This window comes from Brassica rapa, chromosome A03 (genome assembly GCF_000309985.2).
Source record: "Brassica rapa cultivar Chiifu-401-42 chromosome A03, CAAS_Brap_v3.01, whole genome shotgun sequence".
NCBI lineage: Eukaryota > Viridiplantae > Streptophyta > Magnoliopsida > Brassicales > Brassicaceae > Brassica > Brassica rapa.
This window is the reverse complement of record NC_024797.2, coordinates 36,236,437-36,301,210: the sequence shown is the minus strand read 5'-3', so window position 1 is coordinate 36,301,210 and position 64,774 is coordinate 36,236,437. Positions and strand designations below refer to the sequence as shown.

Below are 64,774 nucleotides of genomic sequence, written 5' to 3'. Positions count from 1 at the left end.
TATAATTAAGGTATAACTCAGCCATCATTTTATTTAAATAAGTCAGGCATATCGTATTTAAATAACTCAGTCATCATTGTATTTAAATAACTCAGTATCGATTTAATTTTAAGAGGCGGTATATGAGAAGTTCCATCATTATGCGCGTGGGAAAATTTGGCTGCCATGATAATATCGAGACTCATTATTACGAGTTTTTATATATATGTTTCATTTACAATATCGAGACACTGATATTATATTGTATTTTATATATTTAATAGTATTATATCTGTGATGTCGTATCTCTTCTTACAAAGTAAAACAATTTTTAGTTTCAAAGGACTTTGAAATCTTTTTTAGCAATGTCTTCCTCATCCTTCACCTCAGGATATTATTACAGACGACGTAGGAATACGGAAAGAAGAACGCCAAAAGAGTGTTGGTGTGGTGCATCATCTGACATTTTTACATCTGGAAGCGAAACAATTCCAGGAATATTGTACTATTGCTTTGCAAAAGGATATCATAAGCTTAGTTCTGGTTCTTATTTCCCATGTTCGGAAATGTAATACTTAGATCTTGTTACATTGGTGAAAACAGAGTCATTTATTCAAATGGGCGGATGAGTGCTTGGTGGAAGAGGTTAAAGATATTAAGGCAGTGATAAATGGCATGAATAGAGACATCTCGGAGTTGCGAGTTAACGTTGCTCGGTTGGCGAATGGAGTAAAGACAGAATCTGAGAGAAAAGGAGGCGAATGTTTGAGTGAGAGTCGGTGTTTGAGGAATGTGGTTGTTTGTGTGGCTGGAATGGCGATACTTTGCTGCTACTACTTCTCTGTTTAGTCATGTTTTGTCATCATAAGTCAGCTTTCGCGTGTTATGTAACTCAGCATTTATTAACTTTTAAGTTGTTTTAACTCAGTCGTATGTAAACAAAACTATGCGTTTATTAATATATAACTCAGCCGTTAAATCAAATTTATAAAAGTGAGAATGTTTTGTTACCTCTGGTAAATGACATAAATAGCCTTTGGTTAGTTTTATTTACTTTTATACTCAGATAGTCTCATCAACCAGTAATATTGATTGACAAAACAATTAGAAAAAAAAAACATTGTCGGAAACGGAGAAGGAACCGCAAGGATACGAAATCGCCGTCGACATTGTGTTTCCTTCCTCTTCCTAAAAATAACTGTGAGATCTCCGTTATTGTTAGGGTCAAAATCGGTCACGACGGAATCAATGTCTGAAAGTCCGTAAAAATCAGCATAAACGTTTTTACAAAAAGTAATCTTCGTAAAGATATCTTTACGAAGAGCCTTGCAGTAAAATATCGTCCAAATCTCAATCGAACCACTAAATACCGATTGTCCGAAGGCAACGGACATGTATCCAAATCGGCCGCGGACAAACTCAAGTATGGAAATCAGACCGCGGACAAGCCAAGCTTGATCGATACGCGGCGACCAAGCATGCACACAGCTCGGTTGCTACGTAGCGACCGAGCGTCCGTCCCGCTCGGTCGCTACGTAGCGACCGAGCTCGAGCCAAGCTCAGTCGCTACGTAGCGACCGAGCCCGAGCCAAGCTCGGTCGCTACGTAGCGACCGAGCCCGAGCCAAGCTCGGTCGCTACGTAGCGATCGGGCTCAAGCCAAAGTTCGGTCGCTGTGTAGTGACCGAGCTCTTCCGAACATCGGTACGACATCAGTACATGCGTTCTCGTCAAACCTTCAAATGTTATCTCCCGAAGACCATAGCGAGCTCAGTCTATGTTTTCCGCTATTCTAAATCATCGATCAAACTTCGCGGATTTGAAATCACGGAAAGTTCTTTCTTTGTCGAAAGAAATCGTAGTAAACTCTTCGAGTCAGAAGACGGCCCAAAGGGACCTAAAACACGACTCGAGGCCCATCCTGCGATTTCTTAACCAAAAGCCCGTAAACCACAGCACGGTTTACGCTTGGTCCACAAGGAAGGATAAATGTCAAGTTTCCGCGGATAAATACGGAAGTTTTGAAGATAATGGTGAAAATCGGGAAAATGGAATATCTCCATTTTTATGCTATGACGGCTTAAAGGCAGAAGAGTAAAAGCGTAAACCGACCTTGGAGCTAGTATATAAGGAGTCCTAGGCGAGGAGCATGAAAAAAGACTTTTTAGACTCGGAATTCTCTGCACTTAGAAACTTTAGGCTTTATTCTCGACAAGTTCAGTTTCTATGACTGTCACTCAATTACTAGACGAACTCGTCCAGGCAGTTCGATCTCTTGTCCAGCTCTATCAATTGAACTACGTTCGGCTTGATCCTCGAAAGGGGTACGTAGGCAGCCTTTAACAAGGTTCAGTCCGAAATCAATCAAAAACCTTTTATTTATCTTTTTCGTCTTTTGTTATCGACTGCGACTCAACTAGGTCTGAGCTTTTAGGAAGCTAGAACTAAGTAACTCGCTGACAGCCTTTGCGGCCAAAGCTCTTATGATCTCTTGTAATGATCGCAATGCTCTTACGCGGACTCGAAATAAGATCTAATGTTTTCTCTAAACTCGTTTGTTATCTTTTTATGATTTCCTCATATATTCGGTCACTTGTCGTTGGCTCTCGCAGAGATCCGGGATCTCTGGGAAATTAGGGTTTTCCTAGTTTCCTTATTTAAACGGAAATCGACAGTGCGAATTTCGGTTCCCACAGTTTGGCGCTAGAAGGAGGGGGGGTTACGGATTACTCTTACTCATGGCCACAAAACGCTTGATCGAAACTATGTCTGGATATATGAAAGACAAACTCGCAGCATTGACTGCTCCTATATTCAACAAAATTGAAACCCTTGCTGCAACCTTCCGCCACAGGAAGAGCACTAAAACAAGCTCGCGATTTCTCTTTCTAAACGTAAAGGGAAACGATAAATCTTATCAAACCCCGTGAGTTTGGCTCATTATCGAACAAAAGAAATCTCGATGCGTAAGGGTTTTACCAAAACACGTTTTCCGTTGAGATTTCGGAAGGATAAAACTTGTTCTCCCAAAAACCGCTGAAAAACCCCTAGGTTAATCGCGGAAAAAGGAAACACAACAAAACGATTACCTAGCTCGGTCGCTACGTAGCGACCGAGCACGCACACTGCTCGGTCGCTACGTAGCGACCGAGCACGCACACCGCTCGGTCGCTACGTAGCGACCGTGCACGCACACCGCTCGGTCGCTACGTAGCGACCGAGCACGCACACCGCTCGGTCGCTATGTAGCGACCGAGCACGCACACCGCTAGGTCGCTACGTAGCGACCGAGCACGCACACCGCTCGGTCGCTACGCACGCACACCGCTCGGTCGCTATGTAGCGACCAAGCACGCACACCGCTCGGTCGCTACGTAGCGATCGAGAGCGACCGAGCACGCACACCGCTTGGTCGCTACGTAGCGACCGAGCACGCACACCGCTCGGTCGCTACGTAGCGACCAAGCACGCACACCGCTCGGTCGCTACGTAGCGACCGAGCACGCACACCGCTCGGTCGCTACGTAGCGACCGAGCACGCACACTGCTCGGTCGCTACGTAGCGACCGAGCTCAAGCCAACTCTCCACTCGCTACGTAGCAACCGGTAAGGCCTCATAAAGGTCCTCCTTTGGGTTCTCTTGTGAATCGCCATCGCCACGCTTTTCGTTTCGTCTCAATCGGAGTTTCCTGTGAGATTTTACGATGAAAACAAGTAGGACTCTTCTTAGCTTGCTTCCACTCGCTACGTAGCGACCTGTCAGACCGTCAGTCGCTACGTAGCGACCTGTAAGGCCTCAGAAAGGTCCTTCTTTGGGTTCTATTTTGAATCCTCATCGAAACGATTTTCGTTTCGTCTCAATCGGAGTTTCCGTTGAGATTTTACGACGAAAACAAGTAGGACTCTTCTTGGCTTGCTTCCACTCGCTACGTAGCGACCTGTCAGGCCGTCAGTCGCTACATAGCGACCTGTAAGGCGTCAGAAAGGTCCTCCTTTGGATTCTCTTTTGAATCCTCATCGAAATGGTTTTCGTTTCGTCTCAATCGGAGTTTCCGTTGAGATTTTACGACGAAAACAAGTGGGACTCGTCTCGGCTCCCTTCCACTCGCTATAGCGACCGAGATGACATCCTCACTCGCAATAGCGACCTGTCAGGCCTCAAAGGGGTCCTCCTTTGCGTTCTCCTTTGAATCCTCATCGAAACGCTTTTCGTTTCGTCTAAATCGGAGTTTCCATTGAGATTTTACGACGAAAACAAGTGGGACTCGTCTCGGCTCCCTTCAACTCGCTATAGCGACCGAGATGACATCCTCACTCGCTATAGCGACCTTTCAGGCCACAAAGGGGTCTTCCTTTGCGTTCTCCTTTGAATCCTCATCGAAACGCTTTTCGTTTTGTCTCAATCGGAGTTTCCATCGAGAATTTACGACGAAAACAAGTTGGACTCGTCTTGGCTCCCTTCCACTCGTTATAGCGACCGAGATGACATCCTCACCCGCTATAGCGACCTGTCAGGCCTCAAAGGGGTCCTCCTTTGCGTTCTCTTTTGAATCCTCATCGAAACGCTTTTCGTTTCGTCTCAATCGGAGTTTCCGTTGAGATTTTACGACGAAAACAAGTAAAACTCATCTTAAACTCCTTGGCTTGTTCCTGCTCGCCCTACCTCCATCTTTGCGTTCACTTTCAAATCTCGATCAAAACGTCTCTTGTTTCGCCTCGATTGAAGTTACCATTGAGACTTTATGATATAAAAAAAAAACCGCAATGACCTGTTTCCTCGCATGGATTCAGATTAATCGTATAAAACGGTAACGGTTAACTTAACACCTTAGCCGCCTTAACTATATGATTACGTTGAACCTTTTTACAAAAATCGACGTCTTATCTAAGGAGAAGATAACAGTCAAGTTCGAAAGATAAATGTCAAGTTTCAAAGGATAAACATCAATATCGGAAATGGCGAACATACACGAGAATAGGAAACGAAAATGAGCACGCAAAACTGAGAAGGGACAAAACTGCATCTTCGAGAGAACTAAGGTATTTCTGACTTGAAATTTTTGAAATCAGACTTGGAATTTTCGTAGGAAATTACTTTGAGGCCGCCATAGAACTTTAGGGAACGTAAAACCTAGGCGGATAGTCTAGCGAACTAAGTTTTAAGCGATTTTTCCTGTCTCGATATATTGTTCCATAATTGTTCATCCAGATCTTGCAAACCGATCTAAACTCCCTGAAAGTCGAGAAACGATCGCCACGCATATCAAGCTCGCTTCCTAAAGAGAGAAAAAATTAGAGACATGAACGTCGTCTTAAAACTGATTCGTTTCTGGCAATTTTCTCGGAACCAACATATCCCAAGTCGTCAACGTGGAAACAACCAAATCACAGTCCAAGCGTCGTCTATAAATCGTCCCGAATTATCGATCATTCCAAACATCAGAAGAGGAAACGTACACAACCCTTCAAAGTATCGGTTCAACCGTTTTCTTTCGTAAAAAAAAAAGGGGGGAGTAGGTACGTATACTATACTCGTATACTCCCAAACTTCAAAAAACTTCTGCAAATCGTCAAGAATAGACAAACGACAATCTTAATATTCATCTAAACGCTAGCAACATATCCAGACGATCATGAACATAATCTCAAAAACTATACATCATTTCTTGTCGCAATCATGCGTACAGAAAACTTGTATCAATATCAAACTGAAACTCGACGATTAGCCAAAGTTTTGAAGCCTTTTCCGGCTTCAGAAAGCCAGTTTCGTTTAAAAAATTTCTACGCGAAATCTTCAATCACCAAAGCATTTCTTTCAGTTTCCGTTGTACCAAGTAAGTCACGGAAAAGCATCGAAAACATTTGCGACAAAGAAAACTCGAGAATATATGTAGCATCGTGCACATTAAAAGGATCACTTTCCTCCCGATGGTTAGCTAGATCCACCTCTGGTTGACCAATTCGTTCAAGAAACGAATGTGTCATGAGAATCCTCTCGAAAAACCTATGAAAAACGTTCCGCGACTAGATCGTATTGAAATAAACTTTGGTAATACTCCATGAGTAACTCCAAGCAACTTTCACCTAAGATCAAAATCACAGCGGGAACGTTTCTCGTAAAACCTGCAGAAACAATGCTACTTTGACATATGTATACATATCACTGATTTACGACCTTCGTAAAATCGGTGATATGATATGATAAATTATCGTACAGCCCACAGTCGGAAATCATATGATAAATTCTTCGCAACGAAACTAAGTCATACAACCAAACGGTTAACGGAGAATCTAAACTTTTCGAAAATTGACCAAGTTCAATACGCTCCACAATTCACTTTAAGCCCGCAACGTTTTAACCATAATACGCGGCATGTAAGGAAAAATCCGTAACAAAGCTTCTAGAGCTATACGAAACATCCTAAAAAATGCACGAAATACATCTCGGAAGGCCAACACTTCACAAAGCACTATGAAGGAAAACGCTTGTTCCCATGGACAAATTTACACGACACCTCAGTCATAATTCCTCGATCGCAAATAAAATTATTAGCATCCAAACATGAACAACAATTTTGGTTGCGAACATTCGTAGTCAAACTAGAATGTTTTTCAAACGCATGGCTAAGACTAAACCCTTGCAACATCGCGAAATATCTTCAAGCACGCGAACATTTCAAGCACGAAACGTGGCATACGAAAGAATAACAAATCTTCAGCATCGCGAGACGTCGCAGACGCCTGAAGATTAGTTCTTCGACGAAATTTCCTTCCTCGATAAAAATACCTTCATGGAAGACCAAACAGTCATACGCACTAACATCTTCTCAAAAACTATTCTTCGCGAAGACTCGAAACGGTATTTTTTACCATTAAGTTTGTTGCTGATCACAACAAACTCTCAACGTCCTAAACAGACATAGCCATCTTACGAAGATGACTCTCTTACATCCGACACAAGGATAATAGCACTATAAAAGAAATCCGAAATTTTGGTCCAGCACTTCCGGTCTCCGGAGAGATGCTCGATTCGTATCAAACAAGTCGTATAAGCCGAGAACCTATCGCGGACTTTAAATCGATACGAATCAGGAAGAAATCGCAACAGGAAAAACGATAGCCGGCCAGTCACCGCACGATCCTTAAACCGAAAGTAAACTTAGGTCTTGCCCTAAACCCAGCGCACTGGTCTCTAACATCTATAGGCATAGTATCAAACACTCTGATACGAGATCCCAAAATTTGTCTCTTTGCCAATGTTCGAACGTCTTCAGAAAATCCCGCAAGTTTACACACTGCGAAAAACTCTCGAAACAGATTATGGATATGGCAATTCACACAAAGTTAGATTACGAGACGACAACTCGTAGTCTTCCCTCTACACCCATACAAAATCCCATCGGCAGCAACACGCCTTATAACCGCTACATAAAAACTAGACCATAAAGGTCCTACTGGAAAACTAGTCATAAGAACCTTAACTCCAAGACGAACTACGAAAGGCTTAATCCCTTCAACAAGGATACGTAGGCAGCCGTCATAAGGTGCAGCCCCAATCTTATCGCGTTTTCTACTTTTAGGAGAGCGAGAAGATCACTTACCACAGACCTTTTCAACCATTAATTCCGCCTAACTCACCTAACTTGCCTAACTTGCCAAGCCACTCACTAGAACCTCATGCTAGAAGCTCATGGTTCTAACGAGCTAGGGGGCTAACTGTTGGGGTCAAAATCGGTCACGACGGAATCAATGTCTGAAAGTCCGTAAAAATCAGCATAAACGTTTTTACGAAAAGTAATCTTCGTAAAGATATCTTTACGAAGAGCCTTGCAGTAAAATATCGTCCAAATCTCAATCGAACCACTAAATACCGATTGTCCGAAGGCAACGGACATGTATCCCAATCGGCCGCGGACAAACTCAAGTATGGAAATCAGACCGCGGACAAGCCAAGCTCGATCGATACGCGGCGACCAAGCATGCACACAGCTCGGTCGCTACGTAGCGACCGAGTGTCCGTCCCGCTCGGTCGCTACGTAGCGACCGAGCGTCCGTCTCGCTCGGTCGCTACGTAGCGACCGAGCCCGAGCCAAGCTCGGTCGCTACGTAGCGACCGAGCCCGAGCCAAGCTCGGTCGCTACGTAGCGACCAAGCGTCCGTCCCGCTAGGTCGCTACGTAGCGACCGAGCTCGAGCCAAGCTCGGTCGATACGCGGCCACCAAGCATGCTCACAGCTCGGTCGCTACGTAGCGACTGAGCGTCCGTCCCGCTCGGTTGCTACGTAGCGACCGAGCTCGAGCCAAGCTTGGTCGCTACGTAGCGACCGAGCGTCTGTCTCGCTCGGTCGCTACGTAGCGACCGAGCCCGAGCCAAGCTCGGTCGCTAAGTAGCGACCGGGCTCAAGCCAAAGTTCGGTCGATGCGTAGTGACCGAGCTCTTCCGAACATCGGTACGACATCAGTACATGCGTTCTCGTCAAACCTTCAAATGTTATCTCCCGAAGACCGTAGCGAGCTCAGTCTATGTTTTCCGCTATTCTAAATCATCGATCAAACTTCGCGGATTAGAAACCACGGAAAGTTCTTTCTTTGTCGAAAGAAATCGTAGTAAACTCTTCGAGTCGGAGCCCAAAGGGACCTAAAACACGACTCGAGGCCCATCCTGCGATTTCTTAACCAAAAGCCCGTAAACCACAGCACGGTTTACGCTTGGTCCACAAGAAAGGATAAATGTCAAGTTTCCGCGGATAAATACGGAAATTTTGATGATAATTGTGAAAATCGGGAAAAATGGAATATCTACATTTTTATGCTATGACGGCTTAAGGGCAGAAGAGTAAAAGCGTAAACCGACCTTGGAGCTAGTATATAAGGAGTCCTAGGCGAGGAGCATGAAAAAAGACTTTTTAGACTCGGAATTCTCTGCACTTAGAAACTTTAGGCTTTATTCTCGACAAGTTCGGTTTCTATGACTGGCACTCAATTACTAGACGAACTCGCCCAGGCAGTTCGATCTCTTGTCCAGCTCTATCAATTGAACTACGTTCGGCTTGATCCTCGAAAGGGGTACGTAGGCAGCCTTTAACAAGGTTCAGTCCGAAATCAATCAAAAACCTTTTATGTATCTTTTTCGTCTTTTGTTATCGAGCTGCGACTCAACTAGGTCTGAGCTTTTAGGAAGCTAGAACTAAGTAACTCGCTGACAGCCTTTGCGTCCAAAGCTCTTATGATCTCTTGTAATGATCGCAACGCTCTTACGCGGACTCGGAATAAGATCTAATGTTTTCTCTAAACTCGTTTGTTATCTTTTTATGATTTCCGCATATATTCGGTCACTTGTCGTTGGCTCTCGCAGAGATCCGGGACCTCTGAGAAATTAGGGTTTTCCTAGTTTCCTTATTTAAACGGAAATCGACAGTGCGAATTTCGGTTCCCACAGTTATCGTTATCGTTCGTTTGTACGAAATCGTCTTCGGCGCATTCATATCTACAATTTCGTCTTTTCGGTAGGATGTCGCGACGTTAAATATTGATTTGGGGCTTTGTTTCGGGTGAGTTAGGGTGTTGTTTCGAGTGAGTTAGGGCTATGTTTCGAGTGAGTTAGGGTGTAGTTGTGATTAGGTTATTGTTGTGTTGTGGCTAAGTTATTGTTATGTTGTGGCAGAGTTATTGTTATGTTTTCCCTGAGTTATAGTTATGTTTTACCTGAGTTATTGTTATGTTGTGTCTGAGTTATTTAGAGAGATAGAGAAAATGTGTAATAATTGACTATTGAGAGTCCGATTATTCTCAGTACCTTATTTATAATTCAGCCAACTCAGCCGAAACATGATTCGCGACGGTTGGGATTTCACGTGAATTTTAATAAATCAAAATTAATATTAGGCGTGAAATTAAATGAACTCAGCTGTAAAAAAAATTAATTCAGCCTTCAAATAGCATTTACCTAGCCTAAGAAACACTTAACTCAGCCTTGGAAACAATTAACTCAGCCTTTAAATAGCATTTAATCAAATATTTAAAAATAACATTATTATGCGTGTGAGAATTTTTGGCTGCCATGATAATATCGAGACTCATTATTAGTATGTCTTTACATATAGGGATACGGCAAGCACTCATGTATTATAACTAACAATAATAAGAATTATCTAAAATCTAAAAAATATTTTAAAATAAAAAAGATAATTCTTATATATTGTGTGGTTATCCGAACTAATAAATCAAAATTAATATTAGTCGCTTCAATCAATTATGCCGCCCTTTATTAGGGGTGTGAAAATAAGTCAAGGTTCAAACAAATATCGAGACCTTTATACTATCGAGACAATAAAATTTTCGTTAATGGAGTTTCTTGTTAGGTTGGTTTAATTCAGTCCTATGTAAACGATAACCTGACCGAAACAGTAAATCAGTCTTTTGATAAGTCAGTATGTTTTAATAAAATCATTTAATAACCGGAAAATTAAATTAACTCAGCCGTGAAAACAAATAATTCAGTCTTCAAATAGCATTTACCTAGCCTAAGAAACAATTAACTCAGCCTGAGAAACAATTAACTCAGCCTTTAAATAGATTTTACTTAGCCTTAGGAACCATTAAATCAGTCTTCAAATATATTTAACTTAGCCAACGAAACAATTAACTCAGCCTTTGAAACAATTAACTCAGCCCTTGGAAACAATTAACTCGTAGTCGAAGAGATGCTTTCCAAAGGACATGAATTATCTCGTAGTCGAAGAGATGCTTTCCAAACGACTCCAATAGATCATTTTTTATCTATAAATACAAAGCGCACAATGCCACAAATCCAAACCCTCATTAAGTGATCAAGTGGCAATGGAAGGATCGAAAAGATCGATGAAACGTCCTATGGAGGATGTCTATGGAGCGGATGCTGTTGAAGGTTATAACAAAGGGAAAATGGAAACGACGGAGCATTACAGGGCGCTTCTCCGCTTGGCCAAGGAACAAAGGCAATCTGAATCTGAATGGAACGACGCCTCCAACAAAGTAAATTCTATTACTGTGCGCATGAAATTGCTTGATGCCATTATCAAGGCTGAAGGCAAATTTGACCTCGTGGCTGAGTTAGAGACACTTACCGCTCAGCATTGTGAAGCCGAAGCAGAGTTGGGAGCTGTGAAGGTCATCGACCCTGACTGGTGTAAGTTTCATGAAAAATGGATGCTGGATGATTAATCTCATGTCATCAACTTCTCTTTTATTTTTATGTTTTTTAAGACCGAATTTTATGTACTATGTAACACACATCATGTTTTATTTTCTACCTATTCATATAACTCAGTCGTGACATAAATTAACACAAATCAGTTTTTATGCATCAATAACTCAGCAAGACGGTTCATTTATCCAGACCAGTGTAAATCGAGACCATTATTATGCGCGTGATCAAATTCAGTTGCCATGAGTTTTTCGATGTTTTTCTCGACTCTAATTGGCCAGTAAGATATAATTCAGCCAACTCAGCCGAAACATGATTCGCGACGGTTGGGATTTCATGTGAATTTTAATAAATCAAAATTAATATTAAGCGTGTGAAAATAAGTCAAGGTTCTAACAAATATCGAGACCTTTATACTGTCGAGACAATAAAAAATTTTTTAATGGAGTTTCTTGTTAGGTTGGTTTAATTCAGTCCTATGTTTTAATCAAATTATTTAATAACCGTGAAATTAAATTAACTAAGCATTTACCTAGCCTAAGAAACAATTAACTCAGCCTTGGAAACAATTAACTCAGCCCTTAAATAGATTTTACTTAGCCTTACAAAAATTAACTCAGCCTCGAAATAGATTTTACGTTGCCTTAGGAACCATTAACTCAGTCTTCAAATATATTTAACTTAGCCAACGAAACAATTAACTCAGCCTATAAATAGCATTTAATCAAATATTAGAAAACAACAACTTAGCCATAGAATATTAGTCTCGACATACAACATACTGGAATAGCAAATAACATAAAAAGATAAGTTTTGATACAATACATCTTCACCACTTCCTTGTGTCCCTTAACAGGCTTATCGGTTCAAAATCACGTAAGAACAAGCCGAGCTCTTTGATCCAGAAACAGCGGTTACACATGTTATCATCCTTAGTGACATCAATGTGCCACAAGCAGTGACATTGTCGCTGCACAAGATTTGCACATTTGCATCTGTAGAACGATGACATAAAAAGCAAATGAACAGGACCTTATGGTCGCGAAAATAGTCACCATGCCACAAACCCCAAGCCCATTTCACAGAGCGCACTAGTTTACCGATCCTGTCAACAGATTCAAATAGAATACCATCAAAATACTTCCCTTCACCCTCAAAGATTGCTCGAGTCATTGCGTGTGTATACACAGCACGCTCATATCCAGCATCTGCTGCACGCTTCATGAGAGAAAGCCCTTCTTCGTGAAGGTCCAAGGAGTAGAAAAACTGTACACCCTTTATATAAAGCGTGCTTGGATTTCCCTCACCGTAGCAAGCTTTCAACAACTCAGAAGGCATATTGAGTCCCCAGGGAACGGATAAAACATCGAGGAAATGGCAAACTTTACGCCGCTCTGCTAACGCCTTCATCGACCTCGACGATGCTTTGAGGCCATAGAGATCTTGGATGGAGTTACGGGCCGCACGTTCAACCACTACCGCCTGAATTTCTTCAGGCAATTCAAGAAGAGGGAAAAAATTTCATTTACTCTCTCAGGGGTGAAATTGATTTAGATAGACAGAGAAAATGTGTAAAAATATAGAATATAGAGTTGAAAGTCTTATTTATTGGCAGTGTGAAACTCAGTCGTCTGACGACCTTTCTTTTTTTTTGGCGGGAATTTTTAAAGAATAAACATGAAAATCAACAAATCAGCCATAATACAAAAATATTAAAACCATAAGCTAAGCTGTAATACAAAAACATGAAAATCCCTACAACACTTGCTTACATCGGACAAGTTTTCGCATTATGATATAAGAAAAATAGGATGAAATCTGCTTTAGAAGTTGCACTATCAACTTCTAAAGCAGATTTCATCCTATTTCATACTACTAATTCAAAATAACTCAGCCGTTAAAAAGGTAACTCAGCCTAGTAAACAATAACTTAGCCCATGTTAACACTAACCCAGCCGTTACGCATATCAGAGTCGTTGAGATGCTTTCCATAGGACATGAAAAATAACAGCCCGGCCATAAGTATTAACTATTAAAATCAACAACCCAAACGTAAGAAAAACATGAAAATCAACAAATCAGCCGTAATACAAAAATATTAAAACCATAAACTAAGCCGTAATACAAAAACATGAAAATCCCTACAACAACCCAGACGTAAGAAAAACATGAAAATCAACAAATCAGCCGTAATACAAAAACATTAAAACCATAAACTAAGCTGTAATACAAAAACATGAAAATCCCTACAACACTTGCTTACATCGGACAAGTTTTCGCATTATGACCACTCTGTCTACATCGAGAACATGTGTGCTCTTTCCTAGGACGTTTGTTTGATAGTGCAACTTCTAAAGCAGATTTCATCCTATTTTTCTTCGGTCTGCCTGGTGGTTGACGTACAGTCGGGGGCAAGCAGCGTTGGTTAGCCACGAGTTCTGGAACAGGTTGCGCTGAATCAACCGGCAAGACCGATTCAGCGTATGCGCTAACCAAATAATTGCTGGTATAGTAAGGACTGCACAGGGATATACGAGAAACATTCATGTACTCCGCCGCTGCGATTGCGTGTACACATGGTAATTTCTCGAGTTCGAAACGGCGACATGTGCACTTTCGCTCTACCAAATTAACAACATGCAAAGACTCGCCGGAAGATCCATATTTAACTTCAGTGTGATGATCATCAATCCTCTGTACCGCCAAATCTCTGGCGGCAGTTACACGACCCTATTAAAAATATATAATTAATGTGAAACGACTGACTTAGTACATCTTAAGGGCTGACTTAAGAGCTGTAAAGACTGACTTATGAATTTAAAGGCTGACTAATTTTTTTAAAGGCTTACTTACATGTAGTAGTTTCTCCACACCACGAGTAAGCGTGGTTCGCTGCGATCTGGCATCCTCTCTTCGTTCACCCGTATCGATTCTAATATCCGAACAATGTTAAGACCTCTAGCATTCGACAATGCTCTGTTCATTGATTCCGCTATGTTCGTAGTCATCAAATTGTACCTCTCGCCCGGGAAATGAACACGCGTCCACAGTCGGACATCAGCCCTTTGGAGGTAGCCGTGGAGTGCTGGATTAATCGCTTCAATCTCCTGAAAAATCTGAGTAAAGTCAAACATCCTAAAACATCTCGTTGCTTTCTTCACCAGACGAAATGCATCTTTTCCTTTGTACCGTCCCAGTATATTCTTATATAGATGGTACGTGCAAATTCCACGAGAAGCAAGCGGATACACATTTGTAATTGCTTTCCCAATCGAGTTATGCCTATCCGAGATTATCGCAAGACCCTCGTCGTCAGGAATCAAAAGTTTTAGTTGCGTAAAAAACCAATGCCAGGAATCATCATTTTCAGTGTCAACCACTGCGAAGGCTATTGGAAAAATCTGAAAGTTACCATCCTGAGCTAGTGCTGCGAGAAGAGTCCCTTTGTATCTACCATTAAGAAACGTACCGTCCACAGCCACAACTTTACGAATGAAAGGAAACCCATTTATGGTCGCACCAAACGCAAGAAACACATACATGAATTTTTCATTCTCATCGATTTGAAGACGCGCAACTGTACTCGGATTTTCCCTTATTATCATGTATAAGTAAGAAGGCAAGCGTTCAAACCCACTCTCAGGTGTTCCCTGAACGATTTCCCTTGCAAATTTCAGCGTCCGGTAAGATTTCCAATACTCCATCTGTTCACATGAAAAACGATACACATAACTCAGCCACATCATACAATTAAGTCAATCACAACGTAAAACTAATTCAACACTATTTTAATATAAATCGGCCGCATTGTGTAAATATATCAACCGCTACGAAACACATATTACTCAGCTGTTTCGTAAACATAACTCAGTTACACCAAAGTAATTACCTTTACACCAAACTGCTTAGTGATAGCTATTCCAACACTCGTAGGGCGAACGGCTGGACCAACGTCGCCGAGAAAGTTCTTGTACAACTCTCCTAAAATATCTGGTGTTGCATTTCGACATCGATTAGAATGCTCAGTTGTAGAACATGTATGATTCGATTCGTAAATACAAACATAGAACGCCAGGGATTCCCCTTTGGTAGAAGCACGAACCCTCCAGATACATCCATCAACCCAACACTTAACAATGAATAATGTTCGGGTTGATATGTCTACATCATAATCAAATCGATCCTTCACTGTAAGAAGTTTCAGTCGTCTCTCCAAATCGTCTTTACTCTCGTATCGTTGCCCTACCGCAAGATTTAACGACGACATCTCCAACCTTAGAAGAACCTCCTCACTCTCTTTAGACCCGCTCATCGAGAAGTTCTGATATATCTTCTTGGGAGGTACCATTGGTGACTCTTCGTCTTCTAAAGGAGACTCACCGTATGAGCTGAAGTTATCATCTTCAGATGACGCACCGTTCGAGTCGTCGAACATATCAAATCGGCTATCAAATTCATCGTCTTCTTCGTTTTCTTTGCCTGTTTCATCTTCTCCGCCTACGTTCTGATTTTCTCCTTCCACAATACTAGAGCAATCAATCTCATTGTCCTCTTCTTCATTCTCCGAACTGCAACCATCGTAACTCCCACTGTAATTATCGTCTCTGGACTCAACTTCTGACGCTTCTACTTCTGAGCTAAAATTGAAGTTTGTTTTAGTCTTCTCTCTTGCTTTGTCGTCCTTGTTCTCCGTAATCTCAACACAAAGACGTAGTTGTTCGATTTTCTTTAGGGCTACAAAACCTTGCAACTGCCGAGTATTGGACACGTACACTGGTGGAGTGTCGTGCGCCATTGTTTTCAATGATTTATTCGAGAACATGTAGCTTAGCTGAATATGATCACTCATTTCATTCAATCCGTAATCATCGAGAACAGACTTTGCGAAATCTTCATGTGTAGAGTTCTCATCTAAATGAAGAACTCTACACCCTCTACTATCAGCGTTGAATGCATATTTGTTTTTCTTAATCCAGTTACCGGAAACAATAATAACCGGATCCATAACCAACTGAGATAGATGAAGAAGAGAAATAACGGGTATGAAAGGGGAGGAGAGGAATATGAACAGGCTGATTAAAACCTAGTTTTGAAGTTCTTTCGTTACTGATGACATGGCAAATCCAAATTGATGACATGGCAGCTGACATGGAAATTCGGTTTTTCAGCCACCAAAAAAATATATAACTCAGACACCCTAAGTCAGTCCACATGTAGTAAGTAAGTCTGCCGAAACGTGGATACTAGTTCAGTAATTAATCTTTTTTGATAACCCAGCTGTAAATAGGATGAAATACAATAAGCCAACCATATCGTTTAACAATTCAGCCATAAAACAATATTATTCTAGTAATTAATCTTTCGCTAATAACTCAACCACAATATAGCTGAGTTTCATTAAACCATCCAGTTTCGGCTGATTTAAAATAACTCAGCCGTCAAACATCCCATAACCCAGCCATTCGGTGTTCATTAACTTAGCCGTGGGGATATAACTGAGTCGTGTCTTTACTACGACTCAACCAAATTTTCCAGAAATCAATCCATCGATGATTAAGTCAGCCGTAAAGTCAGTACGTAAGTCAGCCGTTGTCCAATAACTCAACTAGATTCATATAACTCAACCCTTACGCGTGGTTTACTTATCGTCTTAAATCAGCCATTTTTACTAAGTCAACTATTTTATTATAAGTCAGCCGAAACTTATACATATACCAGCCGTAACGAAAGACGTATTCTTTTACGGCTGACTTAATGAAAACACGGAAGCGTATTCCTACGTGTCGCCGGATTTTTGCTTACGTGGCGTTAAAAAGTAATGGCATTCTCGTAAATACGTTTTTTCTCATAACGTGGATAAAGGACACGCTTGGCATTTAAAAAATACCAGTAATAAAAAAAAAGATTTGTATGGTTCTGATCATAAGTCCTAAAATATATAATATCTGAGTCAACTTCCCAAAAAAAATAGCTCTAAAAGTTCATTAAAAAAACTTTTTCTCATTTTTTATTTGTTTTAAGCTGCTGTTCTGTGGCTGTTATCAACCAAAGGAGTCCACCAACGTGTTCGTCTTATAGGATTAGAAGTGAGAGAGATTTTGTTCAGCTAGTGCTTCATGCATGGATCTAAGGTCTGATGAATCTCGAAGTACCGGCAGAATAACAAATAACAAACAACAAACACATGGGAACTGCTTCCTCTGACTTTAAAGTTTCATCAAATAAAGGAAGTACTCAGAAGATCCTCACCCAACATTACTAACAATGTGATGCCACCTTCCTTTGTGGCTTTGAGAGCATATATGTTTTTGCAGTCGCAGTTCTTCTAATATAATTCTGCCATCTACAGATACTTATCTGTACAATAGATATAGATATACATATTTTGTTTGACCAAAAAGTTGGTGGTATATACATTGATTTATTTCCCATTCTGTTTCACCAGATTCTTATGGTCCTTTAGTTAAATTATTTCATCCCAATTTTCATGAAGGAGTTAATTTGAAAACGATAAGCATTTATTTTTAGAAAGCCCAAGAGCAGATATTCCTTTAAGAACTTTTTACAAAAAAAGTCAATTAAGCATAGATTACTTGCTGGGTACGTAACTTTATAACAAACCAAATCTAAACTTTCAAAAAAGAGCTACGCACTCAAGTATGACTTATTAAGACAAACTGGATAGCAAAGCTGCATATGTAGTTCACAACAGTGACATGTACCTTACAGGGGGAAGGTTTTAAATTAAGCAACAATAACTCAGCAGGAACACTAGTCAACTTGTTAATCCCATCATCATAAGCAATGAACATGGCAGTATCGTAGCATCATTAGCTGACATCTTAACCCGGTACCTAGTGGTGAAAACAAGAGATCATTTGTTAGCTGTCAAAGTAATGAGAGTTGCATTAGGACCAGTTAGAACGAGATAATGGAAAATAGCGTAGCTTGGCTTACTTTACAGCCCAACAGTTTTTTCAACATGGCACGCTGCACACATGAAGGATGACAACCCCTGCTGAAGTTTTCGGAAGCACTTGGAGCATGATACTTTTATTGTTGGCATTCGGTTCGTTTTAGTGTTCTTGATGTAAACTCAGATTACTCATTAAAGGATAAAGGTTGTTACAATCTGTTTATATACAAGTGTAACTACTAAACCAAGAATAACCAACTGGTTTACATCATAATTAGATTGATAATAAACCGGACATTCCAGAGCCCTTAACCAACTACACTAAAAGCCTCCCTCAAGATGGAGATATGAAGATGTTAGTCATTCCCATCTTGCTAATGAGGTCTCTGAAAGGTACAGGGTGCAACGCCTTCGTCAATGTATCAGCTAGCTGATTCCCAGTCTTGACGAATATCGTTTTGAGAAAGCCACATTCAATAGCCTCTCGAGTCTTGTAACAATCCAGTTCAATCCACTTAGTTCTCTCATGGAATACAGAATTGTTAGCAATGTGTAAAGCCGAGGTGTTATCACAGTAGAGATAAGCTGGAGGTTGAAATGGAACTCGAAACTCAAGAAGTAACCGAGCTAACCAGATCATCTCCTTCGTTGCTAAGGCCATAGCTCTGAACTCTGCTTCAGCCGTACTACAAGACACTGTGTCTTGCTTCTTAGATCTCCAAGAGGATTCACCTATGAACATACAGATACCACTCACTGATCTTCTTGTATCTTTACATGCTGCCCAATCAGAATCCGAAAATCCACGGAGATCAAACTTGTTATCAGCTGGATAAAACAACCCTTGACCAACCGTGCCCTTTAGATACCTCAAAACTTTATATGCTGGGTTGAGATGAATATCCGTAGGAGCATGAGAGAATTGGCACAAAGTGTTTACCGCATAAGAGATGTCAGGTCCTGTTGTATGTAGATACATCAACTTCCCAATCAACTTTCTATAAGAAGAAGAGACTGATAATGGAACTCCTTCTTCAAGAGAGAACTTGATACTCGGATCCATTGGTATAGTAGAAGGTTTGCATCCAAGAAGTCCCGTTGTAGATAGTAGCTCCAAAACGTACTTTCTTTGACACACTGATATCCCTTTAGACGATCTTGCTATCTCCAGACCAAGAAAGTATTTAGCTGGACCAAGATATCTCAACTTGAAATGAGATTGTAACCCTTCAATGAAATTCTTGATCATACTATCATCATTGCTGACGACTAGTATATCATCTACATAAACTAAAACTCCCATTATAACACCATCCTTGTAACGCATGAACAGAGTATGATCTAAATGTGATTTAGAGAATCCCATTCCAGTTAAAGTAGAGGAGAGCTTGAGATACCATTGTCTCGAAGCCTGTTTCAACCCGTATATCGACTTGTGTAGCTTACACACTGCATTCTTGGGAAGAAATTCTCCTGTAATCTCCTCATAACCCGGTGGGATCTTCATGTATATCTCCTCAGTAAGATCACCATTCAAGAAAGCATTTGAAATATCCAATTGATGGACTGACCAGTTCATCTTAGCCTCTAGAAGCAAAAGCATGCGAACAGAGGTATGTTTGGCGACAGGTTAGAAGGTTTATTCATAATCTAACCCTTCCTGTTGAGTAAACCCCTTTGCAACTAGTCTTGACTTTGGTCTCTCAATCGTACCATCAGCATTGTATTTGATTGTATTCACCCACTTACAACCAATTGCTTTCTTGTCCGGAGGTAGAGTAGTAATACTCCATGTCGCTGTTCTTGTCATAGCTCCAATCTCCACTCCCATCGAATCAATCCAAACCTTATGACCCTTTGCTTCTGAATATGTTTGTAGTATGAAGTCTTTGGTGATTGTATTAATGAAGGCACAAAAAGGCACAGATAGTAATGAATAAGAAATATAGTTTGACATAGGGAATGGAATATTAGAAGTAGTATTATAACAATGAAAATCCTGCAAGTGTTTAGGAGGTTTCTTTTGTCTGTGAGACTTTTATTCGAAAGGAGCCACAGTCTCTGAGGATGATACATCAGGATTTGGATGTACATCAGACAATGTTGCTTCAGAGGAAACAACATCAGGGGTTGTAGGTGAATGAAAATGAGGAAAGAATTCTTTGGTCATGTCTTTGATGTTAGACGATGCCAAAGGGAAAATATCCTCATGAAAAGGACATGTCTCGAGACAGAAACGGCATGTGTCTCTATATCTAACAGTTTATACCCTTTATATCCAGAAGGATAGCCTAAGAAAATACAAGCTCTAGCCCGTGGTTCAAACAATAACATAAACACCCAAAACTTTTCAAAGAATGATAGTCAGGGGTTTTGTTAGTTAGTTTCTCATACGGTGACTGGTTTTCTAGGACAGGAGTGGGAAGTCTATTGATAAGAAAGACAGCTGTTAACACGCAATCACCCCAAAACTCTAGAGGAATATTTGATTGAAACAAAAGAGATCTAGCTACATTCAAGATATGTTGATGCTTTCTCTCGACTACTGAGTTTTGTTGAGGTGTTTCAGGACAAGAGTGATATGCAACAATGCCTTTCTCAAGAAACAAATCATTAAATTTCAACTCATGGGCATTATCAGATCTAACTGCTTGAACTTTAAGTTTGTATTGAGTTTCTATCATGGCTATAAACCCGGGAAATATATACAAGACATCAGACTTATTTTTCATCAAATATATCCAAGTGGCTCTACTATGATCATCTACAATTGTCAGAAAATATCTACGATCATCAACTGTAGGTACAGAGAATGGTTTCCATGTGTCTATGTGAACGAGTTCAAATGGTTTAGTACAAATGTTATTTCTATATTTGAAAGGTAAATGTTTCTGTTTTGCAAGATGACAAATATGACAGACATGCGAACTCTGTTTTTCATTCTTTAATCCTTTCAAACAACAAATCAGAAAGAACATCAAATTATGAACTAGATGGGGGACCCAATCTATTGTGCCAAGTAGATGAATCAATAGTAAAGCTAGAACATACTGGTGGAAAGGAACAAGTGGTAGACACATCTTGTAAACAAATTGACTGAGTATTTTTATTGAAATCCATGACGTATAAATTCCCAACTTGACTACCTTGACCAGTCATCAATTCCCGTGTAAGTTCCTGAATAAACCATTGATCAGAAGTAAAGCTCACTTTAGAATTAAAAGTCTTTGTTAAGACACTAACACTGATCAAGTTGAATTTAAACTCAGGAATATACAAAACATTATGCAGAGATATATCATCAGTTAGTTGAATGAATCCTATGCCTTCTATATGAACCGTGTATCCATTAGGAAGAGTGACATAAGTATTCTCTAATGATCTATATTCTATATAAAGATCTTTATTATGAGAAACGTGATGAGTTGCCCCTGAATCTAATACCCAAGCTCTAAGAGACACAGCCGGTTCTGTAGATACTGAAGAAACGAGCATGTCATAGTAAGATTTAGAATATAGATCAAGGAAAGTACCTGAAATCTGTGAGATAACATGCACAAAAGTTGAAGTCGAAGCAAAGGATTTGTCAGGTAAGGATTTAATATGTGATCCGTGAAGTTTGGAACTAAGATAAGAAATCATGGTCTGAATCTGATCTCTAGACATATCTTCTTTCAAATGATCTGACTTCTCTGTTTGTTGTTCTGAGACGACTTGAACTGGTAGAGTAGCCAGATTGGTGGAACCAATAGTCTGAGGTTTCTTCAACTTTGGAGGACCAGAACCCGGAGGGTAACCATGTAGCTTGTAGCATTTGTCAGCTGTATGACCCATCTTGTGGCAATGAGAACACTTAGGTTTCTGGTAGCCAGTCTGAGCCAAGAGAGTGTGAGGTTGCTCAACAAGATTAGAGGACTGAATCTGAAATGCAGACGGATTAGCTACGCTCTTCAAGGAGTGACCAATGGATCTCTGACTCTCATCTTGATCAAGCATGTTATATATCTCTGTTAATCCCGGTCGTGGTTTCATGTTCAAGATTTGTCCACGAATGTTGGCAAAGCTCTCATTAAGCCGCATAAGGAACTGAATGATCCTGCTCGTCTCAGCTTCTTCTACCAGCTCCTTGACATGATCGCAATTACAACGCTTCACAGTAGTAGTTCTTGTGTTTGCTAACTGCTCCCACAATGTCTTCTTCTTCGTGTAATATGTTGACAGATCAAGGTTCTCCTGCTTCAAGGTCATGCTAGATTGTTCGAGTTGATACTTCCTCGGAAGATTACTCACTCGAAACCTCAAATACAAATCATTCCACATCTCAACTGCATCCTCATAGTACAGAATACTATCATATATCTCCTTATTCACTACATTCAACAACCACGCCTTCACCATACTGTTACATCTACTCCAAATTTTGAACAAATTGTCAGCAATATCTGGCCTAGGAAGCGATCCATCAACGAAGCTCAATTTGTTCTTTGCATCCAAACTCATTCGCATAGCAATAGACCCGTTATTATAGTTCGTTCCATCTAAAACATGAGTGACAACGGATAGACCTGGATGATCAGCCGAGTGAAGGAAGAACGGACTGTGAACGTCGAAGATCGGAAAAGTCGAATGTCGATCGCGAATGTTCATCATTTCAGGATGTGGACTCATCGCGATCTCATTTGCAGCTAGAGGAGTTGAAATCGGAGATTGATTCGGGGAAGTAGGTGTACGTCCTCTCGCTTTTCTTCCTTGCTTCACCATTGTAGAGAATCAGAGCTCAAAGATGATGATATGAGATCACGGAGAAGTTCGCAAAGGTGATTTGGATACTTCCGAGATCAATTCAGCAACAGAGCAGCTTCCGATCAATATTCTGATGATGAAAACGCCAAGAAAAGAGAAGAGAATCGACGAATCTGAGCTCATTCGAAGAAATTTTTGCGGAAAAGCTCTGATACCATTTTAGTGTTCTTGATGTAAACTCAGATTTCTCATTAAAGGATAAAGGTTGTTACAATCTGTTTATATACAAGTGTAACTAGCTAAACCAAGAATAACCAACTGGTTTACATCATGATTAAATTGATAATAAACCAGACATTCCAGAGCCCTTAACCAACTACACTAAAAGTTCGCCATTCGGGATCCTAGGTGAATCTTCTTTCGCACCAGAACTGCGTATTTAATAGATACATGGAATGGTTCTCTCCTTTCTACAATATGTACTACAGTCTCAGAAGAATGTAATGGCGAGGTTGCTGTTGTCTAAATTTTTCAACCTTTGGATATGATGTCCTCAATGGTGAAATGTTGGTGGATTGAGGTTGTCCATGTATTGTATGAACTCACGAGGTTCTCATCGTTAGACAGGTGATTCCACCTTTTTTAAATTTCCAATGCTCTCTAGTGTGGCTTGATTCGAGTGTGTGATGCTATTACTAGCAGCTTGCTTCGAGTGTGTGCTGCTCATACTATCTGTAGCCTTGGAATTTGGTTCTCTTTTTTCAGCTGAAGCATTTTTCTTGAAATTGGTACTTTCCTCTGGAGACTGCTTGTCTAGTTGTTGGTAAGTCTGGACCAAAGTGCAAAGAGTCAGACTTCAGATTGACATAGATAGGATTTCAGAAAATAAATAATTTAGTGGATACGTACGCATCAAAATCATAAGAGAAGGCAAACATATTTTTTTTCTTCTGTTTTTTGACTTTCACTATAACTTTTTTTCATTTTTCGGGTTTTCTTGACTGGACTTGAGAAATCGAAGTATGGCATGTCCATTTTGAATGATGATAACCTGCCAAAACCTCTACCCATATCGAAAAATATATCCCTGATAAGGAGTCAAAGAAACAGAACTATATTAGACAATATCTTAGAGAACCACAATAACTTAGAGAAATAATCTATAATAAAAGAGAAAAACTTCCATGATTGAACCGCATTAGCTTAGGCATAAGGGTAAATGTTACACACACAGCTTGAAGGCATTCTTCTTCTTATCTTTATTTGCTAGTGAGCCAAATCCTAAATCCACTAGTTCATCAACTGTCATTGACTTAGAGTTCCACGTATATTCTTCCATATCTTTGTCTGCATGTAACCCATGGTGTTGGACCCCATTTCGGTCAATACGTTAATGGGCCACGATCAAGGATATGGGCTGCAAGGAGTTAAGCCTATAGCGAACATGCGAACTCGAGACAGAGACTTCGAAGAACCGGAGATCGCGGAACGGTTGCGAAGATCACGGGAGCAGCCCGTTATAAGATGAGATCGATGAATAAGAAAAGGAGGACGTTCAAAACCCTAGAGAGAGCTACACCCACAATTCGACCTTGCTTTCCTCTAATTTTAGTCTTTGATCTCATCGATCTCGTTTTGTAACATTCGATCTCAATTCATTCATTGTATTCATCCTTACTCGTCAATAAAATCCATTTTTGCCTACTGGAAACTGATTACATTGTTGTATTCTAAAGATATCATTGCCTACATCATTTATCTTTCCTAGATTAAACTCTCGATCACTACTAAATACTTAGTGTAGATTTTAGGATCTACACATGGTATTTTAAATACTATTCATAAACCATCCCTTTTAACAATTAATGGGAACAACCTTGCAAGACTTTAGTCTATTTCAAAAAAAAAATCGTAGCTGGCTAAAAATTGAGGAATAGAACAGTGAGGACGGTAATGTACACAAAGATAGCTCGTAACATCAACCTATCAAAAATTCTAGTTGACGATTCATTCTCATCATTGGAGTTTCTGCCGCAAGCAGCTTGAAGGCTTTCATATAGAAAACATACTTGTAAACAAAATTTGGATTTAGTAACGTTTAGATCACTGAAACCAGTATTTAACCACATGAACCTTACCTAGCATTAGATCTTTCTCCTAAGCTTCTGTAGAACTTTTTTTTGCAGGTGCAGCTCTTTCTTGGGATAGGGTAAATGCTAGCTGAGATCTGTGAATCTGATTGAAATAGGGGCATCAGCGAATCTTAGGTTTTGGTTGCTCCTGGTGACATCCAAAAGCCTTAGCTTATAAAAGGAATTCTTGTTGGAGCAAGTATTTGAAGTTGTTGAGCGGCTAACATGGATAGATGCTTGGATTAGTGTCAACTGTCAAGTGAAGGAGTAAAACAGAAAACATTGATTAAAGTACGACTGAATAAGTCAAGTTATAAGAGATTAAAGTGGATTGGGTAACTGCCCGTCAATCAGAACCATGTCAACACCCATGAACTTACCCCTTTTATCTGCAATGACATCCCTTCAATTCTGAGAAAATAATCTGAGAATTAACCATTTTGGATCTTTTTGGAGAAATATTGGAAAAACGTTAGCAGACAAACGAACTGCTTAGGCGACGAAACTCACCGGATATCTATATATACTGACTTCAAGTGAAATTGATTGGAGGAAAGAGACATTTAAGAATAGGTAGTGGGTTTCATTGATTCAACTCGATGTTACCTCGTAGAACAGAGGGGAAGAGGAAAAGGTACGGCGGTGGTTTCACAGCCCCTTTGAGTTCGAGGAAGTTGAAGTGATTGAGAAATGTTCTAATGGATCTCCACATTGTAGGCCTTATCTGAAAACATAATTTCTTCATAAATCGTTGGTCAATCCCATTCAAAACAGGTTTCAATGAATAAAAAAAATATTGCCACAGGTGGAGGAAGTAGAAAGACGAAAAGTCTCATTTATTATTATAGATAGATAGTATAACTAACTATTAAACCTCAAGAGTCAATGAACATGTCAATACGTATTGGAAAATCAAAGGTTTCAAAATAGTCAATGAACATCAATACGTATTGCAAAATCAAAGGTTTAATTATGTCCATCAATGAACATGATACAGAGAATCTGTATGGAAGAAGATGATGAATAATAGCAATTGAATTGACGTTCATAAAACACCAATCCAACACTCAATGTGTGAAGCACTTATAATTAGAAACAGCTCTAGCACAACAATGAGGAGATTTTCCTAGAAAGTTACCAAGAAAATCATTGTAACCACAGAAAAGGAAGAATAAACTCTAACAAACTTTATGATCTTTTTCGATGAATGAAATGGAATCAGATACTTTGCTTTTATACAGATTGTGTTGCCCTCTCTTATTTGTTGATGACGTGGCTTCAAGTATTATATTTCTTGTATCAAATCTCCCCTGGTTGAAAAACTTTTACAACAAAGTTTAGGCTAGCTGTTCACATCTTCACTGCTGTCCAAACAAGAACCCTGAAACTATAACTAGAACATATAAGGTTCTCTCCTGCAACTCTCTGGTTATGGCAGCACAAATCACTTTCCCGGTTTGTTTTGGTACTCCATTGGTGCCACACAACTGAAGAATGTTTTCAAAACTCCCACCAAGTGACCACAAACAACAACTTATTTCTTTGTCTTACTGTTATGTACGAGAACATGCAAGACTTTGGTGTTGTTAAAAGAACATGAGGCATAACAAAAGCCTCAGCATTCTCACTGTAAACTTCTGCAGCAAAGTAATACATGTTATCCTTAAGAAGCACATGCTGGGTACATATCTCCATGATTTTGACTCTGGAGATCCGGTAGTTAGAACCTCCAAGCCCATGCTCTCCATCTGAACCAGGCACGATAGGTTGCTTATCATGAAACTCCGCTTCCTCATTGTCAATTCTGACCATATGATCCTCAACTTCCATTTTTTCTCAGTAGAAAGATCTTTTTGAAGTGACTGCCATATCTTCATTATGTATGTCAAACCTTCTAACATAGCCTGCAACTCTTCTAAAACTCTTACTGCCTCATCTTTTAGAAGTAAAAACTTGTCTTTGAACTTAAATCTCCAACACTTTAGAAGTTTCTCTTGTTTAGTTCGCCACTGCTCTGATACCACTGATACAAAGAATTTGTATGGAAGAAGATGATGAATAGTAGCAATTGAATTGACGTTTATGTTTATAAAACACCAATCCAACTCTCAATTTGTGAAGAGCTTAGAATTAGAAACAGCTCTAGAACAACAATGAGGAGATTTTCCTAAAACGTTACCAAGAAAATTATTGTAACTATAGGTAAAAGGAAGAAGAAACTCTAACAAACTTTCTGATATTTTTCGATGAATGAAATGAAATCAGGTACTCTGCTTTTATACAGCTTCTGTTACCCTCTCTTATTTGTTGATGAGGTGACTTCAAGTATTATATTTCCTGTATCATAACAGCAATACGTATGTACATGTATCTACGGACGGACGCTAACATCAACCAATACAAAATCAAGGGTTTCAGTATGTTCCTTAGCATGGTTAAACTTTTGTAATAGTTTTAAGCAGATTTCCCATATAAACTTAACATTAAATATTATATAATCGGCAAAGTCAAACATTATGCATTTAGTTTACAATAAATAAAATAATATCGAATATTTATATAGATGATGATTTTAAGTTTTAAATAATAATATAGAATGATTATTCAAACTAATGATTCAATTAAAATAATTAAAATATGAAAAATAAGAAAATTATTAACTAAAATTGTTGAAAACATTACAAATAAGAAAAATATCCAAAGATCATGGAGAACGCGACAAGTAAACTAAATCATTTATCAAATTATATTATACTCCCTCCATTCCACAAAGAAAGACTTTTTAGTATTTTCACACATATTAAGAAAACACATTAAACTATCATAATAAATGTATTGTTTTCTGTATTTTCAGTTTTCAATAGCTTTTAACCAATAGTAATTCAATAAATTCAATTAATTTTCTTGAAATTTACAATTTTTTTTATAGAAAACACAAAAATACATCTTCCTAAAACAATTATTTTTTTTAAAAAAAATATATCATTAAAGAACGGATGGAGTAGATGTTATTATAGAAGTGAAAATATCAATAGGTTGGCGATGCTCCTAGCTGAAGCATATCGGCTTCCTTTCCCACACACTCACCGCATCCTAGCGAAAGTTCACATTTCAAGTTTTTCAAGAAACGGACCCTCCGCTTCCCGCCACCAAAACACTGGTGGTTGCATGTGAGTATGTTATTTTACTTTTTTTTGGAAAACACGTGGAATACTAAAGTTTTTACATTTATAAACCACTTTTAAGAAATTGAGACAGTTTTCTTTTGAATAAGAAAGAAATATGTCTTCCAAAAGATAACCAATTTGTATAATGACAAATTAACGATGTCAATGTGCTTTTCTGATTAGAAAATCCAATGAAGTTCATGAAAACGAAGATGAAAAATCCAAAGGTGACTTATGTTGACATTTCCATGAAAGTATTTCTTTCTTTCTAATATGTATACGGGACCCGAGAATCCTACACATTGAAGGCACAACAAAATATCTCTTTGTAGATGTCACACAAAAGCTGCCTTCAACTATTGGGCCATTGGTTTGGACTCTTCTGGTAACGTCTCAAGTTCTATGAGAGCTTGCTCGATCGCATAGATCACCATCTTCTTTATCTGTTACATGAGTAAAGAAAAAAATAGCATTAAATGGTCAACCCAGTGAATGAATACAAAAGGAGAAGAATAAAATTTAAATATGTCATCTTTCATCATACATGTACAGATGTAATAACATAGAACTACAATATTTTAAAAGTCGGTGTAGACGATGACTACGCGCCCACCTAGGTGGCAAATTGAATCTAAACAAAGCAAATTTTTTAGAACGGTTATTTAATGAAAATAGTTTAGGTGTTCAAAAATCGGTTTAGTAGGCGCCCACCCAATAATAATCATATATAAAGAACCTAATTACTTCCTACCGATTTCTTAAACACCGGAAGATATATTACTCGATCAAGATACTCACCAATATTTCAAGAGAATATACTTTTTTCTATTGACTGCTACTGCTATATATATATATATATATATATATGTGTGTGTGTGTGTGTGTGTGTGTGTTTTATCAAGATTTTACTTATGCATAAATATACTATTATACTTCTAAACTCTCAAATTTCATCCCACAACCCTGATGGTTGGGAAACAATTTCGATCAAAATTTGGTTTTGTGTAAAACATAGCCATGACCATATAAACTCATGTAGCAGAAGCTTTTAAGATAAGGTTCCGCCTTGCAGCAACGTTGTAGGCATGCGCTTGGATTTTCTTGTCGTGATGGTTCCTTCTAGTTGACAGTTTGCTCATATAGATGCAGCGCATAGAAGACATTTACCTCGCGAAAAAATCAAAATTCCTTTACTTAGTTTTCCTTTTGGTGTTTTCTTTTATTAATATTAAGATAAGGTTATGTTTTGCTTTTAGGATTAGGATTTATTTCATTAGTATTCATAGAGAACTCTCAATCATTGCAAGGTATGATATATTGAATTAAGATTGAAGTTTCACAAAGAGCGTTGGGAAGCACTGCCAAGAGTATTCGCGCCGTTTTTCGTTTTGAATCCAAGAACTCTTTACTTGCTCGAGATCATCCCTGATCTTTAGTGATTTAGCTTCCACTCTCCATCAAAATATCATTTTCGGAAGGTTTATCCTCATGTCATCCTTCTTTTCAGAAAGTGTATTTCTGTTCCGGCTCTTTTTGGTATCATGAATCATTTTCTTTTTATCTTAGGACTAATATTGCTTGTTTTAGCTTCCGTTTTAGTTTGGTTTATTACATTTCCTCTTTTGGGTTATTGTTCCTCTGGATACAATGCTCCGCTGGCTCAGTTCCCGGAAAAATATAGCTATTCCGCCGGCTTCATTTCCCTTTTAGGATTCTTGTAAAACTTCGGTTTCATTACCGACTCGTTACTTTTGGTTTATCATTTTCTTTTTGCTAGTTAAAATCTTATAAAGGTAGGAGGAATCCGCGATGTGTAATCGAATATAGATCACAAAACTAAGTGAAGGTTATTGATTACCAGATTTTAATACATTTAAGATGTCTAGCCAAATCTTGTATTGCCAAGCACAGCCACATTGATTTGTTTTCGACTATTGATTTGTTTTCTAATAAGGCATCAAGGAGTGCAACATGGTACTACTTGACTAAGCCCCGTGTGCTCGTCGAAGGAGGGGGTTTTCTTTACCAAACTTCGTTTACGTTAACAAGGAAAAATAAAATCCTTAGCAGAACCCATCATTCATTCAATTTTTTCGACTATTGATTTGTTTTCTAATAAGGCATCAAGGACTGAAACCGGTACTACTTGACTAAGCTCCGTGTGCTCGTCGAAGGAGGGGGGGGTTTCTTTACCAAACTTCGCTTACGATAACAAGGAAAATAAAATCCTTAGCAGAGTCCATCATCCATTCAATGATTTCTAAATACTGACAGGGTGTTTTAGTAGATTTGGAAAGATTTTTATATATTAAAAATAGAAACGCAAGTCCGAAAGAAAGCTTGCGGATTTACAAAAACTAAAATAGGCAAACACTAAGAAGATATTTTATTTCCACAAATGGAGAGGATGATGACCAACGGATGAATAATTAACTCGAGGATCTTCCTTTACGACCTCTTCTTGTAGTCAAACCTATGGATCCTTGAGAAATTGCGACAAAATTGGATTTGCTTACACATACTGACAATTCACTTGTTATAATGCTCCATCTATCGGTGTTAATGTATAATGGTATGTTCCATCAAATCATCTCGAGAATTCCACGATTTGAGGAGCTCGTAAACCAAGAGCTAGCAATTCATAGGATGCATTGGAAGCCCTATCAATGTCCACACAAGACAATGATGCCGCGAGCGCCAATTATTTTGAGGGTGCACTTAACCCAAACTTGAGACTTTATTGGGTGTGGTGACAGGGGTAAAATCTAAAGGAGCATACTAGTAGAAGTTACAACCCTTTGTCCCGGCCATTTTAGCGCGCGTATCAGCCCAAGGCATAAAAAACCAGAACTAACATCTCAAGCAAAGAAAAATCATTTATGCAGCCCGATATTTTGCGTATAGACAAGGGATTGAGTTGCAGATACAAGTAATCATCTCTGCAACCGAGCCCCTATGTTAGTTAATAGACAATCTACATGCAACCCAAACACCCTCTCATTATTGTTGAGACAATATCTTAGGGGTGTGTACAGACGCACAAATCTGATTCAGAAAAATTGATCAAGATTGCACACTTCCAGACATAGGTCCTCTCGACCCCAAGTTGAAATACAACCCGAACTCGTGTCAATTTGATTTTCTTTTTGAGGCCTACCTATAACAATGAATCCTGTGGGGAGCCATATTTCACATAGAGCCTCACTTGTTTTCAGTTAATGTGTTTGACTTTATGTAAGGATATTTAAAAAAAAAACGTTTACACTTAGAAACAAAGAAGTCTAACAAGAGTATGTTATTCAATATGTTGGATAACAGCCCTTCGGATATTTTACTCTTGATGCTAGTTGATAGAGATGTGCATTTTGTTTTTTTTTTTTTTTTTTTTTTTTTTTGTTGGGCTTGGAAAAGGTCATAGCTGAATTAAAACTAGTATTTTTTTTAATAGAAAATTGTTTGGTTGGTTCAGTTCTTTGAATAATAGTTGAACTAAGATGTACTCATATAGTCTATTTTGATATTTAAATGTATCTATATATTAAGAACTAAACAAAATTTTGGTCATTTTTGGTTTAAAACGGTTCAGTCTTTTGATGTCGGTTCAATAAAGATAAAAATTTTGATTCAGAGTAAACCGATTGGTGTTCGGTTCTAGTTCGGTTCAAATAAACATCTCTCCTAATTGGATCCAGATATCCAAGAATAACCCGGATACCCAGCTAAACCCCACCAGCATCAACCCATACATAGACACACAAACACAAGCACACGAACATACAACAACAACAAAAAGAAGACATTGATTAATTGGTAAAGAGAGAAAAGACTTGCCTCAAGTTTGTCCTCTCTGGCCTTATGGTTCTTCGGAAGTTGGCGAAACTCCTCTGTCAGACGCAGACACTCTTTAATGTTCTCTGGTGATACAAAGTCTACTGCCACTTTTGTGCACGACTGTCCCAGAAAATTGCCGACCATAAAACATGTTTTCATTAGATTCTCAACTAGAAAGCTAATTATGTGACAGTTTAAAGTGGAAGAAGAAGAGAAAATCAATAGAGCTTACCTTCAGATTCCGAACTTGATGAGGACAGCCGGCAGGAATAAACACGGCTTCTCCTAGCTTTTGCACAAACGTCCATGGTTCGATCCCTACAAATTTTAGACATGAGATTTAGTTTATAAGAAAAGAGAGCAAAATAAATATGGGTTGTTCAGTTACATATACCGAACTCCGCCTTGAGTTTTCTTTTATGCTCAACGGTTAAATAGCATGATTGGTCATGTATCGGATGATAAACCTGAAAAGTAAAATGTCAAAACCTCGTCAGTACCTAGAAAGTAAACTCAGTTAAAAGGTTGTTGCTGATGGGTGTAGTTTTACCTTTGTGACTGGGCAACAATAAGCGTGCCTAAACTCTTTACAATGTTTTCTCAGATACTCTTCCAACTTGGGAACATCTTCTCTCCTAAATATGTCCCAAAGAGCACTTCCCGTTTCATCCTTTTCATGGCTTAGAATCTCTGGCATGTTCATTTCTTCTTCCTCTTGGCTACATGCAACACCATAGCCACGTTCTTCGAACTTGTTCTGTTCCTTGTGTTTCTGCTTTATATCTTTAACTGCAGATATCTGTTCTTGACTTAACGTTATCTCAGCCGTATGCGTCAGTATATTAACCGCATCAGACATATCACAGTGAAGCTTGGTCACGGAATCGCCTCTACCGAGCTCGTCCGGAATCCCATAGGCAATGTAAGTCTTAGGACCCAGGTCCGGTTTGATGAGTGCTTCAGGAAGCTTTGCTGCAATGTTCAGAATCCCAGTTCTAGGGTCGCTATATTCTTGGAAAGGTAATGCGGATATGAACTCGTCACAGTGGCGAGGTAAAAGATCTTCAAATTTATCGGAAGGAGGCCAGTCCTTTAGCTTCAACATCTCAGGCCAGAAGTTTTCATATGTTCTTCCCTTGCTGTAACCTTCAAAGAAGTCACGAGTGTTCACATCCACCTGATTAAAGAAGAGATTAGAACCCATCAATCAATAAAAAAAAAATTCATTTAATTAACGACCAGATCTATTATCATTTTTAGTAGGTGAATTCAGAATCTAAAATATTACTAATGACTATATATATACCTCACACTGAGATAAACAATCAATTGCTTTGACGTGAGAGATGATCTTAGAACTTGATGTTGATGAATCGCATAAAGCTCGCCACATAACCATCGGCTCCCAGCTTAAACCAGGTGTGCTATCAAGAACGTTCCTGGCGATTACCGGTTCACCTTTTGCCCAATGCTCTTGGAAATGCAGAAGCACTTCTTCCTTCAAGACATCAATTGAATCAGGGCAGAACAAGTAGTTGTCGCTTGATCTCATCCTCGAAGCTGCTTTCCTTCTCATATCTGTCTCCAAGGCAGAGCACTTACAGTTCAATTCTCTAGGGAGGCTTATAATGTACGATGCCAAGAGAGTCTCAGCCTTTTGTTCCAAGTCTGACATCCGCATCCGCGGTAAGATTCGCTGAAGCTTCAACGTACATTCACCGCAACCACCTAGTGCTTTTGGTGCACAAGTGATACTTCCGTTGGCGCCAGCATTCCACTGGGGGGATGGTTTAGCTTCTTCGTCCTCCTCAGATACAGAAGAGGAGCTCGGCTCCATTTCTAGACCATGCATATACTTGTATCCTTTGTCAACATAGTGTAACTTTATTTCAGGGCGTTCAGAGATCGATCCTTGGCGAATCTCTTGGCAGCATTTCAGACAAAGCTCGTAAGAGCACTTTGGGCAGCTCCGGTGCAAGTCAACGATTGAAGTTGCGCAATGATCACTGCAACAAGAGATGGTTACAGCAATGATCTTAATTAACTCTCTATTAGATATAACTAACTTGAGTGTGCTTACCAGTATACACGTTCATCACAGTAGCTTACTGCCCTCTTTACATCAACTTCAGATGGCAGTATTCCTACATAAACATGTCATAAGATTAGGAGAAAAAATCACTTATACCAACATAAGTCAGTCTTAGCAGCAGAGCCGGATCTGAGATTTCCCAGGGACTATACACATTTCTTAAGGACTGTAATTAAAAAAAAAAAAATTGTTTCACCATTTTGAAGGCATATATCTTTTATATATATAACCTCTAAAATTTTTAGTGCTGTGCCCAAATCCGGCCCTGCTTAGTAGCATAAGATTCATACCTTGAACCTTTGCCTCAATTTCAATCTCTTCACTCTGGGATTCAGATATTGTTTTCAGAAATGGAAGCATCAGTGAAATCAAGTATTGAAGATGATGGCGTCTTTCAGAAATTGAGAGTTCCTTGTTCGATGTCTGTTCAGATACTAGTAGTTAGCAAAGAAAAACCGTCATGAATGATTCGATTCTCTCCTACAATGTGATATGTGATACCTTGATTAAACCATTCAAATGCAAGCATCTGCTGCAGTTACAGTTTTTGCGGCAGGAAGGGCATTTGTCAACGACATCATCCTCAGGTAACTCTGGATACCTGCAACCAACACATAGAGTAAGCATATCGAATTTGTTATGAGAGCAGAGAAACATATTACGATTAAGGCAGAAGAAACTAACCATTTCCTTGTACATTGAAGACAGTACATGGTGTCTTCACATTCACTGCATCTGAGAAGAGTTACCCTTGCCCCTTTCAAGCACTGGTGGCAAATTGCATTGCGTTCCTTACACTCCTGCCAAGGCAAAAAGATAAGAGTTTAAGTACTGTAACACGTTTGTATTTCTTTTGTAACACGTGACTGAGAAGAAGTAGCAACTGTGTCATTTTCAGGAATGTTGGAAGCTTTCCTTCTTCGTCGGGATGATGCCTCCTTCATCTTAGAAATCAGGTTAACTTCTTTTTCCCATTCCAGGTCTTCTTCAAGTTCTACCTGGCGTCTGTAGAACTTTTTTCTAGAACTCTGATTCTCTAATATTGTGCAATCATCCTCATCTTCAGATTTAGCATCAACTTCTTCTTCCCTATTTTCCACGGTGTTCCTCCGCCTTGTAATCCAATCACTTAGCATGATATCATCATCAGAGCGTTTCACATCTTCGCTGCTTCTTTTGTCGTTGGTTTCAAGCGCTAAATCGTGATCGTCTACGGAATGCTTCCTTTTCCTACAATAGACTCTCGATATCGCAGGCTTGGAGCTCGTCCAGGCCTCATCATCTCCCCTCCTACTGGTAGAACCTTTGGACTTGAACAATCTAAAACTTCTCTTCTTCTTGGTCCACCAAGAATAAGTTAGAGATTTCTCCATCAGAAGACTGTAATGCTCCACACTCACACTGCCCATTTTTTCGCTGCAACAAAAGAAAAAAAAAAAAGAGAAAAACGTAACATTTTTTTTTATTTTATTTAACAAAAGAAAAATTCTAAAGTTTTTCATAATTAATTTCCACATGACTCGCCACAAATAAGAAAAAAAAAAGAAAAATCTACGGTTTACGAATTTGATATTTGAATTTGAACCCAGAACAAGCTACATTCGTGTTCATGATCACAATTAATAAAAGGTTCCTTAATAAAACAGAGAGATATATCCATCGACTCATAATCAAAGCCGAGATATAACAAATGTTTACCCGAACGCGTTGGAAGCAACGATGATTCTCTACCGAAGCCTAGATTCCAGCTAGAGAGAGAATTTAGCTGATAAGATTTAAACAATTCCCAGAAATTTTTTTTAGAGTTCTCAAACTTTGCAATTTAACTTAATACAAAAAGTTAAGAACACTTTTCTTTTTCCATTTTCCTTTTTAATTCGATGGGCACGGAAATAAAAGAAGCATCATACTAGTTCATAATCTCACCGTTACATACGTTACTCTACTCTAACGCCTTGAGCCAACAGGATTTGTCCCTGGTTACCAAACGAACACGTGACAAGTCATTAATAATCTTTTTAATATGTTAATAACTCTTTTTGTTTTAAAATCCACAGGTTTTTATTACAATGAGAGAGAAATATAAATGAGGAATATAAAGATCTAGTTCTCATTAATATGATATTTGCTGACTAGAAACACTGTCCTAATTAAAATTACTTTATTTCATTTACCAATCATCAAATCCATAAAAAAAATCAAGTCAAAATTATATATTATTTTTTCGGATTTACTTCTATTCTAGTCTAATTTTGTTTGCATCTAAAGATTTAAATTTGTATTCCTTCGTTTGACCAAATTAATTTTGTTTTCTTTTTTTAAACAATAAATACCATTTATCCAAATACTTCTAATAAAAAGGAAAAATATTTTGGAAAGTCTAGCCATAAAACGAAAAAGAAAAAGCAAAATTGGATAAAAAAGACACTTTTACCCTAGGTTTGTCCCTCTGGTATTTTTTTTTTCTTAGTTAGTTGGAGAAATAAGATTTATATTAATGTTAATACCATAATACCTTCAAATTAACCAAATTAAATTTTCAATTAAATACATAATTTAGTTTAATTATAAATTATTTTATTTTTAAAAAGTAAAAAAGTAAAAAAGCAAGAAAAGGTAACACGTTTACCCTAACTATTTTCTAATTCTCTGATCTTCTCCGCCTAAGCTTTTAAAGCCCTTCAATGGCGATTTTGGCTTGAGGAGAATCCTACCTTCTTCCTGATTAAGCTTACCTTTGCTATTGTTTTGATTGAATATTCTCTGGTTCGGTTCCTGAAAATCTTGTGGCTCTAGGATAGTTTTTAAGTTTTCTTAACAGAGTTTTTAATAGTCATATATTTGGTATTTGCAGACATTCGAGATAACAAGCAATTCTTCATAGATCATCCTGGTGCAGTTCCAATTACTACACACCAGGTATTGAACAGACATCGAACAAGGAACTCTCACTTTCTGATGATGATATCATGCTAAGTGATTATTGGAACATCGTGATGGGTTTTCTTTGCTAACTAGTAGTATCTGAACATACATCGAACAAGGAACTCTCAATTTCTGAAACATGCCATCATCTCCAATACTTGATTTCACTGATGCTTCCATTTCTGAAAACAATATCTGAATCCCAGAGTGAAGAGATTGAAATTGAGGCAAAGGTTCAAGGTATGAATCTTATGCTACTAAGCAGGCCGGATTTGGGCACATCACTAAAAAATTTAGAGGTTATATATAAAAGATATATGCTCTCAAAATTGTGAAAGAATTTTTTTTTTATTACAGTTCTTTAGAAATGTTTATAGTCCCTGGGAAATCTCAGATCTGGCTCTGCTGCTAAGACTGATTTATGTTGCTATAAGTGATTTTTTCTCCTAATCTTATGGCATGTTTATGTAGGAATACTGCCATCTGAAGTTGATGTAAATAGGGCAGTAAGCTACTGTGATGACTAGAAACAATGTCCTAATTAAAATTACTTTATTTCATTTACCATTCATCAAATCCATAAAAAAATCAAGTCAAAATTATTTATTATTTTTTCGGATTCACTTCTATTCTAGCCTAATTTTGTTTGCATCTAAAGAGTTAAATTTGTATTCCTTTGTTTGACCAAATTGATTTTGTTTTCCTTTTTAATACAATAAATACCATTTATCCAAATACTTCTAATAAAAAGGAAAAATATCTTGGGGAGTCTTGCCATAAAATGAAAAAGAAAAGGGAAAATTGGATAAAAGGGACACTTTCACCCTAGGTTTGTCCCTCTAGTATTTTTTCTTAGTTAGGTGGAGAAATAAGATTTATATTAATGTTAATACCATAATACCTTTAGATTAACCAAATTAAATTTTCAATTAAATACATAATTTAGTTTAATTATAAATTATTTTATTTTTAAAAGTAAAAAAACATGAAAAGGTAACATGTTTACCCTAATTATTTTTCTAATTCTATGATCTTCTCCGCCTAAGCTTTTAAAGCCCTTCAATGGTGATTTTGGCTTGAGGAGAATCCTACCTTCTTCCTGATTAAGCTTACCTTTGCTATTGTTTTGATTGAATATTCTCTGGTTCGGTTCCTAAAAATCTTGTGGCTACAGGATAGTTTTTAAGTTTTCTTAACAGAGTTTTTAATAGTCATATATTTGGTATTTATAGACCTTCGAGATAACAAGCAATTCTTCATAGATCATCCTGGTGCAGTGCCAATTACTACACACCAGGTATTGTCTTCAAACGCTTAGTCTCACCATGAGTACCAGGTTCTTCATGAAAAGAAAATGGTCTAATATTGTTAAGAATTCTGCAGAGAGAAGAACTGAAGTAACTGAATGTAGTTCTAGGCATTATAAAAATCTCACGTCAAGGTTCGTATATTTGCATAACCTCTTGTAAAAGAGTTGAGTTTTGCTATATTTTAGGGATTCTGCAGTATGTGAAGGCAGTGTTTGATTGAGCCATAAACTGATAAAAATGGTGTTTCAGGCACCAAAACAGAAGAAGAAAAAGAACAATAATCGTTGCATGATCTTCTGATAAGAATCTCTAAAGACTGGGAGATAAATAAAAGGAAGAAGAAGAAGAACATATTGACAATTTAATTGGTCCCCACTAATATGAAAATTAGACGTTAAGGGTGACATTATGAGTAGCTTTTTGTATAGTTTCTAAAAAAAAGTTGTGTTGTTGTGTCTGTTACTCTTTGCTGGTGAATCCTTTGAGTTCACAGTGTGTTTTACTCTTGCCATGTAGACTAATCTCACTCTTCTACTTTGTTCTTGATGGGATCACTATTTTGTATTTATATATTAATCTAATTGGATTTGCAATTTGTGCTTCTGTTTTTAAGTTGTTTATCTTCTGCAATGATGTTAGAGACATCATAGCACCAGTTTAACGGTTGTTGGAATCGTTTCTTTAAAGGAGCCAGAATTTGAAAAAGTAATAGTATAATTTTAATGTCAAAAATAGGGAGATAACTCAGTTTCATTGTCAACCACTCATCACTGTAACTACACATCCATTCACCAGATTTAACGTAGATTAGAACCATGTTGTATTGATAGAGAAAAGAGATGATTATGTTGATGAAGAAGAGAGAAACACAAACAACGAAGAGAAAAGATCGTGGGAGAAGGAAAAAAACGTGGGAGAAAATATTCTATGAGATATTTAGGGAAGATTTAGTTTCGATTTAGGAAACATCTTTAACCGAATATGGAAGTATCCATATTTTCGGATTTCACGTAGAATATATTTCCTACCTAACTCAGAACACAGTAGTGTAGATGTGTTCTTCCTTAAGCGCCACATAAGGTAAAAAGCAGAACATGTTATGGCACATAATATAGATAAGGTATATCACTGCGTTGTGGTTATATGTCGTTACCAACTGTAGGTATACTGAAGACATCTTTCTTTATTATAACGTTTCGAAATATAGCTTGGTTAGAATATATAAGAAATGCTAGTTTACGTTGTATATCCAAGATATATCTATGTATAAAACTTAGTATCCGATTTCTAGACTAAGTAGATGACCGGAATGAGTATTATAACTGTAGCCAGAAGATAAAATAAAATCTGATTCCATTTAAAAAAAAAAACTTTAAGACATATATATTTTCATACTTATGTTTTCAATAGTTTTCATATTTTTTAATATTTTTAAAATTTAATTTACTATTTTTTTCATAAAAAGGGTAAAAGTTGTTCGGGATTGCCCAAATATCAGAAGTATTATTGTGACAAATAAAAGTTTAAAGTGTCCTATTTTTCTAACTAGGGGCAGAATCCCCGCGCAAGCGCGGGGTTATGGACGTTGGGGGTTCTTTCTTAATGTGTCCATGTGATGACTTGTTTGTGAATTTTATGTGTTGGTGTGGTCATTAATTTTCAAGGATTTGTATTGTAATATGGTTGAGGTATGGAGATGAACTCTAATACTTGTTTTTTGCAATTGGTGTTGTGTATTTGTTGTGTTGGTAGTGTAAGTTTATGTTATGTTGTTTATTTGATGTGCTAATTTTTTTTAAAAATCATTTTTTCCAGCTTTGAAAGGATTTTCTATTTACTTTTATTATTTTCTGTAATGGGTGTAATGTATGTGAAAAATGAATATGTTAGGTTTAAGTGTTTGTCGACCCCTATACGTACAAAAATATACCGCTAAATGTTTTCTAAAACATAAAATTGTACGGTTTGGATTTTCGTTTGATCCACCGGTGCAAACAGGTCGTGGGCGGAATTGTTATTATATATAAATATGTGGAGATGCTGTGGTCTGATGTGGTCTTCGACTTGCGAATATTTGTAAATTTATAAGATTTAATGTGTCCTTTTGTTAATGATTAAATTGTGTTAGCATAGTAGCTGTATTTGTGAGAGTTGCTTGCCTTCTATGCTTTTGGTTACGGTGATGTCACTGATTTTGTTCGAAGTCTTTTCTCTTGCTCATAAGTAGCTGCAAAAGTATGTCGGTAAATTGTTAAATTTATGTCTGTGTATTTTAGTTTCTGTTTAGCTGATATGCCGTAAGTGTCGTTGAGTTTTAGTTGAGCTGATTGGTATGAGATTATTTCTTTTGATGTTTTATTTGAATGGTTAGGAAAAAAGGACATGTGATCGTTAATGATTTGTATGCAGCCTATTTAGGGAAGCTATTGGTGTTTTGATTGTGTGGGGTTTGTGATTTCTCTTAAGTTTAATAACAAAAGTTCTGAAAATTGTTTGATAAAGAAGTGAAATAACATGCTTGTTCACGATATTCTGTATTGCATTTTTAATTATAAAGAAGAGAATATGTGGTGAATGTTTGGTTTTTCATTGTGTTAACTCAAAGTAACGCACTTTAATACTTTTTTAAAATACCTGTAAATATTTGTATCTATAACGTCTAATATAACATAAAGCGATTGAGTTTTTTTGTGGTATTTTAATTAATTTTTAATAGTCATATCTATAGCTAACCTTTAATCAGTGTGTAAATTTGTTTTTCTTTTCCTTATCAATGGTGGAAATTTGTTTTTCTTAATGGTTTATAGCATTTACCTTATAATATGGTTTTGATTGTCTTTTTTTGTAAACCGAATTTTAAAATGAGTGCGGAATAGTTTACATAAGTTTCATTTATATATTTTAGCAAAAAAAAAAGTTTCATTTATATTGTAGAAGTTGACGTCGCATAAACTATATTTTGATTTATATTTTTTTAATTATGGGTTCGTTTCATTTCTCTGAGCGGAGCTATTGAAACACGAAGAGTGGTCCAATCAAGCTTCCAAACGATGTTTAAGACGTACATGATGATACTATTGTTCCATTAATAAATGTTTCAAAGTGATAATATTAGTGGAATGAGCTAACAACTTTTTGAACTGAGGAAATCCCGTTATAGCTTTGTTTATAATTCTTTCCTATAGCATTCATCTCCAGAATATAAGCACATGTTTCTAAAAACTCTTGCAGCGTTGACATGAATCAATGGAACATCAAGTGCTTCCACGAGTCTTCCCATCACTCCAAGCCTAAGAGCATGGAGGCAGTTGCCTTTGTTCTCCAACACAAAGCATCGCTATCACCTCTCCTGCAGCGATCCTCACGCATCTCTGATTCCCATTGTCTCTGTGTGTTTTAAAGAAAATGTTGAACAGCTCTTTCAAAACACCACCAGTTCCGCCAATTCTCTCCCGAGCTTCCGTGTCAAGCGCAAGGTTGGTCAATATCCCTATCCCGAGCTTCTGCAGATTCGGGTATCCCGCAGCGTGTCTTGGCACATCCCTCACGTTGCTCACTGTGGAAACAATCTCTGAGATCTCTCTCTTGAGGCACTTCTCTGTGTTCCTGGTCGTGCGGGCTAACATATTCACCAGCGTTTCAATGTCAGAACCTGTGACCTGGCAACGCCTGCGTTCTCATCCCAAAATAGAACTTGGTCCACGTGCGTGAAATCAATAATCTTCGGGAGAAGACCCCCATCATTTTCCACAATTATCATGATCTTTGGCTAGCTTCTTTAGAATCAAGAGTCCCAAATTGTTAAATCTACAGAAATCGTAGTGTGGATTATGGTCATGGAACACTTTTTTCTCTCCAATCTCATGAGGAGATTCACCTGATGATCTCGTGCTCTCTAATAATGAAGAAATAGATTCCATTGCAGCAGAGATCCCAGCGACTCTTAAAGAGAGTTCTGCTTTTTGCCAGGGAGTTTCGATAGTATCTCAGCAGCTGATCTCATAATCTCTTCTTCTTCCAGATCTTTCCAGTTCCAATAACCCAGTAACAACAAAAAAAGTTAGCAACATTCTGATTTGTAAAACCTTTCAACAACAAAGAAGTTGACTCTGATCTTCTAAAGTGTCTCCTCCGAGGACTGTAAACTATCTAAGAATCCTAACTCCGATAAGCTGCTCATCAGAAGAGTTTGATCCAAAGAGCTTCATACCAAAGCTCACAATATCCATCTTCAAAGCATTAAAGATACTCTCATTAACACACTTGGAGTAAGAATCATACAAAAACCTCTTCATAGATAGTAACACCAAACTCACACCCTCTAGTCACAAACGCTGATTCGCCATTCCCTATAGGCAAGCGAGTAGAATATGTTGAGAGCCGACTGTCTGTTTCTCTTATCCGTATCTCCTTTCTGAACGTCTCCGTAGTTGTGCCTCGAGCTTGTAAGACTACTAAGCAACACAAGCCATTGCGGAGAGAAGCTGGAGCCAGTAGAGGAGGCGTTTCACTGTGCTGGAGATGAAGAACCATCTCGCGTAGAGGCACGTCTGAGTTCTTCCACGTGGCCGCTTTGCAGTCTCTTGTCACCGACGTCGTTTCTCTCGATCGAATTCGTAGACATCTAAGAAGCTGCTGATCCCGACGCAGGCAATGGTCCATCGTGGCTTGGTGCTGCCACTCGAACTCATGGCTTATGTTGAAGATTCTGGCGCCTTTGACGGTGATGTCCCAGAAATCGGAACCGTAGAGAGTGATTGCGAACCCGCGGAGAAGCACCACCGTGGCTCAGATAAATCCTAGGGTTCTGATTCCGGTGGGGATCGCGAGTTGGAGAGCGAATAGCATTAGCTTCTTGTTCGGAGTTGGGAGTTGTATCTGAGATGAAGGGTTTCATGGAAATCAAAGGTTACTTTCTGTTATTCAGAGGAGACTGAACCGTTTCAAACCCCAAATCTACATTGAAGAAGAAGAAGAAGAAGAAGAGATGATGAGGATCTGACGATGAATCCTCTTAACTTTATTGGGCCACTGGAAAGAAAGTTAAGAAGATAAGAGGCTTTCACAATCAATTATTGGGTCATGGGTTTTGTACAAATTAAAACATAAAAGTTAGTCAATGAATTCAATTTCTAAATCGCTAAAACACAAAACGCAACGTAGCACAAATTTTCTTCTGTGTGGGGTCCACAACAATGGACACGTGTCCTTAAGAGGAGAGAGTAACTGTGGCATTATAATATAGATTTTTTCAGAGGAAAAATCGTTCAAAGAAAAAGAACGAAAAAATTAAGTCAAAATAGGACCGGTTCTTATTATGTCAGAACGATTACATCATACGTTACACAACGATCTTGACCAAACCAGACTGTCGAACAATAAGGGTCTTGACCAAACTAACGATAAGACTTAAGTCATTCCTTCACAGGTGTCAACCAACGATGAAATTTGTGCTCACGTCTGGTACACATTATCCAAAACTTTATTTATGTGTTCTCATCACTTCATATGATTTAATTAAAAAGTATGACATAGATTTTCATGACATGTACCATGTTTTTTTTTGTTTAACCAGGGGTATCCGAACCTATAGATAGCTCCATTCTAATCTTCAAGAAAAAATACAGTCTACGGTTAGATCTTTTCTCTGGATATGCAAATGGATCATAAGCATAGACCTATATATGTATTGGTGTCCATGAATAATGTGACTTTGTTTCGCATAGTAGGTGAATCAAAACTGAAACATGTCAGCGTCTCAAACTCCTCCCCTTACCACTTGACCACAAGATCCCGGATATGTACCATGTTAATCATTAATAAATACTAGATACTAATCTGCGTTGTGTGTCGAGTAAAATAATTTATTAGTTTATATATTTTATGTTGTACTATAAAATTTGTTTTATAGTTTTTTCTAGGTAAAGACATTTATATATCCTTTCGGATTCAGTTGATTTATTCGGATTTTTTGGATTTTTAGAGTTAGAATTTTGAATTCTATTCGGATATTTACAAATTTTGGTTTGGATTTGGTTCAAATCATTGCGGTTTCGATTTGGATTCGAGTTCTAGTACCCATTTAATTATGTATTTTTTAACAAAAATCTAAATATACTTAAATCCTCCAAATCCAAAAATAAAATAATATAAAACATAAAAATTTGAATAATGTAAGACTAAATATTTAAATTTACATAAAATTAGTTCAATTCAAATATTTGGATGGAGAACAAATAAATATTTTCAGTACTTTGAAAATTTTCTGTTATTTTTAGATTTTTACTTATGACTATGTTGATAATTTTTAGATATTTTAATATTTTTTGAATACCTAATAGATAAAAAAAATTGAAATTAATTAATATATTTAAGTATATAATTGTGAGTTAGATATTTTTGGTATCAAAAATATTTTAGTTTGGATAAGATTCAGATATGGTTGTCTGGATATTCAATTTTTAGATCCATCTATCTGGTACTTAATCGTTTTTTTTAATGGTTTAGTATTACTTTCAAATCTATTTTGGATCGGTTCTTCGGATCAGCTATTTTGCCCAGATTTCCTTTCTTCTAATAATATAAAGAAAAATAAAATAAATGTAAAAAAAATATTGTGGGCTTTTTAACATACATAATTATTGTACTATACTTTAAGACAACCAATAAAAATGGTGGGGCATCGTGTCAATATTGTTGGGCATGTTGCAAAACTGACGTAGTCTATAACCAATAACTTGTATTTTCTTATAAAAATATTGGTAAATATAATAAAACATGATACAATCGAGAGTGATAAGTGTTAGAGTTGCGTGGAAAATAACGTGATCTCTTCAATCGGCACTTGAATTCTGTTTTTTTTTAATCGATTTCATGAACTTTTTTTCTTTTAACGCTTTTCTGATTTCTGATTTTTCTACCGATCTGATTATGTTTCTAATTCTTGGTATGATATGAAAACTACATAAAGAAAACTAATATTTGGCTAAACTAAAGATCCGACTTTCTGTGTGGTATTTTTTTACCTCAATTTCCTTAATTCATAACTAATCACAATTATTTATTGTCTTCATGTACATAAACTTCAACTATAGCTAAGTTTGGCAACATACAAAACTTTCAACATATGTGTACTATTTTAGTTGTGAATTCTTTTGTAAACTCGAAGAGATGTTAATCAAAAGAATTTAGTAAATATGTTCATGTTTTGCCAAAACTACTTGACGTTATTGAAGTTATTGATATAACATACCAAAATTGTTTTTTGACCATATTGCCCACTCATAACAAAACATAAGAACACAAAAACTTAGTTAAATTTACTAAAACTAAGAGAGAAGACTTCTCAAGAAAACTTAGTCAAATTTATAAAAGATCAAAATTGAATTGTAAGGGAAAATTAAAATTTTTAATCTCATGAAAGTTAAAAGTTATATCTTATGATCTAAGAAGACACATTAAATCATATGACTTAATATTCTTGAAGTTACTTAACAGCTTTGAAAGTTAAAAATATACCATAAAGTTACTTACTCTTGAAAATCTAACGCAGAAGACTTCTCCAGAAGACTTCTTACTTCTCATTAATTTTAAAGTTTTTACTATTAATTGTCAATTTCAAAACTAACTATGCAGACTTTGTGAGATAGTGAAAAGACTTCATCTAACAGTAAAGAAGACTTCTCGGGAAATCTTCTATAAAAAGTCAATCTTCTGACGAACTTTGATCAAGTGCAAAACTAACTTATTTATCCGAGAAGATTTTTCGTTTTTTTTGTTAACAAAGAAAAGTTAGAAGTCTTCTCGTTGGAAAATACTTCTAGAGAAGTCTTCTTCGCGAAACAGATCTGAAAAAAAAACTCAAATATCATCTTTAGATCAAGTGAAATTCATGTTTAACTTTTACAAGCACACATAACTTCTTAATTGTAATTTTAGTTTATATTTTGTATCTAATTTAATAAATTTTACTCTATATATATAGTAGTCCATACAAATCCACACCTAGTTTATATTATATTACAGACAGTTTTTTTAATAAAAAAGTTAAAAAATAAATTAAATTGAATTAATATACTTAACCCAAAAATAAATATCAAAAATATTTTTAGCTTAATTTTTACTAACATTTAAATATATAAAAGTAAAATATTTTTAAGGCAAAAGAAAAAATTAATGAATATTTTGTGATTTTAGTTTTTACTATTCAAACCCCTGAGTATTTTAGTATTAATAAATTTGGATTTTCATTTTTAATTAAAAATATCTATAATTTTTCTTTCTTATGCACATATAGGAAACCACCTAATAAAATACATTATAACAGACTGATTTTCTTTTCCACCTAACTTAAAAAAATTTAAACTTAATCAATTTAAAGGTCCTGACTTCCATAATACATGTTAATATTTTTTAACCAATAAGGCATCCTTTACTAGATTAGATCTGACATCCTTTAATATATTAGATCAATAAGGCCTCTTCTACTCTAGTTTAGGTTTCAGAACTGGCATCCTTTAATAGATTAGATTTTTTATTTATCGTTTATTGTTGTCTGAAAACGATCGATAAGATCTTGCCATAGCATTTTGCTTCTAATGCTATTTAGTATTTTTGAAAATAAATTAAATAAATATTTTTTACAAACAAAAAAAATTAGAAAAATAGTAACTACTCATGAAATACCTATATAAACTTGGTGGTATTTTTCAGTTCTAAAAACGTTTAAATCATAATTTCATATTCTATTCTACATAAAGTAAAATTGGCATTCTACCAAGTAGAATTGAAATCCACTTTATTCATTGAATATACGGATATTTAGAATACGTGATCTACATAAATAATAGTACTCTAAAAATATTTATAATACACATTTCGCGCTTAACCCATCGCTCTAAAATTTGTAGAAATCGGAATCTACAGATTACTATAAATCTAAAAACCTATAGAAACCGAGTTCTACAGATTTACTGTAAATCTAAAACCTGTAAAAATCAAAAAATATGGGAAGAAAATATTTTATTCAGTTTCTATATATGAAAAAATTGATTTTTCAGAGAAAGTAAGAAAATCATGGTATTTGAAAAAAAAAAATCAGTTCTGAAAAATATGTGAAGAAAATTGGGGTTTTGCCAAAACTAACCCACAACTTGATTTTAACCCCAAATCTATACCCAAACTTGAATCAAATGCAAAACTAACCTACAAACCTTGTGAAATTACAGCTCAGCCCCTTGTGACCAAACAAAAAAAACAGAAGATATTTTTACGAATATAGCCCTAGTAAGTCGTCTAAGTTGTCTGAGATGTTGGAAGTCGTCTGGACAACTTTAAAGTAAGTCATCTGGTGTAGCTGATCTTAAAAATAATTTATAAATTTCTTAAAAAATATTTTGATAAGCGAAAAATTAAAATCATGTAATTATAAACAGCTAAGTGATATATATTAAAATATAACAAAATTGAATTGTTTTCAACATAGATGAGTGTAGGTAGTGAATCATAAAATTCTTTGGTCTAGGGTTTGGGAACATATGTTATAGTATTGTATGTATTCTTAGGGTTAGATTTTGGAAAGCTTGAATGTTTTTTTGAAAAATTAATTTTTTACCTATACGTGTTTATTTTTGTGTATAGTAAACACTTTTGAAGTTTAATTTGATTTTATGAAGTGTTTAGCTAGTTAATTAAGTTTAGGGGTTATGTTTAGGGTCTAGATGACTTACATTTCAGCCGTCTGGTGAAGAAATTAAAACAGACGACTTATATGTAAGTCGTCCAAATATTCCCGCCTAAAATTTTTAAAAAAATTATTTTCCCACTTAAATAATTCAAACCAGACGACTTACTTGTAAGTCATCTGGGAAGTCTTCTATTTTAGTTTCCCGCTAAAAAAAATTTAATTTCCCGCTAAAAATATTAAAGTCTTCTGGACGACTTACAAGTAAGTCGTCTGAATCAAAAATATTTAACCTAATTGAATTTTTTGTCTCCCTATATAGAGAGAAATTGACACATTCTCTCTCCTCCTCTCCAATGGCTGCAACAAAAGTGTAATGTTTATCATTCTAACACTCTTCAACCTCTCTCTAATCTCTTTGACTTGAAAACACCAAACTTTATACGAATTTTTCAGTTTTGTCTCATGTATTTCCTACTAATCTATCTCTTTTGCAGGTTTTTAATCAGATGGTACTCATCTTCCACTAATTTAAAGGTAGATCTATTAATTTTAGATATGTATTTTTGTGTGTTCTAAAAAAGTAGATTTATCTAATCTTCCACTCATTTTCTCTGTTTTTAAGTCATTTGAATGCAGAATGATCTATAATAGTTTTGTTTGTGGTCTGTTTTGTGAATTGCATGTCTACTCTTTTAGTTGTGATTTTTTTTGTAAAATCAGTAATAATGTTTCCCAAGATGTAATACATGTGCTAACAATATGTTTACACATTTAAAAATCAATGAAATAATAGATTTCAGTAGCCTTTTTCTTATCTTTGGATCTCTCATATGCAATAATAAACTCCAATGGCCTTTTTCTCATCTTAATAAACAAGAATGTTGGTAGCTTCATATTGATACAACATTTTAAGAAGCATTTTAACCCTTCTTCCAACTCGTAACAATAATCATCATTAGTGTCTATATAACAATAATACTTAAGAGATGGAAACAAACAATAGTAACAAGTCAAGGCATATCATATTTTTTATTTGAAAAACTTAGTCAAATTTAGTAAAACTAAGGGAGAGAACATATTTTGTAAATATGTGTTTTACATATCTTGAAGTTACTTATCACTCTTAAAAATACAAGTTTTTCAAAAACTAGCGTAGAAGACTTTAAAACTAGCGGAGAAGACTTCCATGGAAGTCTTCTCGGATCAGTTAGAAACTTTAATTAATGTGAATGTTGGTAACCTCATAAATATCATCAATTAAGTTATAAATTTCATTCAGTAGCCCAAATATTCATTAAGGAACATGAATTAACAAGAAAATGTTAAAAAGTCTTTATAGTTTTAGAGAAAATTGACGCAGACGACATCCACGGAAGTCATCTAGTAGACTTCCAGAGAAGTTGTCCATTTAGGTCGACGCAGACGACTTCAATCTAAGTATTCCAGACGACTAAAATATAAGTCGTCTGGTCAACGCAGAGGTTATTTTTGTAATTGACTTTGAAATCTGTTATTTGAGACGACTGAAAAATATGTCGTCCACTTTTGTTTGGTTAAAAAAAAACTCCAAAAAAGCTAGACGACTTACATTTCAGTCGTCATAGGTTAGTTTTGCATTTGACTAGATTATTTCAGAAGTTTGACTTTTCTGGACGACTTACATTTCAGTCGTCTCGTAAAAATTAAAATATCAATATTTTTTAAAACTAGACGACTTACAATTAAGTCGTCATAGGTTAGTTTTGCAATTGAAAAAAACTTCAATATTTAATTATATATAGACGACTTACAATTCAGTCGTTCGTCAGGATTTACGAGGTTTGACCAGAATCTCGGAATAAAATCATGGACGACTTACAAAACTAACCTATAATTAAATCATGTAAGTCGTCGGGCGGATGACTGAATTTTGGGTATAATTAAATATTGAAGTCTTTTTTTCAATTGCAAAACTAACCTATAACGACTTAATTGTAAGTCGTTTAGTGTTAATAAAATATTGATATTTCAATTTTCACCAGACGACTGAAATGTAAGTCGTCCGGAAAAGTCAAACTTCTGAAATAATCCAGTCAAATGCAAAACTAACCTATGACCACTGAAATTTAAGTCGTCTAGGTTCTTTGGAGATTTTTTTGTAACCAAACAAAATCAGATGACATAACTTTCAGTCGTCTCAGAAAACATATTTCAAAGTCAATTGCAAAAATAACATCTGCGTTGACCAGATGACTTCTAGGTAAGTCGTCTACAGCCAGAGACGAACAGATCTGGAAAATAAACTTGATTTCATACTTTAAATTGGTGAGATAACTTTCTTAGCACACATAAGGCTTCTACAAGAACACAAAATCTTAAACGAAAGTGACCCACCCAAAATCGTTAGCTTCTTTGACTCTATGAACCATAAAAAATGTAGAATCAAAATCTTGGATTTTTTTAGCTTAATGTGGAGAGAAAGTGAGAGAGATGTTGTGTTTAGTTCATAAGAATGGAGAAAGAAGAAGGGTAAATCGATTTTGGGAGCATTAAGAGCTTCAAATTGGTTGTTCATGGTGGTTAGGGTATTGATGACAATGACAATCTTGTAATTACTTGAAGATGATGAGGGTGAGAGAGTAAAATTGTCATTTTCGAAAAGAAACAAAAATTGATGGCATTTTCGTTAATTATATGAACTTGTGGGGTGAATAGGGCATAACTAATTTCCAAAAAAAAGAGTTAGTTTTGTGTTTGACTTTGGGTTGTATGTTAATTTTTGCAAAAAGCCCAAGAAAATCTTTGGAAATCTACACGTTTAGGTTTTTCTTTTATTTTAATTATTTTAATTATTCATTCTGTTTTAATATTTCAAAATTATTCTATAATTTTAATTTTGAATTTATAATTGAAAATAAAAGAATTATTGATATTTTTAAAATAATTAGCCTAACGGGACATAAAGTATATGAGTAGTCTAATGGGACATAGTTACCATTTTTTTGGTCTAAAAAAACAATTTTTCCTAACATCTTTTATATGTGATATTCCAAAATAAGATATCAACTTCTGTTCACATATCCAAATTTAAAAAAAAAAACTTCTAAACTCAAAATGTTTAAACCAAAAAATAAATGACAAATTACCAATCATGGGAAGAGATTTTTTTCAAAAAATTGGTCAAATTTGTTTTATACAATCATGTATTGGTAATGACAACAAAGGCAAACAAAACAATGACAAACATACAAAACCGTCCACAACAATACAAACAAAAAAAAAGATTTCTACGCATTGGTTTTTTTCTTCTATACTGAATATAACATGGGTTGTGATTTACTCGTTGTGATTTACTCATACATCAAGGCTCTGGTTATGTGAAGGTGGCTCCGCTACTGTACCTGAGTCAAGTCGATTAGAAGATACTGGTTGTGACGGGACATTATTCGCATTGCTGCTCATCACAGTGTTTCTTTGAGAGATGTTTTTTTTTGGTGTAATAATTGAGACTGATGTTTGGTCGGTACAACTACACAATTTTCGTCGTCCGAATCCTCGATTAATTCCTCATGCAGGTCATCTTCGTACTCTTTGTCTTTAAAAACTGGATGAATATATGCGTTTTTAAGAAACCTTTTCAGATTCAAGTTCGGTTCTCTTGCTCGTTCCATTGAATCCTTAATCATAGCTTCCTGTAAACAGGTGCGAACAAGATTCAATAACACATACCAAACCGAAGCAGAATCAAGCTAATCAAATCTACTGTCGGTTGACATAATGGGTATGCTATCTTTTATCTTGGTGATATAAGAAAAGTGAACTGAAATGATGTGGGAGTTATCATACTAACCTGCAAAGGGTTGATGACAAATACTGATTCGTAGCGGTCTTTGCAAAACCGGTGAAAACAGAAGGTGAGAATCGGTAGAACGACGAGGAAAGGCGTGGACTGAGCTTTTCCTTTTGTGCTCATTAAACCAATCAAAAGTAATTGTGAAATTATCAATGCCGATACTATACGTCCATGTACGTCTGGCCAATACGCAGCCGCGCTCTCATACTTTTGATTATACACATTTATGATCTGTAAGAAACCGGTTTAGCTAATAACTAGAATACAAAATATATATTGGTTCAAATCGACCATCTCCAACAATTTTGAAATTACTTTTCAATCCTAATTCAAAAAGTGAATGAATCATTATTTTAGAGAAATTCTCTAAGATAACCCTTTTTAAGTTTTTATCACAAAAATAACACTCAATGAAAAAATAAACAAAATAAATTTTATTAAAGGATACAAATGTGTTTTTACCCTAGGGTTAACTCATATAGACTTAGAATTTAGAGTTTAGTGGTAGGGCTTAAGGGATAGAGTTTCAAATTTTTAAAAATAAAAAATAAATATTGAAAATTTCAAAATAAAAAATGACTATTTTAGTCATTTTCTTTCTTGAAGATTATTTTTGTGACAAAGACTTAAAAAAAAATTATTTGAAACAATTGCTCTTTAGGTAACTAAAAAAACCAATAATTTTTATGGATTTCAATTCACATTAGTTAGTCTAGTGCGGATTCGCAGTATTCAGAAGTTAAAAAGACAAGAAAAAAAAAACATTACTTGTCATTTTTCTAAAACCAGAAATCACAACTAAAGTAACTAGATGAAATTGTCCGAGTACTTAACAGAAAAAGAGTTTGTTTTCTTTTTTTACCTGATGACGGAAGATGAGGTAAGCAAACCCAAAGAAGAAGATGATGAAAGGAAGTAGAACAGGTGTGACAGGAGCGTAGACAAGGCCGAGGAGGAAGTAGAGTTGAATCCGAGGCTCGTTTACATAGAAATCAATCTGTCCTGGATCCATTGCTTCTTCTCTATCTTTTTCGGTTTTCACCAAGAACAAGTTCTTCAAATGAAAAATGATAAATGCTTTAAGCCTAAGAATCTCTCCTGCCACACCTGCCCAACCGTCAACCATTATATATGTTATAAAGAATGTTGCTTTTATCGGAATCGCTACTCCAACCGTCCTTGGAATCCTAAAAACAAGAACATGAAAAGATAAGAAACAAGGTTTTTAAGAGAGTAAAACTGTGGTTGATACTAGAGAGAGAGAGAGAGAGAGAGAGAGAGAGAGAGAGAGAGAGAGAGAGAGAGAGAGAGAGAGAGAGAGAGAGAGAGAGAGAGAGAGAGAGAGATATATAGATTTAGAGCTTTACTGATCCGCAGATTGTTTTAGGAAAGAATTTAGCTGTTCAAATGCAGATCCGGTGATTATGCTACCGAGGAAAACATTCACAAGGTTGAATAGATAATATCTGAAAGCCGCTCTTCTCTCTAACGATGAGATCGAAACAAACCCTTCGAATTTCGACATGATCATTAAAATCGTTGGCAGAAATAACAAAAAGAGCTTCAAGAAGATACCCGGAAGAAAACCTTGGATCACCGATTTAATAAACTTCCTGCATACACACACAAGATTGATCGAACATTAGTTACGCATAATTCTCATTTCCAAATGCTAAGCAAGAAATATTGAGGAATGTACTTACTTTTCGACGAGGGGATTTAGGAATGGAGCAGATTTTTTGATACCTTCGATACTTGCGAGGGATTGTACAAATGCGATTGGGATGATGAAGAAGAAAGTGAGGAAGAAGAAGGCAACGTGCATTACAAGTCTCCTTACCGTGAAAGACACGTAAGGGATGGCAAGGTTTGGCCAATACACTTCTCTTGCCTCGGGAGCCCATTCGGTTAACCACGCGGTTGGATTCTTTGTCTGTTGAGTCTGCGCGCAAACTGCAGCTCCCCAACGCGTTTTAAACAAGACAAAAGCTGCTGGCATCATACCTTTCTCATCTTTCTTCACTCTCTTCCTTTCTTCCAATATCTGCGGGAAAAAATCAAAGTTACTGAAAATATGAAAACCAAGAACCGAATGAGGAACCTCTATAAAAAGAAAAAAAAATACTTACTTGGTCGTTTAGTTTATCGATCTCAGCTGTGAAATGATCCATTGCATCTACTTTCTTTCCCCATAGCCCGAGAAAGCCTAACTGCAATGAAAAAGATTTAGACAAATGGTATTTTACCTATACCTGTGCTTTCCGGTTTCTCCAAATATTTTACCTTTACCCTTGGCCTTTGTTCCTTGTCTCTTGTATACTTCAAATGGTAATAATCAAACCAGTTCTGCATTTTCTTCTTCTCTGCTACTAGTCCAGCCAATTTATTTGCATCGTATACCACCTAATATATAATAAAAAGGGGCTTACCATAACCAAGAAAGTAGCAATATAGACCAAATTAAAGATTAATTCCTTTAGGAAAATAAGCTAACCTGATTCATAAGATAATGGTCCGGGTGGTTAACCATAAAGAATTGCTCCACGTTGTCACTAACTAACTCGTGTGAGTCCGGTGGTATATTCCTAACCAGAACCTGTCATAATGCAGCCAATACTAAAACATAAATTTTCTTGTATATATATTGTGAAGATCCACTTTACAAATGAAAAGAAACATATATACCGTGAATTCATCCGCACGTCGCTCCTCGGATTGGAGAAATGCTAACCGCATTGAAGCTATGTTCTCATATTCCTTCAATAGAACATAGCAAGTCCAGAATGTAAATGCGTACTCCATCATCAGATGAGCCCAAAACCTTTACCAAAACCAACATACTTTAACCGCAAGGGTAATAAAACGTAGCAAACTACACATTTTCTTTCTCTAACGAACCTGTCTGATCCACGCTCGACATTTGATATCGAAAGCTTATCGATATTGCTTGATTTTACATCATGAAGTTTTGCTAGCTGCAAGCCGTTGCTTGTCCAGTTGATGGGAACCAGAATCGACCATGAAAGTAATGCGACTGGGACAAAAATCTTAAGTCTGAAAAATAGTAGAAAACATTAGAAACAAAGCTCAGAAACGAGAGGAGATTTGGGGACGACTGATGCCACACTATCTAGGATTTCTTTGCTTGTAGTCACTAGTCAGTTCATTTCAGTTTCAGAAAACAAAGCTCAACAAACTTGTAATTCTTAAGACACATTGTGGATGATTAGTTGGAGTGCATATGTAAGAAGAAAATGTAATGTAGGTGAATTGGTTGTAGCTATAAATTTATTGTTATAGATTTTTTGCAGAAATTTTTGATGTTGTTATGTTGGTTGTAGGCGTAAGTTTTTTGTTGAAAATACTGTATTTTAAAATAAAATAAATATGTATTTATATATAAATAATTATTTTTGATTAGTTAATTATTATTAATAAACAAAATATAAATTATCAAGTTTACTATTACTTAATGTCTTTAGCAGATTCTACCGTCTAAATAATACAGATGTATGATTTTTTGGTTAATACACATGGAAACAAGTTTCTTTGGGGTCTTTAGAAAAAAAAACTACATAATGAATAGTAAAAATCGGTATAGTTCTGATGAAGATTTTTTTTTTTTTAAATGATCATAATTGGTTAGGTTTGATGATTTTAAATATATGAAATTAAAGAAATGAAATAAAATCAACCATTCATGTAAGTATATGTTGATTACCCAATCAAGTAAATCCTCAAGTAGACAGCAGAATCAAAACCAGCATGATCAATAAGTTCAGACTCTGGCATCTTTAGCGCAGCGGGCATCCAGTTCAAGAACCGAATGTAAGAACGAAAATCCAAGTTCACAATTTTGCTCACGAAAGCACCAGGGTTCACAAGAGGGCTGCTTCTAAGACCTTTCAAGTACCACTTGGGGAAATAAACCCTATCATTGAATGGTTGGATCCTCAAGATTGCAAATAGCAAAAGCAATATCAAAGCAGTTATAATGTTAATCGCAGCTGCTACTCCAATATCTGCTAGTGTCGCCATCTTCTTAAAACTATAACAAACCTTCAAAAATTCTCTTCACCTGCAAAATCATGAGGGTTTAGACTATACATTCAAAGATTAGATTCTCAGATTTAGACATTTGATATGAAATGTTTTTCTTTAAATCAGAATATCTAAAGACTGATATCGGATCTTGGAGAGATTTAAAAGTTTCAAACATTATATAAATAAATCAATAACAGTGACTTGATATGAGACTATAAACTCAAAGATTAGTTTCCAAATTTTGACATATGGTACGAACATTATTTTTAAAATTGAAATATCGAATTTAAAAATCGAATTTTCAGCTATTGACAATTTTTTTTCTTTCAGATTTTGTAAAGTGTCAAAGAAGTTTGACACTTTGCATAACCGATTAGATCAAAAATCTCACCTTAGGAAACCTATTAGCCAGAAAATTATATCCCTCTCGTTGACCGAAAATAATATTTCTCCAAGAAAAAACATTGCAGAAGCCAAACCCGTGTTTACCTTTCTATCTTTTACTTTTACAGTTTACAGAAACAGAGAAAAGAAAGAACATAGTATAGAAACAGAGAGATCGGTTCGGTTCTGTTTTAACAACATACAAACTGGGAAGATAAAGAAAGGGACGTCATGCCGTTTTTGGCTGATACAAAATCTGTAAATACACGGAGAAGACGAAGAATACCTCATGCGGTTGCTAGAGGTGGTCGGCCACTATTCGTAGACTCTCCCGAGGGTTATAAAATTGTAACCAAGACTTAATTTTATTGGCTTTATATTTGGAGAAGTAAACACACCAACCTGATTTTTTCATATTAGACTGTTTTAGTCACTTTCGCCAACTGTGATTTGAAATTTTAAAGAAAATATTATTTGCAGAACTAACAGAAAACTATTGAAATGAGAAAGTGATTGCAGTTATCCATCATGTATAACATCTTAATTTGATGATGTTTTGCACCACGTGTACTCAGGCCCGTCTAGATTTTCTTTTAAGACTACTTTACAAGACTTCTCTGCTCAATGTCGCGCTGCTAAATGAATGTCTTCTTCATGTGAAGGATACTCAATGAGCAACGCTGATACTTCTGATTCAAGTAATCTCTACTCAGTGTGCTCAATGGGAGTTTCTCAAGATCAATTGAACCACCTAAATACTATGCTGAGAACTGAAACATAGAATGTGCCAATTCTGCAAGGAATGTAACAATCTGCTTCCACAATAACAGAAAATTTGGCTCAGGTGATTCGTCAACAGCACTTAGATCATGAGTTTCACTAGCAATATCGTGACTATGGTGAAGCACCAGAAAACAAGAAATCCTTCTCTCAACAAAAAGACTCTTCTGCGCGAAAATGTTTTAAAAATAAAACCAAAAGATCTATGTAGTAAACAAAACGTCAAATACCTGTGGTGGTTTTGACTTATGAGATTCATTACAATAAGAGACGTGGATTAATATCGTTACACCAAATAATAAGCTAAGCCGCTTGGACTACACGGATGGCTATAGCTAGTGTATACTAATTATATACGATTTACCACACAATAATTTAAGGAAAATAAAGGCAGGTCTTGGTAAAGACTGATCTGGTCAACTGTAAATTGGCGGGCTGGTCCAGTTTCGTCGGATCAAAAATCTGTCTTGTAATCTTCAGACTATATGTACAAAAGAGATGTCAGTTGGTTCTGTTATGTACTTCTATCATCGATGCTTTCTCCTGCATACTCTAAAAACAACACTCTCTCATAAGTCAGAACTATAACTAAAACAAAAGAGGTGAGACAAGAGAAGAGAAGAGAAGGACCTCGTTCGGGGAGCTATTCTCAGAAGGAAACCATCGAAGGATGACACCCAGGTTCATTGCACTCGGTATCAACTTGAACAACAATGGAGTCGTCACCTGTAACAGTTACAGCATTTACAGGTGTTTTATCATTTAAAAGGCTTGTTTGAGGTATAACTTACGAGACTCAGAGCTGTTGTTCCCAATAGGAGGAGATACATTTTCCCCTACATTATAACCCAAAGTCAAAAATGTTAGTAACAAGCAAAATAGTACTCAAATTACAAGGATCAAAAGAAGGTTTCACCTCGATAACGTGTAGGTTTGATGCTCGGCTTAGAAGAACAAAGGCAAACTCGCCAATCTGAGCAAGAAGTACCCCCACCTGTTACATTAATTGACAAAAAAAAAAAGCAATTACGTGATTTGTGGATGAAGAAACTCATAGCAGAAGAGGTCAAAACTTACATGGAAGGATATCTTCATGTTGTACCGAAAAGCCTTAACCACTATTGCTGCAATTGCTGTCTTAACAACTATGACTAGAATCACAGATGCCAGAAGGATATCCACGTGGTTCCATAGAAAGTGCACGTTTATGAGCATACCGATACTTGAAAGGAAGAGAGCGGCAAACAAATTACGGATCGGTTCCACCTACAATCAATCACCAAGTACTTGAGAGTCTGCATACCAAGTACTCACAGAGCATATATTTACTTAAAAACTTTATTATCAGTACCTACCTGCTCTAGTGTATGTTGAGCAAACTCAGTTGTGGACAGCATAACACCAGCCACAAATGATCCCAACTCAAGACTAAGACCCAGCTTATCACTGCACTGAAGAAGTTTTGCAAGGAACCAAAGATTTGAGTTAGATATGCTAATTATACTCCGTGTCTATAATAATCACCATTGTTTTCCCATGGATCAGAAAAGCTAACCAAATAAAAAGAATGATGGATTATAGACTTACCCATGCAGATAGTAAGCAGAACGCCACAGCAGCTAATTGGTAAAGTTCATTTGTCTGCATTATATAATGAAAAACATTGGCATAGAACTCGGATGCCACTCAAAAGAAATTGAATCACTAAAACTTACTTGAGATGATAACTTAATCATTAGCTTCAGAAAGCGAGGCACAAATGACCACGTTAGTAGAGATGCAACAGTGAGATATATTGACAATATCAGGAGCCTAAAATTAGACAGAGAAAATGTTTCCGGTCAGATTATATGATATTTCATAGGCAAACTTCTTGCTACGAAACCACTTACAGCTTTCCCATTGATATAATTCCTTGTAGTAAACCACTGTTACCACCCAAAACTGGAAGCAGTGCGAATAATAAACCAACCACACAGTCCTGAAAAGATTCAAGAATTAGTAAGAGAATAGCAGAAGGGAACAAAATATAGAATGTCACGAGTCAAAACCTGAAAGATAAGTATCCCTATCGTGACTTGACCATGAAGAGAACTTGTACTGTTCCGTTCCACCAAAAACTTTACCACCTGATCAAATTGACATGTGCGTCAAAACGGCAACTTAGAAATGAGATAGGAAAAGATTAGCTTTTGTATAAAGCTCGAGAAGAAAATAGATACCACTGCAGTTGATGACATAGATAGAAAAGCACCAACAAAAATACCCTCTGACAACCTTGCTCCACATAACTGCAAATAACAGACAGATCAATTTACAATAGTCATTCCAAATTACCAATATACATGATTGATTTGCACATACCAATGCAGTCACACCACACAGAAACATCAGTAATACGATTTGGAAAAGTCCTCCAAGGACAGCAACTGGGCCAACAACTTTCAGCTGCAGCATCAACACAAGAACAACGAATTATCAAACTGAGATTGTAAAGTTCACATGAATATTCATTTTCGTTTTCGTTACAGTCAAACAGCCAGCGGATGCCTACCTTAGTCATTGAGAACTCCAAGCCCAAAGCAAAAAGGAGGAATACAACACCAAACTGGGCCACAGTTTCAACCTGCCATAGCATCAGAAGAAGAAACATGAAAACCGGAACAATCTTTCTTCCAGAGAAAGAATTACTCAATATTTATAAATACCTGAACCATTTCACTGATGAATTTCAGTCCTCCTGGCCCAATGATTGACCCCGCCAGAAGATATCCAACAATGACCTAATAAGACACGTAGCCATAGAGCAAGAAAACATCAGATTATTAACCACAATATGAAGCCAAGACCAGATGTCTTTCATAATAGTTCCTAAGGCTGCATACCGGTTGTCCAAGACACGAGAAGACAATGCCACCAATGGCAGCAAAAACAATAATCACCACTAGATCCGATATCAATCTGCAATTAAAAAAAAACCATCAAAAGCCTGAAACAGTGAATTCCAAATACATACGAAATCAAAACAACCTCAGGTCTACTTGAAGAATCGGATACTTAGATTTTTTGTTGGACATTACAAAAACATTGTTCTGCGAAACACCAGAAGAAGAGAATTAGCTGAAACTGAAAAAAAGCATGCTTAGTATTATTCGAAAGAACCTTTTTGTCAATAAGAGTCATATCATCAGAATCTTCATTTTCCAGGGAAAACACATCTTGAAGTTGGAATGGTCTCGTACCACTGGATGGGCAAACAAAGAAAAAAAAACAATGAATCCCCCAACACCATTGGCCGGCCAATTAAATCAAAGAATATTATATCATTGGTTGCACCCTACTTGTTTTCTTGAGTATCATTTCGTTTGCCCTTCTCATGCGTAACTTTGGCTACAGTCTCTATTTCAGCCTGGAAAGACACAAGAATAAACACAAGAATAAACACAAGAATAAACAAGAGTTGAAAAAGCTACTTGTTGATCAGCAACACTGCTGTTAAAGCTGGCTCCTCCATCCGATCCTAAAGCAAAAAAAAAAGGAAACTTGAATGTAAGTGAAGAAGTTAACAACATTTTAGTCTATTTCTTCTCATACCTTCAGGCTGATCGTTTTCGGAGAACTCTTTCTCGAGAACTCGATCGAACATTTTTGCGATACTCCCTTCGCCGTTTCCCGGAGCCGTGGAGTTCACAACGTTGCCGTAGAAGCGCTCTCTCGTTTCCTTATCAGATCTCGCTGCCATCGTCGTACCAGCTAAAAGCAGGAACGATAATCCAATCACTGTGACTCTCCTCCTCGCCATTGATATCTTCTATCGTTTTCGTAAATCAATCAGCTCAATTTCAAGTTTGACTTTGAAAGAATCGAATTCAAGAGGAAGAAGGCGTACAGATTTATCAAAGTGAGGAGAAACGTGTCTTTTTTCGTCATCCGAGAACATGGCGGCGTTGCAGCTAATGCGTACCCACCGTTAGCTTCTTCGTCCAGATCGCTCTCTTTCTCCCAGATCCAATTTGGTTTTCAAATAGTCCAATTGTTTTTCTTTTTTCTTTGACAACAAAACTACCTACTAACTACTCCTCCGTTTATAACTTTTAAATAATCAATTTAATCAGATGACTTTACAATAAGATTTTATTGGATTAAATAGGGTTAGTGGCCAATTGGGTTTCAGTTAGGATTCATTCCTATTTCAATTCATGAATTTCAACCCCATTTAGATATTTTAACAGTTTGGATCGGATTCGGTTCAAGTTTAGTTACATGTCTAAAATTTCGGTTGAATTCCAAATAGTTTCGGTTTCGGATTGGTTCTAAAAATATTAACTTATACTTAGATTTTTTTTTTTTTTTTTTGACGTCAAACGGCCATTCTATTACTCAGGCTTGAGGTGGTCTGGGTAACCAGACCGGAATAGAACAACCAATGAAAAGTAACTCCCTATGGAAAGATCTAGCAGTCTTAGCTAAAAAATCTGAAAATTGATTTTGCGTTCGTGGGACATGAGTAATGCTGAACTCCGGGAAGCATATCCGTAGCGTCTCGATCTTCTCCAATTCTGTCGCAAAGCTTGGCCAAGCATGAGGTTCCTCTAGCATAGCAATCAGGTCCTTACAATCCGTCCCAAAGCTTTGACATGTTGAGTGCTGAAGCATATTCTCCATTGCCCACTGTAGTGCTTCAACTTCCGAGTGCAAGGCTGATTCACGTCGAGTAATATTTTTTAACCCCATAAGCTGAGCCTTCCCCCTACTGTCCATCCACACCCATCCACATCCACTAAAGTTTGCCGATGCTGTCCAAGATCCATCTAACAGGCATATGTTGCCCAAGCTTAAGACTTGGGGGATCACCATATTGTTTCCTTGTGGCACTGGTTGTATCACTTCATTCGCCTCAAACCAGGCTCGACATTCACTCTCTGCATATCGAACTAACTCCAAAGGATCTCTATCTATCCCCCTGAATAGTTTTTCATTCCTAGCCTTCCATATATACCAAATTATCCAGGGATAAGGATCCCTGTCTTGTTCCGGCTCAATAATAGAGTTTTTCCTCCAAAATAGATAATCCATGTTCGTGTAGATGCTTGATACTGGAAATACCTCTGGGCCTGTTGGGGTTGCTGATAGGCTCCAGACTTGTAGCGCTGGCGGGCATTCAAAGATGGCATGAGTTACAGATTCTTCTAACTCTCCACACCTCGGGCAGTAATTATCACATCTCATATTGCGTCTTGCTAAATTCATTGTTACTGCCACGTGCCCAGTCAACAACTGCCATATAAGATGACGTATCTTCGTAGGCGCCTTCAGCTTCCAAGCAAAAGCTTGAAGATTGGTGATACTTGGCTCCAAAACCTCCTGTTCCTCCTCCACCTTTAATAAGTTCCGCGCCACCCAATATCCAGATTTAACTGTGTATTGTCCGTTTCTTGTGTAGCTCCAGCAGAAGGAGTCGCGGCGATGAGATGAGCTTATGGCTAAACTCCTTATAAGCTGTATATCGTCCATGTTGACATAGCTCTCCAAAAGCCGAACATCCCATTCCTTCGATGTCTGATTAATGAGATCGCTAACTCTCATGTTGGGGTGCATAACAGGCGCAACAGGAGCCGCCGGTCTTGATGGGATCGTTGGGATCCACGGATCCTCCCACACCTTAACACCATATCCTGAGTGAATCTTCAGTCTGATTCCCAGTAGTAGCAACTTCCTTGCAGCAGAGATGCTATTCCACACATACGATGGGTTATTGGTAGAGTTTACTCTCACCGGAGAACTTAATCTGTAGTATCTTCCCCTCAAGACCCGGGCAACCAATGAATCTGGGAACTGAACCAACCTCCATAATTGTTTTGCCAACAATGCCAGATTAAACTCATGGATCATACGAAACCCAATCCCACCTTCCTCTCTTGGTGCACACACCTTTTCCCATTTCGCCCAGTGTATTCCTCTCTTTGGGGGATTCGAGCTCCACCAGAAGCGTGCAATGGCACTAGCTAAGTTTTCACATATCTCCAAAGGGAGCAGGAAAGTAGACATTACATAAGTCGGGAGAGCTAACAAAATCGATTTTATCAATACTTCCTTTCCTCCTTTTGAAAGCCACCTACCCGTCCATCCATTTACCCTGTGCATTAACTTATCCTTAAGGAAAGCAAACAATTTGCACTTGGAGCCGCTTATGTCTTCTGGAATACCCAAGTAGGTTCCCATCCCTCCTTCATTTTGTATTCCCAGTGCATCTTTGACCTCTTGTCTGGTAGTTGCATTAACTCGCTTACCAAAGAGTAAGGACGATTTATCAAAGTTCACTGGCCAGATGCTTTACCATATATCCTAACTACTTTCATTACTTCTTCACATTCACGGGGCTCCGCCTTACAAAAGAAAAGGCTATCATCAGCAAAGAGAAGGTGGGATACCGAGGGGCACGCACGTGTGACACGCATCCCCGTTATCTTCCCTTGATTCTCTGCATGATTGAGAAGGCTAGCGAGCGCTTCCGTGCATAGAATAAAAATGAAAGGAGACAAAGGATCTCCTTGTCTTAGGCCCCTACCAGGCACAATATTTCCTCTTGGCTGGCCATTTATAAGCACCTTGTATTTTACCGACGTAATGCATCTCATTATCCAGGATATCCAAATCTCTGAGAAGCCCATTTTACGCATGACAGCTTCAATAAACGACCACTCCATTCTATCATACGCTTTGCTCATGTCCGTCTTAATGGCCATCCTTTTACTGCGTCCACTTGGCTTGGTTCTCAATGCATGAAACATTTCTTGAGCAATCATAATGTTGTCTGAGATCTGCCTCCCAGCAATAAAGGCTGACTGGGTTTCCGAAATCAATCCTGGTAGCACTTTCTTTAATCTCTGGCATAAGACCTTCGAAATTATCTTATAGCTGACATTACACAGAATTATGGGTCGGAACTGAGCCATAACATTAGGCTTGGTCGTTTTCGGGATGAGACATATATTCGTATCATTTAATCCATTCACCACTGTTCCCTCGACAAGGAATTTATTGACCATAAGAGTCAAATCCTCCTTTACAATATCCCAAAATTTCTGATAGAATAGCGCAGTCATCCCATCTGGGCCTGGGGCCTTTTCTGGGTGCATAGCAAAAAGTGCTAATTTGACCTCCCATTCCGTTACCGGAGCTGTAAGGCTTTCATTCATTGCCCCAGTGATTGTCGTAGGAACTTGGGTTAGTGCCTCTCCAATGTCCTCAGGATTAGATGATTCAAAGATATGTCTAAAATAGCTAGTAGCAATGGCTACTAATCCTTCTTCATCGTCAACTATATTCCCATTTCCATCTTGGAGCTGTGTAATTTTATTCCTTGCTCTCCTTTGCTTCGTTAAGGCATGAAATTTTTTTGTATTTCTATCCCCCTCTCTCAGCCAGAACACCCGACTCTTCTGCTTCCAGAACATCTCCTCGGCCTTAAGAGCCTCAGAGAGTTCCTTCAAAGCCGCTGCAATTTCCTCAGTTGTGGCATTGTTATCCGCATACATGGCCTCCACTTTTTCTTTAAGCTCCTCCACTAATTTCGCAGAATTAATATTATGTTGTCTCCTCCATTCTCCCAGAGCCTTTCGACAGCTTGAAATATGTTCCATAATAGACGCATCTGGAGGGAGATCAGGCGATTTCCATCCCTCCAGGATGACTTGCCTGAGCTCCTCGTTATCTAGCCATCTCTTATCAAACTTGAACTTTTTTGATCTAATCATTGGCTTTACCAGTA

The 64,774-nt window shown here is 37.0% G+C and overlaps 3 protein-coding genes and 1 pseudogene across 9 annotated transcripts; all 4 read right to left on the bottom strand.

Moving 5' to 3' along the window:
- Nucleotides 1–11,864: 11,864 nt before the first annotated feature.
- LOC103848169 (lysine-specific demethylase JMJ25) lies at nt 11,865–40,316 on the bottom strand. Of its 4 annotated transcripts, XR_004456273.1 has the most exons (14): nt 35,970–40,316; nt 35,742–35,808; nt 34,928–35,459; nt 34,728–34,843; nt 34,545–34,644; nt 34,334–34,466; nt 34,032–34,095; nt 33,258–33,957; nt 32,502–33,128; nt 32,346–32,418; nt 32,184–32,269; nt 31,952–32,071; nt 14,016–28,563; nt 11,865–13,892 (listed from the first exon to the last, which is right to left on the bottom strand). XR_004456273.1 is itself a non-coding variant. In XM_009125133.3 (13 exons), the coding sequence occupies exons 3-13, from the start codon at nt 35,450–35,452 to the stop codon at nt 28,477–28,479; spliced, it is 2,631 nt and encodes an 876-aa protein (XP_009123381.1). In that variant the 5' UTR covers nt 35,453–35,459; nt 35,742–35,808; nt 35,970–40,316; the 3' UTR covers nt 11,865–28,476. The 4 variants fall into 4 exon arrangements, 3 of the variants coding, with proteins under 3 accessions (XP_009123381.1, XP_009123379.1, XP_033143542.1); XM_009125133.3 differs by having other exon boundaries at nt 11,865–28,563; XM_033287651.1 differs by lacking the exons at nt 11,865–13,892; nt 14,016–28,563 and having other exon boundaries at nt 31,412–32,071.
- A 1,028-nt stretch (nt 40,317–41,344) lies between these two features.
- On the bottom strand, nt 41,345–43,171 carry LOC103848172 (annotated as a pseudogene).
- A 6,801-nt stretch (nt 43,172–49,972) lies between these two features.
- On the bottom strand, nt 49,973–56,931 carry LOC103848173 (CSC1-like protein At1g62320). The gene is made up of 11 exons (XM_033287652.1): nt 55,517–56,931; nt 54,694–54,849; nt 54,481–54,616; nt 54,290–54,391; nt 54,079–54,198; nt 53,925–54,005; nt 53,499–53,839; nt 53,163–53,408; nt 52,658–52,982; nt 51,793–52,026; nt 49,973–51,634 (listed from the first exon to the last, which is right to left on the bottom strand). Exons 1-11 carry the CDS (start codon nt 55,831–55,833, stop codon nt 51,404–51,406), a joined length of 2,289 nt encoding a protein of 762 aa, XP_033143543.1. The 5' UTR covers nt 55,834–56,931; the 3' UTR covers nt 49,973–51,403.
- Nucleotides 56,932–57,192: 261 nt separating this feature from the next.
- On the bottom strand, nt 57,193–63,464 carry LOC103848175 (K(+) efflux antiporter 5). 4 transcript variants are annotated; one of them, XM_009125136.3, is made up of 21 exons: nt 60,893–61,119; nt 60,598–60,814; nt 60,477–60,523; nt 60,345–60,412; nt 60,166–60,247; nt 60,034–60,095; nt 59,889–59,964; nt 59,712–59,786; nt 59,558–59,629; nt 59,368–59,451; nt 59,226–59,294; nt 59,055–59,132; nt 58,896–58,984; nt 58,719–58,815; nt 58,591–58,644; nt 58,359–58,454; nt 58,081–58,269; nt 57,920–57,997; nt 57,795–57,839; nt 57,634–57,729; nt 57,193–57,555 (listed from the first exon to the last, which is right to left on the bottom strand). In XM_009125136.3, the coding sequence occupies exons 1-21, from the start codon at nt 60,941–60,943 to the stop codon at nt 57,505–57,507; spliced, it is 1,776 nt and encodes a 591-aa protein (XP_009123384.1). In that variant the 5' UTR covers nt 60,944–61,119; the 3' UTR covers nt 57,193–57,504. The 4 variants fall into 4 exon arrangements, 3 of the variants coding, with proteins under 3 accessions (XP_009123384.1, XP_009123386.1, XP_009123385.1); XM_009125138.3 differs by having other exon boundaries at nt 57,193–57,546; XM_009125137.3 differs by having other exon boundaries at nt 60,598–60,811; nt 60,893–61,083.
- Nucleotides 63,465–64,774: the final 1,310 nt, after the last annotated feature.

Coding starts and splice junctions, on each gene's coding strand:
- LOC103848173 (XM_033287652.1), bottom strand. CDS start 55,833: ATGGCGACACTAGCAGATATTGGAGTAGCAGCTGCGATTAACATTATA. Junction 54,617..54,693: donor GTCGAGCGTGGATCAGACAG/GTTCGTTAGAGA, acceptor GTTTTGGTAAAG/GTTTTGGGCTCATCTGATGA. Junction 52,027..52,657: donor ACCTCATCTTCCGTCATCAG/GTAAAAAAAGAA, acceptor GGTTTCTTACAG/ATCATAAATGTGTATAATCA.
- LOC103848169 (XM_033287651.1), bottom strand. CDS start 35,452: ATGGGCAGTGTGAGTGTGGAGCATTACAGTCTTCTGATGGAGAAATCT. Junction 34,844..34,927: donor ACATTCCTGAAAATGACACA/GTTGCTACTTCT, acceptor TTGCCTTGGCAG/GAGTGTAAGGAACGCAATGC. Junction 32,419..32,501: donor ATTGTTGCCCAGTCACAAAG/GTAAAACTACAC, acceptor TTTACTTTTCAG/GTTTATCATCCGATACATGA.
- LOC103848175 (XM_009125136.3), bottom strand. CDS start 60,943: ATGTTCTCGGATGACGAAAAAAGACACGTTTCTCCTCACTTTGATAAA. Junction 59,965..60,033: donor ATTCTTCAAGTAGACCTGAG/GTTGTTTTGATT, acceptor TTTTAATTGCAG/ATTGATATCGGATCTAGTGG. Junction 57,730..57,794: donor GAACAACAGCTCTGAGTCTC/GTAAGTTATACC, acceptor TAACTGTTACAG/GTGACGACTCCATTGTTGTT.